General features: G+C 42.1%; 3 protein-coding genes across 6 annotated transcripts; 1 reads left to right on the plus strand and 2 right to left on the minus strand.

Moving 5' to 3' along the window:
* Positions 1 to 2,688: 2,688 nt before the first annotated feature.
* Positions 2,689 to 11,522, minus strand: Fam217a (family with sequence similarity 217 member A). Of its 3 annotated transcripts, XM_055595204.1 has the most exons (7): positions 11,400 to 11,522; positions 10,788 to 10,884; positions 8,211 to 8,292; positions 8,078 to 8,091; positions 7,228 to 7,302; positions 7,075 to 7,142; positions 2,689 to 4,210 (listed from the first exon to the last, which is right to left on the minus strand). In XM_055595204.1, the coding sequence occupies exons 1-7, from the start codon at positions 11,426 to 11,428 to the stop codon at positions 2,986 to 2,988; spliced, it is 1,590 nt and encodes a 529-aa protein (XP_055451179.1). In that variant the 5' UTR covers positions 11,429 to 11,522; the 3' UTR covers positions 2,689 to 2,985. The 3 variants fall into 3 exon arrangements, with proteins under 3 accessions (XP_055451179.1, XP_055451178.1, XP_055451177.1); XM_055595203.1 differs by lacking the exons at positions 8,078 to 8,091; positions 10,788 to 10,884; positions 11,400 to 11,522 and having other exon boundaries at positions 8,211 to 8,520; XM_055595202.1 differs by lacking the exons at positions 8,078 to 8,091; positions 10,788 to 10,884; positions 11,400 to 11,522 and having other exon boundaries at positions 7,075 to 7,145; positions 8,211 to 8,520.
* Positions 11,523 to 20,414: 8,892 nt separating this feature from the next.
* Positions 20,415 to 40,033, plus strand: LOC129667444 (testis expressed protein 56-like). The gene is made up of 4 exons (XM_055595094.1): positions 20,415 to 20,598; positions 20,664 to 20,775; positions 38,267 to 38,483; positions 40,010 to 40,033. The coding sequence occupies exons 1-4, from the start codon at positions 20,415 to 20,417 to the stop codon at positions 40,031 to 40,033; spliced, it is 537 nt and encodes a 178-aa protein (XP_055451069.1).
* Positions 22,264 to 58,862, minus strand: LOC129667477 (enoyl-CoA delta isomerase 3, peroxisomal-like). Of its 2 annotated transcripts, XM_055595136.1 has the most exons (10): positions 58,584 to 58,862; positions 55,271 to 55,342; positions 54,716 to 54,904; positions 52,964 to 53,033; positions 50,892 to 50,991; positions 49,794 to 49,914; positions 44,809 to 44,898; positions 43,038 to 43,181; positions 41,821 to 42,015; positions 22,264 to 22,358 (listed from the first exon to the last, which is right to left on the minus strand). In XM_055595136.1, exons 1-9 carry the CDS (start codon positions 58,779 to 58,781, stop codon positions 41,860 to 41,862), a joined length of 1,140 nt encoding a protein of 379 aa, XP_055451111.1. In that variant the 5' UTR covers positions 58,782 to 58,862; the 3' UTR covers positions 22,264 to 22,358; positions 41,821 to 41,859. The 2 variants fall into 2 exon arrangements, with proteins under 2 accessions (XP_055451111.1, XP_055451109.1); XM_055595134.1 differs by lacking the exon at positions 22,264 to 22,358 and having other exon boundaries at positions 41,702 to 42,015.
* Positions 58,863 to 63,065: the final 4,203 nt, after the last annotated feature.

The raw sequence follows: 63,065 nt of genomic DNA on the forward strand, positions 1-63,065 counted from the left end.
AGTTCACATTCCCAGCACCCACAATAAAAGCTGGACACTGGTTTGTTTCTGTACCCAGTGCTGCTGGGAGGGTGGACACAGGACACCCTCTGGACTTGCTGTCTTACAGAATTAGACCCTGCCTCAGAGATAAATTGGAAAGTAACATGGGAAGACACCCAGCATCAACCTTTGCCCTTTACATGTGTGTGCACACAAATAAACATCCAAAAGTCTTCAGAGCGTTAGGTATAGTCCTTTGGCTCATTACTATTGTCAGGCTATATAAAGTTATATTTGCCCTGTAATTATTAGGGTGCTATTACTTAACCTGCTGTCACAATAATAAGACACAGACACCTGTTAGATTTATAATTGCCTTATTTACCTTGGACTGAGCAGGTATTTCCACCAATGCTATCAATAACCTCTCCATCCACTTCCCAGCCCCCATCCAATGCCATCTGCCTTAAACATTCCTTTCTGGGCTACCTTCCATTCGTAATCTTATAAATACTTGCTTATGTTTTTCATCTTCATGTTTTCTCTGTCCTCGCCATTCTTGGAATCTTTTTTTCTGGCCCACAATGTACCTTCTCCATACTAACATCATGATACCCTCCTTCCTTCTTCCTATCTGTTTCCTATGATTCTCCTGAACCCAAAGCCAGGGAACCTTAGCCATGCCTATGCCCTGCCCAGGTTTTAGGCCATTTAATCAATCAGGAATAATGTCCTTGGCAGGCTTACACAACATGGATAGGGCAGTAACCAAATCTTGGGGGGCCAGTAATTAGCATCAAAATACAAGCATCAGCACAACCCCCAACAGCTGTGTGAAAACTAGACCTGTTGGACATTCTTACCCTTCAATTCTGTTTCCTCATTTTCTTTTAAGGAAATGTTTACAGCTTTTAAAAACAAGGAACAAATAAGTCTATAGTACATGCAGGATTGGGTGGTGTAGAAGAGTGAAGTGTGTTGATCTTAGCTGGGTTAATTAAGGTTGAATTGAAGCTAACTAGTCTTATTGGGTCTTGCTGTGGAATGGTCTAGCAGCAGAGGCTCCAAAGTGATTTTGTAAAGGTTCCCATTGTAATTTTCTGTTTAGGCTGGCCGGCAGGTTGAGGCTGCCTAGTGACCTGTGTTTAAGAAAACCATTTGAACCTAACTCCTTGACTAATGGCAAACAAGAGGACACAATGGACCCTTATTAAGTTTCTTCAACATACATTTGAATCCACTCAGTTCCCATCACCCATCTCCGTTGCAGTATTCCCTCTCTCACACACACCTATTTACATGTAGCAATGGTAGGTAGGGGATGAGGCACACCTTTTACTTCATTCTGTATCTTTGATGGTATCTAAAGTACTAATGTTTTTACTTTTTAATGTTTAAGAAAAACTGATTGGAACTCATCTACTTTACAGGGTACCCCTCCTCATATACATCCTGACTGTGATACCAAATCATTACATTTCTCAAGTTGTTTGGGCAGTTGAATTGTCTGTGGATCCCACTCCCAGACATTCTTCCGGAAGGTTGCAGCTGAAGCCAGGGCTCTACTTGTTTTCCTGATACTTAGATGCAATAAATATCATCAACCTCAGGATCTGCCTCTCTTGCCCGCTCATGAGTTAAATTTTAGCTGTTTAGTTTCTAATAACCAGAGCCAATACACATGCATCCAGAGCCTTTCAGGAGAGAATTCTAGCAATGTTATTTTTGGGTACTATGGGGGCTATGAATGATCATAGTTTTTCTGCAATATTTCAAAGCTATAAGGTCCAAGTAGGAAAGGGTTATTTCACATGCAAGCCTGTACTGGGGCTCAAAAAAAGAAGTGATACCACTGTGATGTCTATGGTGGAGAGGAAATGGAAAGCTTGCAGCAAGCAAGTGCAATATATAGCATGCAGGCTGCACTGCAGCTAAGGATAGTGTCAGTGGCCAAGTGCTGGACTGCCATGCCTGTAAGGATCTGGCACATCAGCTAAGCAAAGTGACTTCTAGCAGTATCAGCATTGTACATGTGCAAGTGTTCAAATGCACACATGGAGACTTTCATGTTGTCGCCTTCAAATGTGGGTTCCAGGGGTCAAACCCAAGTCATCAGGCCAGCTCCTCAGTTCCAAATAACAGCTTTGCAGAACCAAGCAAAGGCCAAAAGGCTAGAATGATAGGTTTGTGGAGATGAAGAAGGAAAGGGAAAGGTGCTGAGGAAAAAAGTCTAAGGCCCTCCAGAAGTGCGAGTGGCCAGGTCGTGCCGCTAAGAACCTCCAGCCTCCAGGCCCCATGCCTCAGAATACTCAAGCGTTAAGGACTAGATTCAGCCCCTCCTGAGTTTGCCCCAGGGTCAGCCCCAAAATCCCAACAAACCCAGGCCATCCTGAAAGGCTCCTCCTAAAAAGCCTCCCTTTCACTCAGTTCTAGGCTGCTTCTCTCCCCAGCAGAGGAAGCCACCCTTCTGGGTTTTTTGTTTAGTTTTTTTTTTTTTTTTTTTTCTTAATCTTTTTTGTGTGGTTTGTTCTGTGGTGTGACTCTGTGGTATTCCTTGGCTCCCTACTGCCAGGACACCTTTCCTTTTAGAGCTGTAGTAAAAAAAAGGACTAAGAAAATCACTTCAGGGAATTGCAACTCTTACCTGACTATATATATTAGAATAAGGCAATAACCTCAGTAGAATAAATCAATTGTCCCATTTATTGATGATGGAATCATATTGGAAAACAATTACAACAAAAGAACAGTCTTCTGATAGTTTGCTTTACTAAATGAGATATTTCTTCAAAGAATAACATACAGAGGATTGTCAGTGTCAGTGAGGAAGCCCTTGACTGTATATAGAGACAGCAGTGACATTCACAAGTTCTACCCCATATAATATCAAGGAGTTACTTTGTAAGGGTGAGGTTTTTGTTTCTAATACCTGTGTCTCAATGATGAGCCGTGGTTTAGCTGGGTTTCATTGACTAGATTTGCTCACATCAGGATGTATGGAGGCTATTTTTGGTCAGTGGGCGAGCACTTGCCCTTGATTATAAGTGGAGGTGATAAGCACTTCCGCTTCTGAATGTAGAAAGGTCTGCTCTGTAGTATGCTTTTTCGGTGAAGTTTCTTTTTGGTCCTTGACGCTTTAACTTCTTCTTTAGGATTTTCTGGAAAAGACAGGGGTATGGGTGAAACTGGCACTGGGGACCTTGGCGGGAGACATCTTATTGAGACCACTTTAGCCAGTGGTTGAGTTACTTGGGTAGTAGTAGGCTTGGGTGGGAGTTCCTGGCAGGGGTTTAAAATGGAGTTTTTAGAATTCTTGAAGTCATCATGAGTCACAGCACACTGTTTTGCAGTAGATGGACATTTTAGCAATGATCTAGAGTTCGACTTACATTTGCTAGCACTGCTCCAGTTCCATTTGGAAACAGTTTGTTCTGGCTTGCCAGAACCAGAATTGTTTTTTCTCTTGTCTCGACTTTTATCTATGCCAGGAGTCTGTAGAGTCAATGTGTCAGGGAGCTTTGGTGGCCTGGCTTTCAGTGCAATGGCTTTAGAGGAAGAGGGTCGTTCTGCCATTGAAAACATTGAGCTACAGAAAGTACTTTGTAGCCTTGGCCTCTCTTTTTGTATGGTCATATGTTGTAATCTTTCCAGTTCCAATAAACGAGTTATTATACGCTCAATGGAGCTTTCTGGAGGGTCCACTACTGACTTCCAGCTTTCACATTTTGAGAGAGCGAATCTGTGCAAGTCCAGAGTGTTGAAAGGAGTAGGGAGAAAGTCAGCATATACAGCTGCTTCATTTGCTTCTGTGAGAGATCTCTCTACATGTTCGATATTTTCTGGCTTTAAGTTCAGGTCCATCTTTTTAAAATAGTTGAGCAAAGAGTAATTCATTTTCTCATTTTCAGATAAGTCACTTTCATCTGTGACATTTTCCTCCACACTGCTGTTTTTGCCTTTGAGATAACAATTTGAAGCAGATAAAGGGTCACTAATGTTGTTTTCCATGGCTGAACATGAGTTAATACGAAACTCATTTTTATCCTTAAGAAAGTCTCCATCAGCATAAGGCCAGCAGAGGCCTGCCGGCATTGAGTGACCAGGATAAGAACTAACTTGCTTGCTGTTCATCAAACCCGGAATACTTGCTAATGAGTGGTTTAGAGTGAAGAGCCTGGGACTGTTGGCTGCATTAAAGCTGGTTTCCACTGAAGATTTTTTGAATTCTCTTTAAGACAAAAAAAAAAAAAAAAAAAAAAAAAAAAGACTTAATTAACTAGTGGTTTGTTGATTAGAATTAAAATGCTATTAAATGGTGAGGCTGGAGAAATGGCTCTGCAATTAAGAGCATTTGCTCTTGTAGAGGACCTAGGTTCTCAGTTTCCAGCACTTACATGGTACCTCACAACCACCCATAATTCTAGCTTCAGTAGACCCAGTGTCCTTTTCTTACCTTCATGGGCACCAGGCACTCTTATGGCACACATGCAAACATGCAGGCAAATATACTCATACATGTAAAAAAAAAAAAAAAACCCTCTAAAAATATTAGTAACCTTTATCAAAGATAGGTTATTATTTAGTTCCCAATAGCATTCGTGTGTGGAGCTACCTCTAAAGAAAATGTTAGTTTCCAAGTATGCTTGAATTAGATGCAACTACATAAATGTCTTAGAAAACACATTAGAAAACTAATGGGCAACTCTTGCAAACACAATGAAGTCCTTTATGCTACCTTAAAATGACTAACTGCTGTTAGGAGAAAGCAACTAAAGTGACTGTCGATGGCGAGGAAACTGGAGAAAGGCTCCTTGTAGCTTTGAGTAGCACTGAAATTACAGTGAAATACCTACTGACCCTGAGGTAGACGAAAGTTTTAAAGAATGTATGTATGTTACTTATTTAAAAGATGTCTATGTTAAGAACTGGTTTTTAAAAATTATTTTGTCAAACAATGAACTCAACAATCTGTCAATCAAAATTCATCCTAGATGTCGTCCCTGGTAATTTTCTTCTAATGTCCTCTTAAGAGTAAAATCTCTAGGTATTATATTAAAGTAATACTGAAAAAGTAATAGAGAAAATGAGGGGTGGGGGGAACCAGACCATAGGACATTGGGTTTCTGGTTAGGTTTCCTTTTGTTGTTTGTACATTTGCTTGTTTTAAAGATAGCTTGAGAGCAGGTAGCACCTGTAGCCGCTAGCTAATCAGGAAACTAAGGCACTGAGTCATACAGGTTGAGCCTAAGAGTTTGAGTCTAGCCTGGATAGTAGTCACACAGACACACAGACACAGACACACACACACACACACACACACACAGGCAGGGGACTCGGGAGGAAGGAAGGGAGGAAAGATGAGAGAGCTGGAGAGAGGAAGGGAGGATAACTAGAAATACTAACATTGAAAGATTTGGTGCACCTACTTAGTTCTCAGTTCTTTCATGTCCAACATTTAATAAAAATAACAATTTAAGTCTTTAAAAAATACTCTCATTTCTAGCAAAAGTGACTAAAATGTTCACTTAGCTAAATACCAAGAATGCCCACCTTCCTTTTGAAACACTGTTGAAAAAATCGTTTGCTGTGAACAGACTGTGACCAGCCCATGCAGTGAGTGAGAAGAGAGGAGAATCGGGAAGGGAAGCCTTCGGCATGAGTGAGAGCCCCATTGAGATGGCAAAGCGCATCTCAGAGTGCTCTGAGAAGTAGGTTCTTCTTAGGACAGGACTCTAAACATTTATACCCACTAAAGGTAAGTTCCTGTTACTTCCTGTTGATAACAGACTGAGGAGAAAACTCCTGGTAAAGGACTTCATTGATACCAAACTCCTGTCTCTACAACAAAGCCTACACAATATCTAAAACATGGATGGCTACTAAACACGCTCTTCTAATTACTCCTCAGAACATGCCAAAGTGAGATTAATGTCCACATTCACTGGTAGAGAGTGGCTAAGTCACATAGCTGTGACTGGTAGAACTTCATGCTGTATCCTAACCATTGCACCATGCTGCCACACTTGGTGCTTGCTCCTTTGATCAAATGCAGTGCCCTTCATTTGTCGGCCAAGCTGAAGTCCTGGTTCCCAGCAGAATTCTTTCTGGTGAAAGCAGACTTCCTTATCTCTTTCAGCACTGCTATTCCATTAGGACTTAGTTCCTACAGTCCCTGTCGCTGTGGTTGTGCCCTGGAGCTTTAACACAAGGCAAGCTCTGCTCTGGGGCTCATGCAGGAAGTGCTCTGACCAGGGGACAATGTTCACTCCCCCATGAGCCACTCTACTGTTACACATATATTGAAGAGGACCACAACTTAGGATGGCCATTAACTAGGATATCCTGTGTGTGAAGCGACATAGTGCCCAGCGAAAGGTCTTAATCATATCTCACAACCTGAATCCTTACGAAGCAGTCTGGCTGCTAACACAGTGTAATCAACCAGAAAATAAGAATTCAAACCTGTGAGAGGAGGATACTGCTGCCCTGACTGTGGGCTTGCTGTAAGCTATGTCCACACCTTGTTCTGCCACCATTAATGTGTGACTTTGGCAAGTTTCTTAACGGTCACCATACCCCGATGTTGGCCTCTGTGAAAGAGGAAAGCCGGTGGCTGTCTATCTTGCCAGACTTCCAGGAGAGTTGAGAGTTTCCATGTAGGTAGTTAAGTCAAGCCCAGCATAGCGAACTGCACCTCTGTGTCACGTTTCCTTTCCCTCTAACATAAGGCCAGCTCAATGCATGTGCACTTCAGTGTAAGGGTTCAGTACACGACACTGGCTGGCTTGGCTGCCTGCACTCACTCGCTACAATAGAGTGAATTTCTGCAATTTCCTATTATTTGCAGAGGATATTTTTCCTGGTTGTACTTGATCCTTATAACTCACATACTTAATAAGTATATTTACATTTATTTCAGTTGAATATTAAAAAATCTATTTCCTTCTGGGTTAGGTGGCACATGCCTTTAATCTCAGCCCTTGGGAGGAGGACTTCCAAGGTTCAGGCCAGCCACGCCCACACAGTAAGACCTTATCTATCTCAAACAAAACAAACAAAAACCATATATAAATATATAGATATTTCTCTTACCTGCTATCCATGGTATTTCCTTTATTAACAGGAGAATTCCACATATGAAATCCCCCTTGGTTACTGTTCTGCTAATAGAAGAAAATACACACAGTGTTTGCAAGCTGTGAGGGTGTCAACAGCAGTTATAAAGAGGGGAGGAAGAAATCACACCTGCGCTCTACTGTGAGCATGCTCCGATACGGTCAACTGCAGCAACAGCTGTTCTGACAGAGTTTCCAGATGGTTCTATAAGGCAACGGGAGACCTGAGTCGAGCACAGTCCTGTTTGCTGTTCACGTCCTAAGTAAAATCCAGTGTACTCCCAACTTGCTGTTATCGGCACTGGTAATTAGTGAGACTCAGATACCACTGATAATACTTTTACAGTCAAATGTTTCACATGTTGTCATAAAGGATACATGGAAAGATTATTTTCACCACACACACACACACACAAAAAAGCGCATATTGACTATTTCAAATACTTCAAGACATTTTAGGGCACACACTTAAAACTTTTGACAAGGAGTAGAAAACTTCATTTACTACTGCCAAGTTCAGTTTACAACATTGTACTAAAAGTTAATATGAAGATGTTGGGTTTTCTTTCTTTTGTGACACTGGGGGTTGACACGAGGGCCTTGCACTTTCTCAGCAAGCGCTCTCCCACTGAGCTTTACCTACAGCTATGTTCTTGATTCTTACTTTGAGACAGAGTCTTGCTAGGTCGCTCAAGCATTCCTGAAGTAACTGTACCACAGACATCCCTCTGCCCATCCTCCCAAACACCTGGGTTTACAGGCCTGTATTACCAGACCCATTCAAAATAGCCATTTAATGACCAGTTTACAACCCTGTAAAATAGCAAAGGTTTGAACTTATACATTTAAAGAACTCTCTGGAAATAAAATTTCAAGTTTAGCTTTGGGATAAAGAAAAATTTTAAAGAGCATGCAAAAAAAAAAAAAAAAAAATTCCAAGCAGTATATTTAATGAATTACTTTAAGCCAAACATCCTTACCTTGTTACTTTTGCCTGAAAGAATGTATATGAAAAAATGTCAATTAATAGTTATATAAAATAGGTTAAGTTTTAAAATCCTTTAATCTGTGCAAGTCTTGTGTATAATGTACACATCCAGGGCTTCTTACTACCTGGTGCACCATCCTCTTCTGGTGAGAACCTTTCATTTTCAGCAAGGAGCTCTTCTGATTCCAAGTTGCACTGACAGAGAGTCTAAAACAATGTTTATGGATAAAGTTAGTTCTGATGTTTAAAAGTTTGATCATACAATTTTACATGTTCTCTGGGTAAAAAGCATGATATGGGGCTCCCTCTGCCTCCTCCTTAGAGGCTACCAGCACTTCTTTGAGGAGTGTGTGCATCCTGTCACCAAACCATCACCAGCTCGTCAGGCAGGAAGTGGAAATGCTTTTACGACATGTGCTTTTGTTAAAAAGGAGGGACATGTAGGTCTTCAGTACTGACTTTTAAAATACAACAAACCATCCCATTCAGTGCGTTCCTGGTGCATGGTGGTGCCTGATGGCACATTCATCAAGCACTGGAGACTGAGTGCCAGGTCTGAGAGCCCACAGCGTCGTCCATCAAACACAGAAAATCTCCAGTCCTTGTGTGATAGTCAGTGCTAAGCCGTTTATTACTGATTCTGGATTTCAGGTGTTAGGAAACACATAGTAGATATTTTTTTGAAAGAAAAAAAAAGTGAAAAGTACCAATATCTACTCTTGGGTAGATGTTCTGGGAGAAACTAGGGTGAGTGTAGAAGGTGATTCCAGTACTTTCTTCTGCAAAGGAGACAGCGGTGAGGGTCTTTGGCTGACAAAAACTTTTGCCAGCGAATCTCTAAGCAAATGAAATGTTAGTTGTTACTAGGCAGCATCTCTGTACTATGGAAGGAAAAACACACTTCATTAGAGTATGAAGATTTAATTTACCCACAGAGAGGATGGATAGTTGGAGGTGTAAAGGAGGTAGAAGACTATCCATCTTTAGAGATTTTGAAAATAAAACTGACAATATTCTGATGTCTGGAGTAATATAAGTAATGTCTAGTCTCTTCAAGAGAAGCACCTGAATGGGGAGCTTTCAAAAAGAATAATTGAGGGTGAAGGGTGTAGATAAGTATTGGAGCACTTGAGTATCACGCTTAAGATTTCTATTTGGCCTTAAGCACTTGGGGGAAAAAAAAAACAACACTACAGATTCTAGTTCATCAAGATGAGGGTGAGGGACTGGAGTGGTGGCTCAGCGTGAATAGCACTGACTGTTCTTCCTGAGGACCCTAATTCCTACCTCACAACTGTCTGTCACACCACTTCTGGGGCTCTGACAGCCTCTTCTGGCTTTAAGGCAAAATACACATACCCATAAAAATAAAGAATAAATTTTCCCTTTAAGAAAATGAAAAGTGAGCAGACAGGTATGGTTGTGCACTTAAGGAGGCAGAAGCAGGTTGATCACTGTGAGTTCTAGCCAGCCTGGTCTACAAATCAAGTCCAGGCCAGTCAGGGCTACACAGAGAAGCCCTGTCTCAAAAACAAAGAGGAGGAGGAGGAGGAGGAGGAGGAGGAGGAGGAGGAGGAGGAGGAGGAGGAGGAGGAGGAGGAGAAGGAGGAAGAGAAGAAGAAGATGAGGAGGAAAAGGAAGAGGAGGAGAAGAAAGAAAGTGAGAACCAACTATTGGCATTTTGGAAAGAGCCCAGTAGATGCTCAAGCCTCTTTTTGCTATATATTCCTAGGAAAATGGTGTCCAAAATGTCACGTGAGAAAAAGAAAAAAAAAAAAAAAAAAGCCAAAAACCTATCCTTATGTTGAAATGGGAAGGAGATGTTGAGACAATTGAGCTGTTTATTTATACTCCTAACCAAGGTGGCATATGGTATGGTAAAGAAGGCTTGACTGCCAGTGTCTCAAGAGTTGGGACACGTCTATGTCTTTGGTATCCCAAACACCTTTATTGATTTGTAACAAAAATACGTGGGAGAAAATAAGGAGAGCACTGCCTAGTTGATAACAAAGTGCCATCCTTTTTTTATATTAATTACAGTTTATTCATTTTGTATCCCAGCTGTAGCTCCCTCCCAATCACACTCTACCTTCCTCTTCTCCCATGTCTCTCTCCAAGTCCACTGATAGGAGAGGTCCTCCTCCCCTTCCATCTGAACCTAGCCTATCAGGTCTCATCAGGACTGGCTGTATTGTCTTCCTCTGTGGCCTGGTAAGGCTCCTCCCTCCTTAGGGGGAGGTGATCAAAGAGCCAGCCACTGAGTTCATATCAGAGACAATCCCTGTTCCCCTTAGGATACCCACTTGGATACTGAGCTACTATGGGCTACATCTGAGCAGGGGTTCTAGGTTATCTCCATGCATGGTCCTTGGTTAGAATATCAGTCTCAGAAACGACCCCTGGACCCAGATATCTTGGTTCTGTTGCTTTCCTTGTGGAGCTCCTGTCCTCTCCAGGTCTTTCTATCTCCCCCTTCTTTCATAAGACTCCTGGTACTCTGCCCACAAAGTGCCATCCTTAATGAGATTGTTTCCATTTTTTTAAAAGAAAAAGAGTGCCCTGCAAGTCAAACCCTGCTAAGGGAAAAAAGCTTAGCAGAAACTCTTCACAAAGGAAAGGCAGAGGGTTATCTCCACAGTAAGACTCTGTCTGGGATTATGTCCCTGCCATCCGAAGTCTCCAAATCAAGAGCACTGCCATACCTCCTGAAAGGTGCTTGACATGTGCAGGTTGGTGCCACAGTTCTCATCATTTTTTCTTCCCATTTTGTTGGTGCTGCTCTTCTGTCCCCTTAAAGTCCTATAAAGGTGGTGGAACAGGTACACTTAGGGGAAGGTTTGACATTTATATACAAAGAAGCCTGAGTTTTCTTAAGAAATAATGCTTACAGAAGGGCTAGAAGTGTAGCTCAGTGTCAAAGACCTTGGGTTCTAATCCCACCACAACCACCACACCACCAACCACAAACAGCTTAGAAAGCAGAGCAGGGAACCACATGACACCAGAAACAAACTGCAAGCCAGACCAGTCCAGGCACAATAACAAACAAACAAACAAACAAATAAATAAATAACAATGATAAATAATAATAAATAAAAATAAATAAATAATAATGAATAACAATAATAAATAAATACATTGCAAGACCTAATCAACCGATTATTAGGAAATGAATGCCAGAGATTAGATGTCAGGTAAGAATGTAAAACAAATTATAGAAACACAAAGTAAGTTATCTCAAATTTAAAAACAGACCCCAAGCCTACTTTCAGTCATTCAAAACAAAACGGGCCCCACCTGAAAGCAAAACTAACCTTTTGTATAGGCAGGGCAGGAATCCCATGATGTTTCACTAAAAAGCTCAGAGGGCCGGGCATTTTCTAATACCAAACTCTGGTGTCTAAACTCCCCAGTGGTCTTTAAGATAAAAAAATATTCGATAGAGAGCTATATAATGCAATCACTGGATTAAGGTCTGGATAATCAGAAAAGTTACAAATCACTGTAGTTGCCTGTAGAGCTGCTGATAGTTATAAAGTCTTGTCTCCAGGAAATATTTTTAGTTCAGGTAGTTTGTGAACCGACAGGCAGTGATCACTTGCGACAGTGCAGAAAGCAGCAGGCTGCTAAGCTAGGGATCACCCAAGAGTGTGCCGCCCAGGAAGGCAGGACACCGGTCCGGAGGAAGGGCTGGAAACTAGGGGACCTTCCGTGGCCGGTTCTGCAGCCTTAGCGTCCGGTGGACCGGGAAGGCAGGTCACCCTTCCCTCCTGACTGTGGCCGGCATCCTGGCCCAGGACATCAGAGTCCTCGAGGGTGGCTAGGGCTCTTACTCGTCCGCCTCAAAGGCCCACGTGGACTGGCCGTCGTTGTCTTTTTCGTTGCCTCCAGCCGGGGGCGCGGGCTCCTCATGCTGCGCGAACAGCTTCACCGCGGTCGCCGGCCGGACCTCAGTCTTCCTGTGGTGGGAGGACAGGGAGGGGGAGCAGCAGCTGCAGGCCGGGGGTGCCTCCAGCGGGGTCGCACCCCGGCCAGGCCGGGCTGCTCGAGGACATGTTGCCCAGCAACCACCGCAATGGTCCACCCAGGCCTGCCTGAACCCCTGAAGGCACCCTCGAGGCAGCCTTTCTCTCTCCCCACCCCCTCCCCTTCCACGCCTGTCAGGCCTTGCTAGGCCTTAAGTCCTCTGTGAAACTTCTGGAGCCTTTTAGACTAGCCCCAGTCCTTCTCAGGCCTAAAACTTTCTGGGATCTTTTAGGCCTTTTATGGCCTCCCGAGGCCTTCCTCCATTGCTTTTCTTCCCAAGGTTCTCCTCAGCTTCCTAGAGACCTCTGGGCCATCTTGGCCCTGGTAAAGCTTCACAGATCTTCTGGGGTGGGCTTGAGGACTCTTGCATTGGCCAGTAGGCCTGTCTGGTAGCCACATCCTGGCCCACAGACCTTCATTCCAAAATCTGTTCAAATAAAGAGCCATGTGGTTTGCCCGACACACACTAAATCAGATAGGTGTCAGGCATCGCACCAATGCTTTAATACACAATACATTAAACACTTAAACAGAAAATAATACCCCTGCTGATATTATATAACCCTAAGTTCACCTCTAATTTCCCTCCCTGTCTCGGATACATTTATATTGTAAGAAGCCAGTTTTGTAACCCCAAATGAGTATCTCTTGCCATATCCACAAGCTAAGTGAAGAGAAAAATCATCTATATACATTATATACATTATTATAAATTATATACATTATATATATTATATAATTTATATACATATAAGTGCCTTTTCCCAGAACAGTTTGGTATAGGGAAAATTTTAAAGACCAATTCTATATATAAATAAATGACTACTAAAAGTGTCAATACTAAACTTTCAGGGTTTTTTGTTTTTGTTTTGTTTTTGAGGCAGGGTTTCTCTCTCTAGTCCTGGCCAGTCTGGTACCTGCCATGTAGAACAGGCTGACCTTAAACTCAGAGATCTCTGCCTCTTGAGCTGCCAAGTGCTAGGATTAAAGAGATATGTTACCATGTCCAGCCTTGAAGAGAGATTTCTTTCATCACTTGATGATAATATTTTGTCTGGATGAACATCTATATTCAAATCCTCAAAGGTTCAATAAGGATTGAAATACACTAGCTCTTTAATGTTTGAAGGAATGGGAGCCCTGTCCCTTTTATCTTCTAGAAAAAAAAATACTTTCACATGTACATATGGAAAGTAAACATGATTTCAAGAGTTTGATTGACTCCCCAACCCCACCCAATAGATGTCTGTCTTTTTCCTCTGACTCTAGTACCTTTTCCCCCCAAAAGGTTTAAAGAAGCCCTTCCCACCTACCTTACTCTATGTCATAACCCTTCATTTTTTACTTCTTTGTACAACTCAGTCTTGTTTATGAGCTCTGTATATGTGTTGGCTTTAAAAATCATCTGTTTATCCATAGTCATGTGGGAAGGGCCTTGCCTACTTGGTCTGTTATGTTACCCCCCTCCTTACTTAAAACTGGATGTAACCCACAGTGGAAGCACAGTCAATGAAGAAAAAGACTAAGGTCTGTGGAGGCCTCATTTCCTTGCAGGTTTACTGGAACTCTATCCTCTCCCTGCCTTCAGGCTACTTTCTATCTGGTAGCGTTGACATATAGCTCTGTCAGATGCTCTCCCAAGGCCCAAAGAAGGAATTTTGCAGTGCAGCTTGAACTGATTGCTTTCACTTTTCCCTTCTAGTTCCTTCTACATGTCAATCACATCAGATAATTTAACAATTTTGCAGAAATCTCCCTTTTATCAGCTCTTCTGTTTTGTTTTTAACCTGCAGGATTAAACTGAAAGTCATATAGTTCTAGGTCAATTGTCATCCTTCCTGACTGCTCAAGAAAGATAAATTATCCACTCGCTCTAAGACTGCTGTTTTGGGTTTAGTATAGTAACTCGCTCAAGCCATTTATTAACATAGTTTTTCATCTGCAATATCTTTCTTTTCCACACTTTGAAGACGAGATCTACCTTTATTAAATCTAGCAGAAGTTTTGGCATATAGTAGGCATTCAGCAAATGTGTGAGTTAATTTAATTACTGCCAAACAATAATTACCAGAATGCATGGTATATTAAGGGTGCCAGCCATAGTGCTGAATACCTTATATGAATTACCTATTTTAATACTCAACCCAGTGAAGCAGACATTACTAGTTGCCCTTACTTGGTCACTGAAAACCCAAGCTGTAACCATATCAACTTTTCTCAAATTACAATCCCTTGAAAAATAGTGAATTCAGGGCCATATACTCCCAGCTAATCATTTTTAAGTGTATCTAGCTGGGAATTTTTCTTCTGTCTCCTCTGGAGACAGAGACCACATGTATGTGCATAGGTGTATGTTACACATATACAATGTTCATGTATCTGGCTTACATAATCTCATCTGCCTTATCTTATCTTTCTGGTTCTGTTTTTGTTTGTTTGTTTTCCTTAGGACAGATTCCAGGGTCCTAAGCATCTCTCTGAGCTTTGTACTTTCTCTAAGATTCCCTCTTATCTTCTTTGCCATGGCCTAATCTTAGTAGCTCCTCTTTCCCATGTTTATCACCCCTACTCATATGCTTTTTCTTTCATGCTTTGATGGCATCCAAATCATGGCTATCTTTCCTTTTACCACTAAAAGTGTAACATTGTAGTTAAGTATGAGAAAACAGCTAAGAGAATGGTGCCTTCTCTAATCCCTTGGTTCTGCTTTGGCTCTAATCCACGCTGGGGAAGACAGCAAGCCATATTCTTAGTAGATTAGACCTAGCATCAGTGTCAATCATTGGCCAACCAAAAAGAATGCACCTGCCTTTAAGACCATGGCCAGCATTTAGTTCTCAGAAGTAGTCTCAAGATGGCTTCTCTCTAAATCTATACCTTTTTAGCTAATACAAAGGGAGCCTTTTGTTTTCTTTTCAAAACTGAACTAAAATAAGGAGAATGATCTCTGTCTGATAGTATTTACCAATATTTTCTACAAACTACAACAAAGAAAGTTTGTGATTAATTTACATACGTGTCTGAGGAGTTTAAAGGGGTATCAGATCCCCTGGAGTTGTAATAATGTAATTCTTGATGTGGGTGCTAGGAATTCTTGATGTGGGAACTTAGGTTCTCTTCAAGAACGATGCATGCCCTTTACCCTGAGCCATCTCTCCAGCCCTCAACAGAGAAGGTTCGAATCAGAGGAAAAGATAACAAGCCTCGGGCCAGGCACTTAAGAAGGTCCAGTAGGCCTGCCTTTGCTTCTCCCTTATGGCAGAGATGACAGTGATGAAGAGAAGATGATGCTATTGTGGAAAGCACCTCAACTTACATGTCTCTTTGTTGCCCTGGGTTATTCAAAGGAACGCCAAGCACATCATTTCTTAGTTATGCTTTAGGGTAAATATTTCCATTTCTGCTCGTCTCTCTGTACCTTTCATATTTTGATACTCACCTTGCAGGCATGCGTGATTTCAGAATCTCCTTCAGCAGGATTATGTAAACATTGTCCCTAAATCGATCAGTACTTTCTAATTAACAATATGCTTAGATAAGGTATGATGATTAGATAAGATATTCAATCAGGGGCTAGCAAACGGCTCAGCAGTAAAGAGCGCTGGCTGTTTTTCCAGAGGATCCAGGTTTGATTCCCAGCACTCATACAACAACTCACACTGTAACTCCAGCCACAGGGGATTGGATGCCCTCTTCTGGCCTCCTCTGGCACCAGGCATGCATGTGGTGAGTATAGACATGTTTGCAGACAAAACACCCATCCATGCCCACACACACATTAATATAAAAATAATATATTTGACCTGCGGGAAGCATGTCAAATCAGTGGACAGATGATATTTAGCATATGATTTAGATTAACAGCTTGATTTTATTCAACCATCTGCTGTACCTTTCAGTAGGAGCTGATTTTCTTCATCCCAACTTAGGTATTTGTTTTTGTGATCATTAATCATAAGCATCCTAGCTTTTTTGTACTTGCATAATTCCTTTTAAAGAAACATGAGTAAAATGGGGTGGGGTTTTTTTGGTGCATTTTGTTTGTTTGTTTACTTTAAAGGATTTCTTTTTTATTTTTCTACTTTAAAGTTTTATTTTTAAAACTCAACGTTTGCTGGGAGTAGCACCACACGCCTTTAACCCGAGAAATTGGGAGGCAGAGGTAAGTGGAGCTTTGTGACTTCAAGGCCAGCTTGGTCTACAGAATGAGTTCCAGGACAGCCAGACCCTGTCTGGAAAAACAAAACAAACAACAACAACAAAATTAACCTTTAATGTTTGCCTCCTTAATAATACTATCTTATTTGGGGAGCTACCATTTTATTTCCAATATACAAGAAATTCTGTTCCGAATCTACTTATTCCTGCACCCCTCGATGACAGGGGACATATTTGAAAACGTTTCCCCACATAAGCAAAAGCACACACAAATTGGTGAGGCCTACATCCTATGTGGGTATTAGAGCTGGTATTTTGAACACATTCTCAGTCTCGTGTTTCCTATTTTATTTTGCTCTTATCTCTGGACCTGGGTGTGGAGTTCCTCCTAAGCCTTCTGGTTCTCTGGACGCTGGCACAGAACTGTTTTCCTGGCCATCTGGGATGAGCTTACTTTGAGTTCGGGTCTAGTTTTCGAGAAGGACTTACTTTCTGGTGCTAGGGCTGACGGAGCGTGGATCCTCTTTCTGGGAGTTGGGGCCCTCCCATTTCAGCTGCTGCGAGCCAAACACTCTCTTCAGGACGCTTCCTTTGAGAAACTTGGAGATGATCTTATCTCTCTGGACATTGCTGAACACTCTGCCTTCCGGGAGCCAGCTGACCTTGTCGAATGCACAGCTGTGGCTGGCTGGCAATGGAAGGTGTTCGGGAGACACAGGAGCCCTCTTTGCAACAAAAACAAAACCAAAGGCAAAGAAAGAAAATTCCCTGTTACCTAAGAGCTGTCAGTGTAGAAAAACAACTCGGGTGCTGCCCTGCCCTGTGCCGTGGGATTAATTGTTATTAATTTAGTTAACAAGGCTGTCACAAGGCCTAAGCAGCTACTGGCCAGTATGGCAACTCACCCTCTCCTGCAACAAGACAAGGGCACAGGGCACAGCAGAATTCTGTCTTGGTTTGAAAAGGTATCAGTCATTGAAGAAAAGCACTGGGAATAAGATTAAGATAAAAGCACAAGCATTTGTTGCATGTAAGACTCAGAATTGCAGGCTGGGCCCTCACGAGAAGCAGGGTCTCAGTCAGCAGTATTGGCCAGTCTTCCTACCTCGCTGAGCTCCCGTCCCAAAGTCTTTACAGCAAATCGAGCTGAGAAACAAGCAAAGGGCATTGGCTCCTACAAGTCTTACTTACTGGAAAAAAAAAAAAAAAATCAAAACCACGTCTAAAATTTAAAAAAAAAAAACAAAAAAAAAACCAACAAAACAAAAAACTATCTGATGGTTTATTTCACAATAAAGTAGATGGAACAGTATTCTAATGTGTATATAGATGGTTCTTCCTGACACAGGGTCTCTCTGTGTAGACCAGACTGGCCTTAAACTTACAGAGATCTGCCAACCTCTGCCTCTGTTTCCTGAGTGCTGGAATTAAAGACGTGTGCCACCAGGCTCAGCCTGTGGCATTTCTTTATCCATGTATCTGTTGTGGACAGCTAGTTAGGCTTATTCCCAGTCTGCATGCCTGACGAACACGGGCATGCAGGTGTCTCCTTCAACATAAGAGTCTTAGTTCCTTTGAATTACCCACTAGTGGGATGGGCGGCTCTACCCTCGTTATGTTATTTTAAGTTCGGGATGAACCTCAGTACTGCTTTTCTCAGTGACAACTGTGCTAATTTCCATTTTCACTAACAGTGAAAGGGGATTTTAAAGTTCCCTTGTCTCTGCCCCCTTGACAGTATTTTACATGGTCTTCTGTTTTTAAAGACTTACTTTATTTTTAAATTTTTCTATGTATCAGTGTTTTGCCTGCATATATGTATGTTCATTCAATACATGTGTGCCTGGAGCTTGTGGAAGCTGGAAGAAAGTGTTGGAACTCCTGGAACTAGAATTACAAATGGCTGTGAGCTGCCATGTGAGCGCTGAGAACTGAACCTGGGTCCTCTGCAAGAACAGCAAATGAAATGCTCTTGGCTACCGAGTCCTCTCTCCATCCCATTTTGTCTTCCTGATAACAGCCATTTTTTTTTTCAAGAATAACTTTCAATAGTTATGATCCGCTTCTGGTTTCAACCAATGTCCACATCTCCAATTAACTATGAATATTCCATCAAGTGTTATTTAGAGTAACAATTCGGACCATATTGTTAGGTACACACCTTTAATCCTAGCACTCATGAGGAAGACTCAAGCAGATCTCTGCAAGTTTGAGGCCATCCTTCCTGATCTATATAAACAGTTCCAGGCCAGTCAGGGCTACACATGAAAACCCCATCAAAACACACACACACCGAGCACACATCACGTGCACACTCTTGCTCGCACACACAGATGTATCGTTAGCCACTAAAGGTAGGCAACATTTAGGAACAAATTGTACATAAATACTACTTCAATGTGCCCTTTCCTTTATTTTCAGCCCAAGGTGAGCAAGGTGAGCATGCCCAAATGTATTCGTGTTCATTATTCTAACCTTCCAAGCATGTGCTTCACAACCTTGAGCTGAGCAAATGGGTGGGTCCTCTGTCCTTCCTAAATTATAACCTTTAACAGAGCATGCTCAAGAATGTGCCCACTCCTAAATAACTATGTACCAGCTTTCCCAAGAAAATCCCTGTGGTTCCTGCTTTGTTTGTTTGTTTGTTTTCTTTACAGGGACACTGCTTTGGAAATAACCCCTGTGCTGGCCTTGCTTGCTGTGGGTAGTAAGTCTCTCCTCACTCTTTTATGTTTTGGTCTTGCTCATTTGGGCCTGACATTTCCCAAGATACAGACCCATTATATTTTTGTTAGGTCAATTTACACAGCATATAAGGAACATATTAAAACATGGCTTCTTCCTTTTCTATTTATAAAAATGAAGGCTTAGAGTAATGAATTCTACTTCGCTTAGAAGAAAGAAGCCAGAGTGTGTTTCTTTCTGTTGTTAACATAGTCTGTCCTTTCAACATCAATTCCTTTCTCCAGGCAGAAGTATGGATGCAGTTTTGGTAAGCACACTATATTCAAGTGGCTCTTGTCAGTTTTATAAACTGTTATAAGTGGGTTTATATGGGGTTTTGTTCGCTTATTTAAGCTTTCAATTTTTTAGTTTGCAAGTTGCAGATTAAAAAAAAAAAGGTGGAATTGCTTATTCCTGCTGTAGATACAAATGTTCCACAAGCTACAGCCATATTCTTTTAAGATCTTGGCAAAGGCTTTGCAGCAAGGTTAAAATGCTGGCCAACATGAGCAGGCACTACCCAGGGTGCACAGCATGGGTTCTTCCCAATCTCTCGCCATTTTGCAGTGTGGCTTGCAAGCAGGTTCAGGAAGAGTTGGATAATCGTAGTGAGCTCTGGTTCCTTGGCTGGCTGGTGGGGCCCGAAACTAAGGAGCAACTCTAACCACAGTATTATTTGCATTTTCATCCCAAACTGGGGAGTGGTTCTCAGTTGCTTCCCTAGTGCTCCAGATGAGCTATGAAGTCTGGCACTTCATTGTTATTTAGTACTTGCATTATCCTCTGCTCCTTCGTCTACAGTGAAGAGAAACTAGCACGAAGGAGGTTTTCTTTGTTTGTTTGCTTGCTTTGTTTTCCTTGTAAATATGGAAAAAGGAACAAGAAGCTGGTGGCCCTCTTACCTGTGTTAATCTGGACATTTCCTTAGTTTTGGACCATAAAGCTCTTCCTCGGGTCTACAAAGGCAGCGCTGATGTAACTACTCTCTTTGGGGCCTCCTAGGTCCGTGAAGTCGTAATTATGCACACACCAGGTACAAGACCTCTAAGAGGGAAGACAGCACAGGCTATGTGCTCACCAATCCCCTTCCCTTCAGGAAAACTGTTTCTTTTTGCCTCAGAACTCATCCATATCCAGACAGGAAAATGGAGTTTCTGTGGAAAACCTCTGAATTATTTGGCAGGATACCTTCCATGGGCAGCTTTTCTCTGCTTTGAAGGTGCAGAACAAGTTCTCAGGGTTCCAACCCAACACGTGGGCCATTGTGACACTCAGAATGCAAAGCAGTCAGAGGCTAGAAAGTGGGTTCCACCATCTCCTCCTGGAGATGATAGCAAGCTGAGACAAAGAACAGTTGTATGGCACGCCGCTACGTCTTATGTGCTCCAACTTGCTTTTTTTCTGTGACTTAATCGGCCATCATGGGAAAAGCCAACAGCAATTCTCCAGTCATGAAACCCCCTGAGGCAGAGAAGTCAACAAATTACGCCCAGCCTGACGTCCTGTGTCACACCTTTGATCTTCTTTCTAACCTTCACAAGTTGCTCCCAAATAATTTGGTGGAATTGCTTCATTCGTACAGAAGCAACGTGGACAAAAGCAAATGTATGTGGGGGAGGGAGAAAGAGAATGCTTATATTTGTGTGCTGGTATGAACTTTGTTCTTCTAGATGTGGTAATTAACCTCTTGACATTACAGGTGCCATCAGTTCACGAGACCCTTGCCACATCCTGGCCTGATAAGCCTGTGTTCTCTGAGTGGACTGTGGGATTTGCCCATGGGTAGAGATCATTGTCTCATCTTTTACATGGCCTTTTGTGAGCCAAGATAAGTTGTTAATTGTGTCTAGGCAAAGTACACCTATGGAAAGATGAAAATGAGCCTTGTTGGGATGTCGTCAAGTTACAAATTCAGATGTTGGTTTGATTCTGAGGTTGGTAAGAGAACTTCCCAGGTGTGGTCCAGACCATAAACTTCATCCCTGTGGTTATTTCCCTACTATTTTCTCCTTTTGCTAGGAAGAAATTGGTTATTTTCCCTAAAAGTAATTTTAAATATTTTTTAGTATTTAGTATTACTATTTTGAAAGGTTGCCCAAGCTGGCCTGGAATTTCTGGGACCCAGCCATCCTCTTGCTTCAGCCTCCTGGGTAGCAGAAACCGCAGGCATGTGCCACTGAATATAGCCAGTAGTCTTTAGATTTTGCAGTTTGGAGTGGCCTGATAGTCCTGGAATTAGGCCAGGATGGTTGAGAATTTGATTTATAGAACTTAATGGACCCTGACCTTGAATTAGTTGTAATTAACTGGAAGATATGTTAGGTGACAACTGCCTGTGCTCATAAACTTAGAAGACAAAATAGAAGCTTCCACACTGATTAAAACAAAGGTAGGGACTCATACAATGACTTTAAACTGTTGAGGCAAAACTGGTCACTTGGATTCAAGTTAATCTCTACTTCCTAATCCAGAGTGTTTTGAATAATTCCACATATCCAGGTTACATCACATGTTATATAAAAAACACATACATTTTAAGCAACTTAATAAAATAGCTGTGTGGACAGGCAATCCGCAGGATGAGCTGCAGGTTATCCAGAAAACAGGCAACGGGTACTTGGCTACCACCCAGCTCAATTAAAATCTATCAGACATGACACTGAAGAGGGTGAACTCACACCAACATGCTGTGACTAGCTCAGGCCTACGGGAGGGAGGGTACCTTGAGGATAATGAAGTTATAAAGCATGTACGATTAGTTAAGCAAACTGAACCTAGTAGTGAGAAGAGGAGAAGAATCTTCTTCTAACAGCTCTCCCTTCCTATCTCCCCATTTTCATTAATTCTTTTAGAATTTCATACAGTGTATTTGGCCCATTAATACCCCCCCCCCCCGGCTCCTTCCACACCCATTCCACCCCTGCCTTAGCTTTTCTTTTTTGATCCATTCGATTGACATTTTGTTCCTAACTTTAGGTGAAAATACAGGCAAATTGCTTAGCTTTCCCACATTGATAATGAAATACCAATTCTAACACAACTCTGTGCTGGTGTATCGAGACTTAGACGCCAAAGGAAGGCATGGTGGTGTTCTGAGTTTGTCTTTTCCCATCTCAGCTCTCCCCTTCAGTGGCATCTGTTCCATTGACAAGAGTATGGGAGTGAGGAAAGGAACCAGAGGCACTAAATAGCCTCCTCTTCAGTGGTAAAATACCAGGTCATGACCCGACACCCCGATTCTCTGGCAGAAGAACTCAGCAAACCTTCCTCTCCAGCATCCATGTGGGAATCTCGCTGAGAGCCTCTCCTTGTCTCATCCTCTTGCCAACATGTCCTTTTCTCTACCCATCTTTTAGTCCAGGTTCCTGTAAAAAAAAAAAAAAAAAAGAAAGAAAGAAAGAAAGAAAGAAAGAAAGAAAGAAAGGAAGGAAGAAAGAAAGAAAGAAAGAAAGAAAGAAAGAAAGAAAGAAAGAAAGAAAGAAAGAAAAGAAACCTACAGTGATTCATAAACAACGAAAATTTGTTTCTCACATTCTGGAGTTCGTGGAGCTTTAAGATCAAAGCAGATCCAATGTCTTTTGAGGACTTTCTGACCCCACAGACAACGAGCCCTTTAATTTCTTTCTGTGCCCCAAATGATGAGAGAGGCAAAGGCTCTCACAGCTGTTTATGAGGGCATGGACCCTATGAGTGCTGTTCCCTCAGGATCGCCTCACCTTCTAAATGCTCCACCTCAAACTCCCACATCCTTCGGTGGAGGTAGTAAATGTTTTAAAGTGAGCTTGCTTATTTTTTTAAAATATTTATTTATTTTAACGTTATGTTTATGTGAGTGCTCTGCACGTGAGTCTGATGCCTGCAGAGACTGGAAGCAGGCACTACATCCCAGGACCTGGAACTAAAGGCAGTTGTGAACTACCTGGTGGGTGCTGGGAATTCATCCAGGGTCCTCTGTAGGGCCAGTAAGCGCTCTTAACCACTAAACCACCATTCTGGCACCAAGATATGAATTTTGGGAGAAACAAATTCTCAAATAATAACACCACCCTTCTGTAGCTTTTGTGCAGTACTCTTCCTTCCTAGTTCAAGTGATGTTACCTTAAGCTGTACCAAATACCTCTTGAGAGTCTACTCAATGTGGCTCAAAACCATTACTTTCCAGAGGGGTTAATTAATGTCAAAGACCTGAGCCCTTGCTTCCTATACCTCCAGAAGTTTATATAATACTTTAGTGGCTTCCAGTAGTGCCCTCTTTGCTCTATAGCTAGAGGCAGCTCTGGACCCAGCTCCTCGCCATTGCGTGCTTACAGAGGTTAAAAGTTAAATTGTGTCCCTGTTAAAGTCTTAACTCCAGCATGTCACAGCATGGCCGCATTTGGAAATATGATCTCCAAGGAAGTCACATTCAGCATGAAGGTGCCCATGTGCCCAGAGAGGGAGGGGTGAAAAGTGATGCCAAATGAGTCCTAAGGATTCTCGTGGCCATCGGGCCAGTGTCTGGAACTAGGAAAAGGCAAAGAAAAGATACCCCCACAGGAGGTTCAGAGAGAGCCTGGCCCTAGTCATCCCTTCCGACCATGAGATAGATAACTTTGTTGTTTTAATCCATCTATTTGTGACACTATTACAAAAGCCCTAGGAAACTAATAAAGCAGGAGTTAAAAGACATGGCCCCACTCAGCTGGTCCACAATGACTCTGTACCTAAGGAAATCCTCAGTGCCTTAAAGAATGTTTAAGTTAAACACACAAACTATGTGCACACGTATGCATTTTATGTAGAGAAGGGACCCTGGTGCTGACCAGACTTTCCTCAGATGTTTAGGCCATAGTACAAAACTTTACAAATTAGCCGGTTTGTCACTGTGGCAAATATGTGGACCCAAAGATATCTGTGCATTCGAACATGTAAATATGTACATGGATGTCTTTAAAAAAATGGGAAAGAAGCATCAAATAGAGGACAGGAGGACTGTAGATTTTCCGAACTGTTCCCATTGATCCCAATGTATCCATGTATTGGTGTTTTATTCTCCCCCCATAGATGCGGATTGACACCAACATACTGGTACTTCTTGCCCGTAAGCTGTTGTGTGCAGCAGTTAGGTGCCTTGTTTCAGGAGTGTCCAGGTGAAGTAACTTTCCTATGGTGGGAATCCCATTCAGTGAGACATGTGAAGGCCGGGGAGGTGGCACAGTCATTAAAGTGCTTGCTGAACAAGTAGGAGACCCTGAGTTCAGATCCTCATCACTGAGATTAAAAACTGAGCATGGTGATGAGTGCAAGTAATCCAAGCACTGAGAGAATGCCTCAGGGGAGATGCCTGAAGCTCACTGGCAAGCCATCCAACCTGGACCAATGACTCCTGCATTGGCTCAGTTCTGGTGAAGACGGTGGTTTTGGCACTCATAGAAACTGTGCATAGGAACAACTGAGAGAGTACAAATCCAACCACAGCAGAGAGTGACAGGAAAATACCAGGATTCTACTAGCTCCTTCAAGGGTACCTTGACCTAAGTGTCTCCCCTAGATCCCATTTCTTAAAGATACAGCACCTCCCAAAAGCATCACCATAGGTACCAAGTCTTTATACACTGACATTTAAGGAATGCTCACTGAAACAATCCTAGTATTGTGAAATTGTGAAAACAATTTTATAAACAACTCACTCGAGGCAAAAGACCACCACCAACAAAAACAGGTACAGCCCAATACCTGAGCTCAATGAATTCAACTGATTGTAAAGCTCAACCCAGAAATTCTGGCAACTAAAGCAAAGAGCTAGAAATCAGGCAGTCTATCTCCTGGGCAGGCAGATAGACAGGGGACAATGCTTAATGTCCTTTTCATCTAACATCTGGGGTGTCTGGCACCTTGGTTCTGCTCCCTGCCTTTCCTGGGAAGAGGAAGACAGGGGAGCCCTTCTATGGCAGGAACCAGTTAGACCATGCTGGCCCAAATTAGCTAATTCTAAGGTGTCAAGGAAAATCCCTCCACCCCCAAACATATAAATCCTGACCCTCTGGGCAGACTCTGACACCAGTTCTGTTGTCCCTTCACCACTGAGAGGAATCTATCACTTTGTGAGCTTCCCCACCCCCACCTTTGTGTGTGTGTGTGTGTGTGTGTGTGTGTGTGTGTGTGTGTGTGTGTGTGTGTTGGGGGTGGGGGATGCTGGTGGAAGATTGCTCCCTTGTCACTGAAATAAGTAAATGGCCACTGAGGGCAATAGTTAGAGGCAGTTTCATAACAGTTTACAGCTCTATTATTGAGCCAATTTGGAACAGGTTTGATACCTTTGGGATAAACCTATTCATTTGTCATGTATCATTTAAGTCAAGTTACCAAGCAATGGTTCTTTCTCAAAAGAACCATTGTTGATATTTTAAGGTGTGCCTTCACTTCCACGCTATAGGAAGAACCATCAATTGTTCATTCTGAAACGATGGTCATCTGAGCCAATTTATACAGCATCATGTGCACGGCAGTTGTTTGCCTTCTGCCTTCTGGTACATCCAAATGGGTTATGGAGCTACTCAAGGAAGGGCCTTCAAACGTGCTATTTGTTCTTAAATTGTTATCAGTTGAAGGAGACTTAAAACTGTATAGTCATACAATCCAGGTAATCTATGTCGCAAGCACCGTGTAGTTCGGTTAGCTGGCTTTTCCTTCCTCTCTCTTCCTTTTTCTTCCCTCCTTCCTTCCCTCTCTGTTTTTGTTTAGCTCTCTTTTCACTTCCTGCAGTGAGAGAGACTCATTATTCCATCCTGGTACTAATTTCACGTCTCGTAGCAAAAAAAGACTATGGTTCACATTGGAGCCATTTAGCTCAATGTGAACCAGACAGTGGATGTGATACAAATGTAGAATGCAGTGAACAGGTCCGAAGATTGGTAAGACTGAGCTTGGGAATGCAGAGTCCTACCTCTGCCAGGGGTCACCCGCCAAAAGCCTTTCTCCTGACTGGATTTCAGCATGTCTATCCCATAGCCTAGAGAATGGGCTACTAGCTGTGGTAGCCCTGCTTCTGGCTCCTCCCCTGTCTCTCTCCTCCGTGTCTGGACTATCTTCCTAACTCTCAAAGTGACTTTGAAGATCCCCTTGTCTTACAGGGTAGTAGCCTAGAAGGCAGCTTCACAGTGAGCCTGGACATCACTTTCTTAATTGTTTGAGTCCAGTATGATAGGACAACCTCCACCTCACATGAGCCATACAAGGCAGGTTTAGTATTCATAGGCAGTAAGGAACAACAGAAGCCAGGATGCATTGAGAGCTGGTTCCCCAGGCCATGGAAGCTTTTCAGGATCACTGAGGTATTGACTGTGTATGTTTTTCTGGCACCATGTCCAAGGGACTCTGGAAAGTAGCCCATCCTGGATTTTATACCCTGAGGTCATGTGAGTCACAGAGACAGGGCATTGAACAACATCATGCTTCCAACTAACTAGAAGATTAGCAAAGAACATCGTCTAACATTAGCATAGAACCTGTTTAGCCAGCTCTCTTTTACCTCAAAATACATTTTGGGGACTCCATAGTTTCCTCGAGAACAAGTGAGGAGAGGGGAGGATCTATGCTGGTCCAAGGTCACATGGAGAAATAACCAGCAACACCTACCTCTTCTGGAGCTGCTGTCTGACCAGAGAGGGGCGCCATTCCAGTTCTGATGACAGGCCTCACCATTTCAAAGCAGTTCCACCATTCTGTCATTCCAGCTGCTGCTGACCACCCAGAGAGTACCAGCAATAGAAGCCAAAGGTCCAAATCCCATGTCTCAATTATTGGGTCTCCACATACAGAATAGTTCTCAGGCAAAATAGCAGGAAGACGGTGTTCCAAATGAGGAGCAAGATGAATAGTAGTAGCAGTGGTGGTAGTCATAGTAACGGTATAACTTACTATTAGCTTGCAAACTGTGATAAGAAACCAACAATACTTACAGTGGTCCTAGTATACTTAATTCAGGCATTTGTAGCCAATGCATCTCTTAGACTAAGATGTAAAAAATATTGTTTGGGGTAAAGGAATGGCAAAGTTGAGAAGGAATTACTAAATTGCACAAATACAACTGGGAAACGTATCTAACACAGGGGTAGTTCAGAGTTCCATCCTCAGTACCATATACCTACACAAAGACATTTCAGAATCTGATTATGCAGAGGTGGAAAAGAGCACTGAATTATGTTAATACTTATTCTACCACCAGGTGAGAAATCTAACCTCTCTGGCTTGGAAAAGATCTTAGCAAGACATCTGTTGCCAAAAGAGGTTAGTCTGACTCCAAAGCCAAGCCAAATGTGCTCGTGGAAAAGAAAAATGAACAATATGAGTAACAGCTGGAAGAAATGTGATGTGGGACGGAAAACCACTTTTGAGCCTCCAACTTGTAGCATCACTGTGAGGTAGGTTCTTGGATTTTTGTTCCATCCACATGGTTAAAGAAACACAGAATGGCCACAAACAGAAACTCTTCCTTCCCTTAAAAAAAAAATAATCTAATGTGGTCTTTGTGAAACATGGAGGACATGGAAACAGGCCTTGCCTTGTATAAGAACACACAGCCTCTACTTCCACACATCTCAAGTTACTGAAGAAGCCCTCAGCACAAGAAAAATCCTGGAGACAGGAAGAGGAGCATTGCAGGGTACATGAGACTGGATAACTTATAAAGAAAACACCTCCATTTAGGCTCATGGTTCCAGATAACAGACAGTCCAAGATAAGAGCCTTACCTTCGGTAAGGGCCTGATATTGTTTTAAAACATGGCAGAAGTTGAGAGGGCAAGTAGGTTCATGTGGAAGAGAGGGTGAAAGCAAACAGGTAGCCTTTCTTTGTAACAAACTATTTCTGTGTTTGCATGTGTGTGTAGACCAGAGGCCAATGTCAGATGTCTTCCTCAATCACTCTCCAGCTTATTTTTGAGACAGCGTCTATCACAAACCCATAATTCACTGAACTAGCTAGACTGGACAGCCTATGAGCCCAGGGACCAGCCTGTTTCCACCTCCTGACCCTGGGATTGTAAGTGTTTGCAACAGCCAGCATTTATGTGGGTGCTGGGAATTAAACTTTAGTCTCCATTCTTTCACAGCAAATGCTTTATTGACAGTGGCATCATCTAGCCTGTAATGAACTATTTTTTCCTATTAGGATGAAAGTTAGCATAGTCCTATCAGATGGACATTAATCCATCTTATTAAAGGCCCCACCACCAGGACATGGAGAACCAAGGTTCTAACTTAACGGTTAGAAAGGTTAGAAAGGAGGTTCTAACAATCCTCCTTTCTCAGCATTCCAAGTGAGGTTTTAGGATACTGTAGCCTGGTTGTACATGATGATTAACTATACATGTCAGCTTGGCACATCTATGGTACCAGTTGTTTGTTTCAATACCTGTCCAGAACTACTGTGAAAGTGTTTCTCAGATTAGATTTACAATTAGATCAATAGCCATTGAGTAAAAGATGTGGCTTTTCATGCTGTGGTAGGCCTATCATTCAGTCAGTTTAAAACATTAATAGAAGAGACAAAGTTTCCATAAACAGGTGGAATTCTAGCCTCAGGTTAACCTTTGGTTTCTAGACTACAAGGTGAACTTCCACTGGGTTTTCCAGCAAGCTCACTAACACCACAAATGTCCAACTTGTCAGCCCCAATAATCTCACAAACACACACACACACACACACACACACACACACACACATGAGCATTTTGTTCTCATTTATGGTCATTTGCTGTCAAACCCACAGACACATTCTGAAAAATGTACTGGGTCATAGGCAACCAGTCTCATCACTGTTGCGAACACAACGGTTGCACAAACCTAGAATGTGTGTATGTGACCTCTAGATGCCACTAAAGAGGTGGTAACAGATGAATCAATGTCCGAATACAAGTGCCACCTCCCACTTGTGTTTATCACAGAATGATCCAGAGTGGCCAGGTGCCCATCAGCGGACGGATGTATGTTTAATATATGCAATGGACTTTTACTCAGTCATGAAGACTGAGATGATGTTGTTTGCAGGAAAGTGGATGGAACGGGAGCTCCTCATGGTAGGCAAAACAAGGCAGGTGCAGAAACACACAAAATTTCATATTGTTCAAATGCTGTGATAAAACATTCTGACTATAAACAACTTGGGGAGGGAAGGGTTTATTTGGCTTAGACTTCCAGGCCATTATCAGTCACTGAGGAAGGGCAGGGCAGGAATTCAAGACAGGAATCTGGAGGCAAAACTTATATAGGGAAATGCTGCTTGCTGTTATGATCTCTGGTTTGCTCCTTCTCAGGCTCATGTTTAGCTACCATTCTTATACAGACCAGGACTATCTGCCTAAGGATTGATGCTGTCTATAGTGGTCTGTACCTTCCTACATCAATTCATAAGGCAATGACCCACTGACATGCCCACAGGCCAATCTGCTTAAAGCAATTGCGGTTCTCTCTTTCCAGGTAACTCTAGGTTGCATCAAGTTGACAATAAAACCTAACCAGCATACGTTTTCTTTTACATGTGAAATTGTCCAGGATGAGACACAAAAGTAAAAGGAGAAATTAAAAGAATCTGGGGGGGGGGGATAAAAAGGGGAAATAAAAGATACGGACTTTGCCAGATATGATGGTGCACATCTTTAGTCTCAGTACTTGGGAGACAAGTACTCATACATGTGTTATATAGCAGCAAATCTATAGTAATGCTTTTTAATAAGTACAAGCAAACTTTAGCATAATGTTGCATAAGTACAATATTATTAATACTATACTAACTAATATTGTAAATACTATACTAACAACATATCATTGAGAGGTATTATATACTGTACATAATCTTATGTGCCATGTATGACTGACTGCATTGTAGGGTTTTTTGACACCCAACTCAACACAAACATGGTGCATTGCATTACAACCTTAAAATGGCTACAATCTCACTAGGAACTTTTCAATTCCTTAACATCCCTGTACCTGTGGTCCATCATGGACTGTTATTAGGTGATGACTATGTGTATCTATGTACAAGCACTAGGAACAGGCATAGACAAAAGCCATTCTACATTTCTATAGGGAACCCTGTTATAGTCCACAGACTCAGCACTTGTGTGATTATATCTGGGTTTAAGTGGAGTTGGTTTTATAGTCTAAGAAGAATGGTCTCACCATGGAAATTAACAGATTAAGCAGAATTACCTGGAGAGTGGGAACTGAGCATTGCTTAAATGAGGAAGTCAAGATGTTGTTACCGTGCTATACTTCTCTCGAGTGGAATAGCTGGTATGATGCTGGGATGTATCAAAGCCCATGTCCTGCCCAACATGGACAGGGGAAAGACTGAGGAGATGTATGCAGAGAAAGAAGAGAGACAGAGAGAATGCATTCCTATACATTCCATAGTATCAGTTCATACATACATGCAGGCAAACAATCAGACATGAAGACATGTACACATTCATACAGACATTCAAGGGACCCCATCATACATACACATCATGCATATACACAAACCGACATTTACAGACTTGTACACACCCACACATATATGTATATGCTTGTACACACCCACACATATATGTATATAGGCATACAGACTAACAACCAGACGACAGACATTCATACATATAAACATGTACACAATCATACAGACAGAAAATTCCAATCAACCAACAACTTCATTTCTGTCCTGAGTTTTATACCCTCTAAGACGAAGGTTTTCTATGTAAGAAACATTTACCCCATTCAAGAATAAATAAAATTGTTATACAAAAAGGAAGTTATAGTAGGACTATTGATTCTAAGTTCTTTTGTTAGAACTATATCTAACTAGATACTTTTGCTCATTATAAGTTTAAATCAGTGGTTTTATCTATATGCTCATTATGAGTTCAAAGCAGAAGTTTTTTTAATTTTTTAATATTAGTTACAGTTTATTAACTTTGTATCCCAGCTATAGCCCCCTCCTTGATTCCCTCCCAATCCTACCCTCCCTCCCTCATCTCCTCCTTGCCTCTTTCCAAGTCCATTGATAGGGGAGGACCTCCTCCCCTTTCATCTGACCCTGGTTTATCAGGTATCTTCAGGACTGGCTGCAAAGTCCTCCTCTGTGGTCTAGCAGAGCTGCTCCTCCCTCAGGGAGGGGGAAAGTCAAAGAGCCAGCCATTGAGTTCATGTCAGAAATAGTCCCTGTTCCCCTTACTAGGGTAACCCACTGGGATGCTGAGCTACCATGGGCTACATCTGAGCGGGGGTTCTAGGTTATATCATATATGGTCCTTGGTTGGAGAAACAGTCTCATGAAAGACCCCTGTGCCCTGATATATTTGGTCCTTGTGGAGCTCCTGTCCTCTCCAAATCATACTAACTCCCCCTTCTTTCATATGATCCCCTGCTCCCTGCCGAAGGTTTGGTTATGAGTCTTAGTATCTGCTTTGGTACACTGCTAGGTAGAGTCTTTCAGAGGCCCTCTGTGGTAGGCTCCTGTCCTGTTACTTGTTTTCTCCTACATCCAACGTCCAGCCCATTTGTCTTTCTAAGTGAGGATTGATCATCTTACCCCAGGTCCTCTTTCTTGTTTATCTTCCTTAGGTGTATAGATTTCAGTATGTTTATCATATCTTATAGGTCTATATAAGTGAGCATATATCATGTGTGTCTTTCTCCTGGGATACCTCACTGAGAATGATCTTTTCTAGGTCCCACCTTTTGCCTGTAAATTTCATGATTTCCTTGTTTTTAATTGCTGAGTAGTATTCCATTGCGTAAAAGTACCATAATTTCTGTATCCATTTCTCCATTGATGGACACCTGGGTTGTTTCCAGGTTCTGGCTATTACAAATAAAGCTGCTACAAACATGGTTGAGCAAATGTACTTGTGTACTTGAACATCTTTTGGATATATGCCTAGGAATGGTATAGCTGGATCTTGAGGGAGCGCTATTCCTAATTGTCTGAGAAAGCACCAGATTGACTTCCAAAGTGGTTGTACCAGTTTACATTCCCACCAGCAGTGGAGGAGGGTTTTCCTTTCTCCACAACCTCTCCAGCATGTGTTGTCACTTGAGTTTTTTATTTTAGCCGTTCTGATAGGTATAAGGTAAAATCTCAGGGTCGTTTTGATTTGCATCTCTCTGAAGGCTAAGGATGTTGAGCATCTCTTTAAGTGTTTCTCTGCCATTCTATATTCCTCTACAGAGAAATCTATGTTTAGCTTCATACCCCATTTTTAATTGGATTGCTTGATTTATTGCTTTTTAACTTTTTTAGTTCTTTTTATATTCTGGATATCAGCCCTCTGTCAGATATAGTGTTGGTGAAGATCCTTTTCCAGTCTGTAGGCTGTCATTTTGTTTTGACGACAGTGTCTTTTGCTTTACAGAAGCTTTTCAGTTTCATGAGGTCCCATTTATTGATTGTTGCTCTTAGAGCCTGTGCTGTTGGTATTCTGTTCAGGAAGTTGTCTCCTGTGCCAATGAGTTCTAGGCTCTTCCCCAGTTTTTCTTCTAACCGATTTAGAGTACCTGGTTTTATGCTGAGGTCTTTGATCCACTTGGACTTTGTTTTGTGTAGAGTGATAAATATGGGTCTATTTTCATTTTTCTTCATGTAGACATCCAGTTGGACCAGCACCATTTGTTGAAGATGCTGTCTTTTTTCCATTGAATCATTTTGGCTTCTTTGTAAAAAATCAAGTATTCATAGGTGTGTAGGTTTAATTCTGGGTCTTCTATACGGTTCCATTGATCCTCCTTTCTGTTTCTATGCCAATACCAAGCTATTTTTATTACTATTGCTCTGTAGTACAGCTTGAGGTACTCAAGATGATATACCTCCAGATGATCTGTTGTTGTACAGAATTGTTTTGAAAATTCTGGGTTTTTTGTTTCTCCATATGAAACTGAGAATTGTTCTTTTAAGGTCTGTAAAGAATTGTGTTGGTATTTTGATGGGAATTGCATTGAATCTGTAGACTAAAGCAAAAGTTTTATCTTTTTCTCCATATGTACATTATGTGTTCAAAGGATAGTTCTGGATATCAAGGTTTTTCTAAGAAGCAGGTTTCTGTCTTGTCGTGTATAACTAACCATTTATTCTTTGTTTCTATATTCACATGGTCTTTCTTATTGTGGTGTACACCTGGGCCTTATCCTTGGACTAAACCTAGAATGAATGTATTTCCTTGATTATTAGTTAGTTTCAGTCTTGTTTTCCTTCTTGTTGTAAATTAAGTGCTTCACAGAGATTTTAGCTACTTTGCAAGAGGGTAGAAGTTACTTAAATCTATTCAGGAATCATCATCAGTTATTATAAAAATCATCTGTAGAAAATCTGCCCAACAGAGAGAGTAGAACCTATGGAGAAATAGTATTTTACTATAGGCAGTAAGGATCTATTCATGCTCAACTGCATTATGCCAGGCATATGAGACGGTCACAGGAAGGCAATATAGCAACAATAAGCTGTCTTAAGGCAAAAATCCCTTAAGGCTTTCTTTGCCTAAACCAGGGATACACCCATTTGTTAGCTAGCTGTGCAAAAATGAGTGGGCTGCCTCCAGAAAGCTCACTTGCTTGTTTTTGCCAATCCAGCAAGCAATTTGCTCCTAGCAGAGGCGAGGAATAACTAAAGACCTGGTAGAGTTTTACAGGTGGTTGGGGATCTGGGTTCTCAGCCTCTTATTCAAGAGATTGAAATAAAGCCTCACATATATTTTATTTTTTTTTAAAGCAAGCTATAGAATGGGCCAGAACACACTGAAAAAGAGCAACAGGCCACAAGAGTGAAGATAGTCAAAAGCCTCAATTACTGTTTGGGACTCTCTTTTTTAGGGTTCAAGAGAAGATGGAGTTTGGTTACTAAGGGCTGCACTGAAGATGTTTCTCTATTATGATTGATATATTAGGTCATATAATAATTTTTTTAGTGTGTATGTCCCTTCCTATAGTGCATCTTTTTTTTAATTATATACACACAAAATTATGCATAGGCACTGAATAATAAATAGATTCTCTCTATAAATACACCTAATATAGTTTTGCCTTACTGCATATGCAATCAAAACTAATTCAGGCTGGACCAGCCTATTCATGCTTCATAACTTAGTACACTGGGCACATATTTGAATAGAAACTACGTAAGTTTGCTTGTTGTTAAAGAAGGAGACACCTGTTCTGTTGTTTATAGAGAAGTGTACATGTAGCCTGAGGCAGGTAGTGGTCCACGGTTGCCAGATGCATTGTTCAGAGAGAGTGTGGGTGCACAGTATGTGTGTGTCAAAGGAGTTGGGCTGCCAAGTTTACTAGTAGAAGAAGGGGGTGGGGCTGGAGAGATGGCTCAGTGGCTAAGAGCAGAAAATACTCTTGCAGAGGACCCGGCTGCAGTTCCCAACACCCACGTGTTACAATCACCTATAACTCCAGTTCCAGGAGACCCACAGGCCTCTTCAGACATCCCAAGTGTACTTATGGGGGAAAAACATTCATACACATAAAACAAAATAGATATATCTTCAACAAGAAGGAGAAGGATGAAGAGAAATTGTGCATAATCCAATCCAGGTAGAGCTCCAGGTTGTTAAACTATTTCTTTTGCTTGCCTGCACACACAATCACACAATCCCCATGCCTGGGGACCTCGAAAGAAAGACTACATGAGTTGTCATCTCAGGAGTGTGGCTCAGGACCTGCCATTTTTAGAATGTTCTTTTGATGAAGAGAATTTGTAGCCAGAAATGATAGCCACTGAACTCCTTCTAAATCAGGAGGTAAGACATTGAAGCCATCTTTTTGTTACGTGTAGAGTTTGCCACTTTCAACAATCCAAGAATAATTTCCAGGGAATTTTACAATCCAGAGATCTCACTTTCAGGTATTCATCCAAAAGAAATGAAATCACCTATCTCTACATATCTGGATTTTATACTCTAATCTTGTGTGCACTACCATATTGTTCACACACACACACACAAATGTGAGGGAGGCAGAGACATGTGGACCTACCAGAGCATGCCAGCAGAAACACGTCGGCTAATGCCGGCAGAGTCAAACAGTTCCTGAGTGGGGAGTGAGGACTGAAAGAAAATACTACATGCAAGATCAATTCCAGAGGGCTGCCAGTAGAAACTGTCATGCCTGGTTTATTCTAAAATTCCTTTTTATCGTCAGAGCAAAGCACCTCAATACAATGAAGGGGTTTATGGAGAAGTCAAACTTGTTTACCTTGACCACCTGACTGTGTGATCCTCACACAAACAAAAGGAAGTGAACTTGGCAAAACATCCTGCCTATCCCTGTCTCCAGGTAAAGGCCAGGTGAAAACATGGTTTTGTTTTTTTGTTTTTTTGCTGAGAACTCAATAACAAAGCAGACCGACAAACAAGCAGCTCTCCACATGGACCAGTTTTCCTGTCTGCTGACATAGATTGTTTTATAGCTTCTACTTCACAGTTTCAGTTGCATTTCTTGAGCTCTGATCTTCAGACTGCTTTTCTCTCGTCTTTTTTGTTTGTTTTTGTTTTTGTTTTTCTTTCCCCAGAAGCTTCTGGCTTCAAGTTTATTTTCTTAGGGACTGAGCTCCATTTCTAGGTTTCCTTCCTGGATTATTTCCCCCTCTTTCAGGACCCTTTTATTCTCACCAGTAACTTTGAGAGCAGAAAAGTATTTTTCAGGACCGGCTTTCCGTGAAGTTTGGCAGCTGGTGTCCTCCTGCTTCTGCTTTCTGAGTGCTGGGATTACAGATGTGTGCCACCATGCCTGGCTTCACGGATTTCTTCCTCTGTTATTTACAGTTGGTCATCAGTCCCTCCAGCTACTGTTTTGTTGTTGTTTCTGTTTTTGTTTTTTCATATTTTTCCACCTGAAATTTTCTACTTGGAACAACTAGATCATCTGCTTTGGTCTGTGTGACAATTCCAATGTCTCAGTTATCTTGGGATTGACAAAACTTGTCCTTTTCATTGAGAATGGTCAGACTTTCATATGTATGGCGTATGATTTTGAACCACGTCTTGGACACTGTGACTATAATACTGTATGGCCTTTGGGTCTTGTTACAATCATTTGGAGGATTGTTTTAGCAAGTAACCAACCACGTTTGATTCAGACGATAAGCTCATTCTTGATTTCCTGTAAGTGGTAGTGACAATCCCACTTTGATTTTCCAAGCCTTTTTACATTTGTTTGTATCTGTCCTATTCATGAACCTGAGACTTGAGGGTTCAAGCACAGAATTAAGGAGAGTTCCTTGTATTTAAAAAAGAAGATTCTTCTTCTTCTTCTTTTTTTTTTTTTTTTTAACGTGTATGGATGTTTAGACTACATGAATGTCTATTCACCACATGTGTGACTATTTGGATGCCTGAAACTGAAGTTACAGATGGGTGTGAGCTGCCATGTGGGTGCTGGGAATTGAACCTAGGTTCTCTGGAAGACTGACAGTGCTCTTAATCACTGAACCATCTCTCCAGCCCCTCCCAATCTACTCTTAATTTAAAGATTCTCACAACTGTGTCTTTATATATTTTGTAGAGAGACTTTCTTGGCTGTAGTAAATAGGAGGTTTGGACAGTAGTTGGCTTCTGGGGTGTGGTGGAACTGGACTCTGCCTGGCTTTTTAGTTACATTTTGGCATCCTCTAGAAAAGCTCCATTCGCTCAGTGTTAGGGTCTCAACCTGTGTAAACAGCGTATCAACCTCATCTTTAATCTCTGGCATAATTTTCAAGGGATAAAATAAAATGGGCATCAGGCACTAGTAACTTGTCAATAAACATTAATGGTTATTTCTCCATATTTTTTATAAAACTGCACACTTTAGACTAAGATCATTGAGGTAAAAATTAAGGCAGGAAACTTACATGTTTTAATATGTTAGCTGCTTGCAAACTACTGAATGAACAAAATGAATGGTATTTAATATTTTGTTAAATGTTTTTGAGGTAATATAATTACACCATTCCCCCTTCCCTTTCCTATATATGTGTGTGTGCACACACATATACTTGCATATATGTATACATATATATACATATGTATACATATATATACATATGTATACATATATATGTGTGTGTATGTATATCTAATATGTGGAGGCCTCTGTGACTCCCACAGCCAGCAGAATAACAATCTAGGGAGGCAAAAGACAGTTCAACATGACTAAGTAGCAGGGGTTGGTTCAAATTTAGGGAATGACAATTTAACGCAATTAACGCAATTCTATGTGCACTACAAAGCATAAGACATGGCTACATTGAAGCTCTTTGTAAAGTAAAAGTGACATCTTCCATATGGATTCTATACATTGATTGAGACAATAAAGCTCTAGATAAGGCTCTGGGGAGAATTTGGTATGGCCTAGGCCATACAATGAGCACAAGGGTCACCAGGAATTAAATATGTCAACTCCCAGCCTTCTGAACAGAAAACAGATTATATGTCTCTCCCTTTGAAGAGACAACCCTGTGTGTTTAACAATCCTGGTTCCCTTAGTGCTTATTTGTGAGCAAAAGAACTTATCTACCTTCTACAGTGATATTTTCTGTATTCCTAAATAGAACCTGCTCAGTCCATTCAATGTTACTTTAGGTATATGTTTTCAGGGCTGACCACTTGGTAATAGACAACCAATAGGTGTGCTCCTGCTTGGGGAAGATTATTTTTCCCGCTCAGATTTCGTTACTTGTCTGTAGTTATTTGTCTAGGATTGAGACCTGCTAGACTTTCCTCTTCCATGTTAGCATGCCTGTGGTGTTGTCCTTGTTCAGATGTTTAGGCAGCCATGGTGGTGAGAATTCATAGCTGTGTGTAGTTTCTGACATTTCTATGAGAGACAATCTCACAGTGAATTTCCTGTTCCTCTGGCTCTTACCATCTTTCTACCCCATCTTCCCCAGTGATCCTTGAGCCTTAGGTGAAGGAGTTGTCTTGCAGGCGTATCAGCCGGGACTGTGCTCCACAACACTGCATTTTGTCAGTTGTGGTTTTCTGTTTCGACTAAAAACAGTATTTTAAAAAGCAAATTACTGCATGACAAATTTGTAGGCTTCAAATAGGTCTTCCAAGGCCTTGTCAAGTTAGAAGTTAGGCAGCTGATAAATGCCTCACCAAACATCACACTAAAGAACAAGGAATGTGAAGTCCATAAGGACCGTCACCTATCCAATGAAATGACCCACTGCCCTCTGCTTGCTTCTTGAGTAAATAGTGTAGGTGTGTATTGGGGGAGGGGTGGCAATGAATATTCTCACATGTTTTCCTCCCTTTTCCTCTCTTGCCAGCTGGGCAAAAAAGACCCTGCGACCCACAGAGAACCTTAAGACGGTGAGTCAAAAACTGGCAGAGTTTGGCCCAATTGTCTCCATCACTCCATGTGGACGAAAAAGCGCCTTTGTGGTGTACAAAGATACAACCTCAGCTTGCAAGGCCATGAATGCTTTCAAGACTGCAGGCACAGTGTTCCACTGCTCGTGGCAGCACCAATTCATGTCAAAAGCGGTAAGACTTTCTCTTGCCAAAAAATAACTGAATTTTAAAATAATTGAAAAAAAATTGAAATTGTAATTACATAATTTCCCCTCCCTTTCCTCTCTCCAACCCCTGCACTGCTTCCCATCTCTCAATTCATGACCTCTTTTTATTTCATTGTTCTTACACACACACTGCATATATTTATAATGCATGTGTATGTTACATATAATCTGAGCATATACTATATTATATATTTATTATATGTTATATGATGTGTATAGAGAGAATGTGTGTATGTGTGAGTAAATGCATAAAAACAACCTTCTCAGTCTGTAGAATGTTACTCATATGTGTGTATGGTATCAGGGCTGACCAGCTGATACTGGATGACCCATGGGCAGGGAAGACCATTCCTCCCACTGTCAACAATTCCCAGTTGTCTGTAGCTCTGTATGCTTTTCCCCTTCCATCTTAGCATGCCTGTTGGTGCTCACATCTTGTTTAGACAGCCATGTTGATGAGACTTCATGGGCGTAGCTTCTGTGACATTTCTAGAAGCCACAGTCTCAGAAAACTTCCTTTCCCTTTTGCTTTCCACAAACTCTTCACCTCCTCTTTTGTAATTACCCCCAAGCTTTAGATACAGGAATTGTTTTATGGATTCATCACTTCAGCAGTAGGGGCTCACCAATTTGGTACCACATGACCTCTTGTTTTTTTGCATTTTGACCAGTTGTGGTTTTCTGTGATGGTGTCTGTCTGTTTCAAAGAGAACTTTCTTTGGCGAGGCATGAGAGGTGCACGTCTCTGTGAGTTTAAGGGTCAATATTTAGAATGTACTTAGGAGTTACACTAGTTAGTAAGATGGCTGTAGGTTCACCTCTAAGATCCATGACTACCCTGGGTAGGTGGCTATGTTTCTAGTACCAATCATGGTTTTTTGTTTTGTTTTGTTTTGTTTGTTTTTCTTGTTGAGTGTGCCCTAAGCCCAATTAGAGAGCTGTTGATTACTGTCAAGGGATGAGTACAACTATCTGCTCTTAGTGTAACTGTGCCATGCTAGTCATTGTTATGGTTCATAGGCATCATAGTAGGAATATTGTTTGCTCCTCTCCCTTGGAAGCTTTCATGGCACCTTCTGGTCCCATGAAAGCTGGTCCTCAGAGAGGCAATTTTTAGATCATATGGAGCTTGGGTTCTCTGGGCCCTGTATCTGGAGTTCATCGTGTCCTCAGCAATAGGGGCTTACCCTTCCCTTCAGGGGACAAGCAAGGGCAACAGCAACAGTATATAATATTTTGCAAGTCTCTTGGACAACTCAAAAGGAGGTTTCTTATGTTTGCTTTTGGGGGTGGTTTATTAAATTGTTTATGGCTCTTTGGAGAAGCATGCATTGTCAGCTCACATGGAAAAAATTCCATTTGAAATATATAGGTGTGCCTATACTAACATGTATTGTAGGTGTTTTTAGGTAGAGAGATAATAGTATGATTCCTTATGGCTTTTCATATATCTTTACTGTTATTTTACCCTCCTTTCTTCTTCTTCTTCAGTATCCATCTTCCACCCTTCCGTAGTTAGAGCCCTCCTTTTTTCCATTTCTCCATTCAAATCATTTGTACCCTTTTATGATCCTATTGTTTTCCTAGAGGTATCTTTTCACTTTCATGGTTTCTATAGTTATTCTAGGCTATATACTCAGATCTTAAGAGTTGGAGCTATGAGCCACAGATTAAGGAGAACATGTGATAGTTGTCTTTTTAGATCTGGGTAACCTCGCTAAATGACTTTTCTAGTTCCATTAATTTGTCTGCGAAGTTCATCATTTCATTTTTTCTTTATGGCTGAATAGCATTCCATAGTATGTTTATATCATGTTTTAATTATCCACTGTTAGTTGAAGGACTTTTAGATTGTTTTGTGGTTTAAATGAGAATGACCCCCAAGGGCTCATTTATGTGGATCTTTCACACCTGGTGGAATTGTTTTGGAAGGAATGAAAGGTGTGGCCTTGTTAGAGGATGGACTTTGAGATTTCAAAAGGCCATGCCAGTGCTTCTCTCTCTGTGTGTCTCTGTGTTTCTCTGTGTCTCTCTTTCTCTCCCTCCATCCCTCTCTCTAACTTGCAGATCAGGATATAAGCTCTTATCTACTGCTCCAGTGTAATGCCTGTCTATCTATTGTCATGCTCCATACCATGATGGTCATGAATGCACCCTCTGAAACTGTAAGCAAGCCCCTAATTAAATATTTTCTTTTAAAAGTTACCTTGGTCATGGTGTCTCTTTGAGCAAAAGAAAACTAAGACAGTTTGTTTCCATTTCCTAGCCACTGTGAATAGAGCAGCAAAGAACATGGCTGAGTATCTGTGGAATAAGATAGCGAGTGCTTTGGGCATATGTTGAGGAGTGGTAAAGCTGAATCATACGGTATATTTATTTTTAGCCTTTTGAAGGATCTCCACATGATTTCCAGAGTGTTTGAAATAGTTTTATGAGGTCTATTTGTCAACTGTTCACCTCAATTCCTGGGCAAATTTGGTCTTATTCAGAAAGCACGTTTCTATTCTTATATCTTGTATTGGACTGCCTCTGTTTTCTTCCAGAAGTTTCAGTGTTTTAGCTTCCACATTTAGGTCTTTGATCTATCTGGAGTTAGTTTTGTGTAAGGTGATATGTATAGGGCTAATTTCATTCTTCTATAATGGAACATCCATCTTTTTTTAGTACCATTTATTGAAGATGCTGTCTTTTTTCCAGGATATATTTTTGGCATCTTTCTCAAATACTAGATGAATATAGTTATGTGTACTCATGTTTGATTTTGTTCCATTGGTCCACATGTACTTTTTGTGCCAGTATCATATTGTTTTCATTACTTTGGCTCTGTCGTATATTTTGAAGTCTGAAACAGTAAGTTCTACAGCATTGCTCTTCTTGCTCAGGCTTATTTTGGAAATACTGGGGTCTTTTGTGGATCCATGTGAATTTTAGAATATTTTTTTCCTATTTCTATGAAGACCTAGATGGGAATTTTGACTGGAACAACATTGACTCTATAAGTGACTTTTGGTAGACTAGTCATTTTTGCAATATTAATTCTACCAATTCATGACCGTAGGCTAGCTTTCCACTTTCTAGTGTTTTACTCTATCTCCTTATTCAGAGATTCAATATTTTCATTGTAGAGGTCTATCACCTCCTGGGTTTGGTTAATCCTAGATAGCCTACATAAGCTAATAAGGCTCATTTTATGAAAGTTTTTATTTGTCATGACTGAGGCGTTCTCACCATAACTGCTATGTTAGTAACAGAAAAGGCACAGAGACGTGTATGCAGTTCAAGCGCTCGAAACTGGAACTTACAAAGCATTCTTCTGTGATGTCTAGCTGCTGTGGTGACCTTCACAGCTTTGCCTTTCTGGACATGAAGTTCATGAGTGCATTTGTGTATTCCTCTGACGTCAGCCTTTCCTGGATTATATTGCACTCTTGAGCATTAACAGCATATAGCTTTTGTTTCTCATTTTTTCTCATTAACTCTTTGGAAATTCTCATCGCCTGATAAAACAAAACCAATAACAACATTGAAAGTTATTCAAACAGGAATGATATCACACTATTCTTTTTTGTTTTGTTTCTGAGGCAAGGTTTCACTATGTGACCTTGGCTGGTCTGCAACATACTATGTAGACAAAGCTGGCCCCAGACTCATAGAGATCCACCTTCTTCTGACTGTTAAGTGTCAGGATTAAAGGTGTACATGACTATTTCTGGCTAATCCTACTTTTTAAATTGTTTACTTGTGTGTATGGGTGTTTTGTCTGCTTGTGTGTCTGTACCATGTACATGTGGTGGCCAGAAGAGAGTCATGGATCTCCTAGGACTGGAGTTACAGATGATTAACCACTACATGGGTGCTATAAATTGAATGTGGGTTTTCTATAAGAGCAGCCAGTGCTCTTGGCTGTGGAGACATTCCTCCCGAGCTCAAGATATACTTTACTATTGGCTTCCTCTGCATTAATGAACTAACCCTATTAAATTACACGTGTAATAGGACACAGTTTCTCAATTGTGACTGGTAGAGATCACTACATTGAGTGTAAGGCAGGCCTGTTACTGCACATTTCTAAAGAGCCCCATATGGATACAAAAGCTTCTGGTTCCAGTATCATACACTCAGCAGCAAGAATATAAGAGCAATCAGCTGCTAGCTGCCACATACGCAAATGGAAGTGCTATAGGGTGAGGATCTCCTAAATATAGTCAGCCTCCTCACCTCCAAATCTGAATTCCAGAGTAAAAGGGACAAGTGTCTATTGGTATCCTTCTGGAGTTATTCTCGTGAAGGATCTCCCCTTTGCCTTTGTAGCACAGAAATGAAATGTCTCTCTGACCAGTTTTTCAAAAATCATAATTATAGTAAGATTATAGAAACTTTCAATACAAAATCCAGACGTTGTGCTTAAAGCCAACTAGAGACACACATGCCTTGTCTTTTTAGGATGTATTCTTTAAGGCACATTTTCCCCTTGGGAAATGTTTTCCATGGTCCCCACAGGTAAAATCCAAATACTAACATTTGGTGGCAGCTTCGCATATGCTCTCAGCCTGGTCCAGACTTCTTCCTCAAAAGTGCTTTCAGGAAAAACTTCAGTGACAAGGCCTTGAGCCCAAGCCTCTCTTGCTGTGAGCTTCTTCCCAAAGAGAAGCATCTCGGATGCCTGCAATGTAAAGCAAGATGTGACCTTAGCTCAATAAACCTTCAGTTGACTTCAGAACAGCCCGCTTTCAGGAGACACAGCAGGACTCAAGGCTCCTGAGGTTGCCTGTCTTTCACAAGAATGGGGAGGCTGATGGCTTCACTGGGCAAGGGTCTGCAAACAGCTGACCCCATAACTGCTTCTGCCTCCTGAGGGACTAGAAGGGCAGCTGCTTCTGCGAGGGTCTGCACTGAAGTGGCAAGAATGGGAAGCCTAGGGCAAAAAATTACCTGAACCCCTAGTAGCTATGGTTTTCTGTTTGCACTGTACATGATAACAAGTTGAGGTAGGCTAGGGGCCGTGCAGAAAAATTATGACCACAGGGTCAACCTTTTGAAATACTGAAAAGTCCCTTGTCTGGTTGTTTGTCCTAGTGTTGAGCTCTGAGCATGTGAATGAAGGGATACAGGGATGGCTCATAGAGTAGTTCTTATAGAAATTAAACTGCAGCCAGCGAGCAACTGTCCTCTCTGCAAGTTCTCTTTTGGAAAAGTGAACACATTCCAGACAATCTAAGTGTGAAGAGCTGCCTCTGCTATCCTTTTCAAAGCTTAACTGATTAATAACTTGGGTTCTATGTCAGCAGCATGGCAAGGTTTAAAGAAGCGTATTTGGGGACTAGAGAGCTGTCTCAGCCACTAATAAGACTGGCTGCTTTTGTACATGATTGAACCCACATGGTGACTCACACCACATGTAATTCTAGTTCCAGGGGATCCAGTATCATTGTCTAGCCTCTGTAGGTAAAGCGCTCATATACATAAATTAAAAATAAATCTTAAAAATTAATGTACAGATATACATTATGCATGTGTTCATGTGGGGAGCATTTCCAACAACAAAATCTAGTTACTACGCCCCTCTCACTGTTCTCTCTCTTTTTTTTAACCTTTCATTTTATTTGCATTTTATGTGCATGCCTGCTTGGCCTGTGACTGGAGTTAGAGACAGTTGTGAAGCACCATGCAGCCTCCCCTACCATACTGAGATGGTGACCAGTGCCTGCTAAGCCCTTCCCTCAGTCCCCCATTGGGGTCCTTGGAGTCACTCCACGTAGGAAAGACAACTAGGTTTGCACAAATACAGAGGTGGATCTGAGCAGCCAGTGAGCCACCTTGGGAGTCTCGATGCACAACAGAACAGCTTGTAAAAGATAGCTGTAAGTGCAAGTCATGGTGACTATGACTTCATGGAGCTGTTCAGAGCTGGTAACTGCTGGCACTCACACAGCCCCAAAGGGAAGATGTCACCACGTCATCTCTGTGATGTTGCTCGTCAGCCCTGAACTGATCACACCTGGAGAGGCTTTCTAGCCCTAGGCCTTCAACCAACACCACACAACCGTGGAGGACAAGGCCTTGTGCTGTCCCCAGTGCTCCAGCTCTAGGCTACCAGCTGTCAGGCTCTGTCTCTGCATCAGGAGGTGCAGAGAGAATGTCCTGACCCTTCTCTTATATTGCCCTTTAGCCTGGTTTCTCCATGTTACAGAGCAAATAATCATCCTGGAAGCTTTGCCCAAGGGAAAGAAGACGGAGTACAGGATTGGCTTGGCAACACATACTACATCTTAAGTTTTTTTCTAAGTTACCTTTGCTGAGCCCATCATTTTTGGAAATGTGTACGAGGAGCATCCTTCTGGGCTCTGGCCGAGGTGGCTGAATGGAGTATGAAATGTTGCCTAGTCGGGATGGGCAAGAAAAGAGCGTTTGAGTTATCATTTTATTTTAGTTTTATAATTTGTGCACGTGTGTGTGTTGCCTATATTCTCACCATCCCTACCTTAGCTTCTCAAGGGATGGAACTATAGATATGTGTTGCTACTCCCATCTCACTGTTCTTTTTTTTTTAACCCTTTATTTTATGTGCATGCCTGCTTTGCCCGCATGTACTTCTGTACACCATATATGTACAGTGACCATGGAGCCCAGAAGAAGGTATCATAACCCTGTGACTGGAGTTAGAGACGGTTGTGAGGCACCATGTGAATGCACAGACTCGAACTCAGTCCTCTAGAAGAGTAGCCAACCGCTCTTTTTTTTTTTTTTTGAATTTTAATTTTTTTAATATTCATCACAGGTTATTTACTTTTAGCCAATGCTCTTATCTGTGGCCGTTCACTGTTGTGAATGGACAAAGATATTTAAACGAATACTATGTGTTATTCTTCCTATACACAGTTCACTTATACTATGTTATCAGTGGATCTGTACAATACATAGACATCACCAACTCCATATGTACTACCCCACAGGTCCCCTATAGCCTCTGTGGGCAATCCTTTCTTCCCACCATCCACATGCATCACTCTCTGTTCTCCATCCCTACTATTTTGACCTTTTCTAGAACATCATGGTCATGCAATCCTACATGCCATACAGCTCTGTTTCTCCCTCTCGTCACTTAGGATAAAGTCTGGGGGTCACCCCTGCACTGCCGCATACTTGCAGCTTCTTTGTTATTGTTGTGTGGTTGTGTCACCATTTTCTGATCTACACGCAGTTTCCAGTGTTGTGGCTATGATCAGTCGGGTCAGTCAAGAGCCATAGACTTGCCTGATATAGTACACACGACTGTCACTTGTCAGTAAAACCTCAGTGAAGCTGAAAAAACAAATCCTTTTCTGATTAGGTCAAAGAAGTAGTTGCGATTATTTGTGTGCAGGTGTCTGGCCGAATGGATACTTAAAATTCTCGTGGGAACTACCTTTGAGTGGAATCCGTGGTTATGAGAAAAGTGTATGTTTATCTTAAATAAGATGCTGACCTCCTCCCCTGAGTGACTGTGCCATTGGTACCCCACACTGAGGTAGGAGAACCCTACCGGCACCATGTCCTTGTTCAACTTCACCAGGAGAAGTCCTGGTGACCTAGTCATGTCACTACATGCATGGTGGTGCCTCATGGTTTCAGTTGGTATGACCCTTATGACTAATGATGTTGGGACTCTCACTGTACACTTAATAAACATGAGTGGAGCATCTTTGCCGAAGAAACTGCTAACATGTTTTCCACTATTTTTAAAGTCAAAATATTTGCCTTCTTAGTTTTGAATTGTAAGAATTCCTTATAGACACAGGTTACAAGTAAGTATCATGTAAAGAATTTTTTCTGGTCTATAGCTTATCTTTCCTTTTAAGTAAAAATAATGTTTTGAGCTGGGCAGGGGTGGCACATGCCTTCAATCCCAGCACTTGGGAGGCAGAGGCAGGTGGATCTTTGTGAGTTAGAGGCCATCTTGGTCTACAGAGTGAGTTCCAGGACAGCCAGGGCAATACAGAGAAACCCTGTCTTGAAAACAGACTGACACAAACAACAACAACAAAAAACAACCCACCACCACCACCAAAACAACCCACCAAGCAAACAAACAAAACAAACAACAACAGCAGCAAAAATGTTTTAGATAAAGGGTCTTGCTGTGCAGCACAGCCTGGCCTCAAACTAAGTTCTCTTGCCTCAGCCTCCAGAAGCATGCTGGGATTACAGGCATGAGCTTTTATCTTCAGATAGCCTTTTTTCTCTGTATGGGGAGGAGCAATAATGAACTTGTTATGTGGCCAAAGACGACCAACTCCTGACCCTCTGTCCTCTTTGCTTTCTTTGTAAGTACCAGGATTACACCCATACACCATTATAGCCAGCATCTACATCCACTTCAAATTCACTGCATACATCTATTTATTTATTTATTTATTTATTTATTTATTTATTTATTTATTTATTTATTTATTTATTTAGTGCATGTGTGCATGCCTTTGCTTGCTCCTTAGAGAAATAAGCTATTTTCAGTGCTCTGTCTCGTGGTTTAAAGAGCTATTATGTTTCATTTATGTGCCACTTCTCTTTTCCCGTTTTTGTACTAGATTCTTGATCTATTGCTTTATAGACATGCTTTAAAATATTTTTGAATGACCAGCTTTTGTTGGTGAATTGATAAACTATTTTCTCAACCTTCCATTTGCCTTGATTTTGCTCTAGAGGTCTTCTGCCTGGCTTTGTATTCCATAGTCATTTTCAATATTGGTGATTTTAGATGATAAGTATGTTCAGGTTTTTTTTTCCATACTTAAGAAGACGTGTGTGTGTGTGTGTGTGTGTGTGTGTGTGTGTGTGTGTGTGTATGTGTGACAGGGTCTTACTCTATAGTTCACTGTCAAGACAGGCTAGCTTCAAACTCATGACAATCTTCCTGCCTCAACTTTCCAAGTGCTAGAATTATAGGTATAAGCCAACACACACATCTGTTTTTTTATTATTATTTTTTATGAATAAGAAACATAAAATACTCTCATTAATATCACTTTTGTTTTCAACCCAGAAATCTTGGTCAAGAAAACATACTACAAGAATGTAATCAGACAACATAGCTTCAAGAATGTAATCAGAAAACTAAGAAAAGCCATAGCTAAGGAGCCACCAACAGGTACACAACAACTTGACAATGAACAATTGGTATAATGTTTATTTCCAGAGATAGAATGGTGGGTGCAGTTAGGGGCTGAGGCTCTAGCAGCAGATTGGTTAAAGATTTTGGGACAACTCCTCATCTCCCTGTGACAGTTTTCTCTATCTGTAAACCTAGTATGACCTCATAGGCTGCTGTGTGCTCTGTGTAAAGTGTCTATATGGAATGTGTATTGGCACACTATGTGTATGCAAACATTCATTTGAAGACATTTAAAATTCACACAAAAAGATACATTTGCTGACAGAGGAGCTATTGGCATTTTTAGCCACAAAACAAATAGATTTGTTTATGAAGTCAATAAAACCCAGGGAATCTCTTCAGTGGTTAACTGGAAAACTTTAGAACCAACTAAGAAGGTACCAGAAGAACCTGAAGGCTACTGGTCAACAATTCTGGGGTCAGTGTCCTAGATTCAAGTGCTAAGAAAACTGTTATCACATCTGGGTTACAATAACAAAACCCAGAAAAAGCTTAGGGCTTTAGCAGTCAGGGACTAGTGAGATTTGCTAAGTTATAGAAACCAAATGCTAGCTGGTTTCCATCCGAGTGATTTTTTTCCCCCCAAATAATAAACTTCACAATGTGTTTTTAAAGGTTAAACAGCATGTTTCTATGAGATACATACAGACAAACAGCCACTTTAGTGGAACCGGTTAACTCACATTGTCCCATTCCAGTCAGGGGAAGCCGTAATATAGCATTCATTTAGCAAACTTTCTGGATATAGTCCACGACTATTGACTATAAGCATCACACTGTACATGAAAGCTTTTGACCCTACGTATCCGCTACATCCCCTTCGGCCACATCACCCCCACCCAAAAAAATGGTTCCCTCCCTCCTTTCTCCCTTTCTTACCTCCCTTCCTCCCTCCCTCCCTCTCCCTTCCCTTTTTCTGATGTTGCTGGGAATCCAACGCAGAGCCTTGCTCACATTAGGTAAATGCTTCACTATTGATCAAAACCCTACTCTCAAGTTTTTTTAAACATATCTTTTTCTTGGTATTTTGTCTATGTTCAAAATATTTTACTTTTGGCCACCACATAGAAACACTGCAGTAAGAATAAAAAATATTAAATGCAATCGTGACCATGAGTCTGAACTGTGTTGAGGGTTCAGAACTGTTTGAGGCTTTAGTTTTCTAATTTGCAATGGAGGGAGAGGAGTGAATGGCCACAGTCCCTTCTCATTTTAAAAGCCTAAATAGTAGGCTTTGTGAACTGGGAAAAGAGGATCAAGCAAACCACACAGCTTTCAATCATCTCCTGAGCATTTTTGAGTAATATGAAAACTAAAAATTGAACACCTATGTACCCTTATGAAAACACAGAACCATCAGAGTTGGGGCAATGTTTACAATAATACAAGTATTTAAGAAAATGCATGATCAGCTGGGAGGTGGTGGTGCAGGCCTTTAATCCCAGCATTCGGGGGGCACAGGCAAGTGGACCTCTGTGAGTTCAAGGTCAGCTTGATCTACAAGAGAGAGTTCGAGGACAGCCAGAGCTGTTACACAGAAAAGCCGTGTCTCAAAAAGCAAAACAAAACAAAACAAAAAGATCAATGAACAATCAAGGACCAACATAATCTGTCAAGTTAAGACTAACTCTTTAAAAATTATCTAAATTACTGCATTCTACCCCTTCTTAGTTTGCTTTCTGCTGCTGTGATAAAACACTGACCAAAAGCAACATGGAGAGAAAGGGATTTATCTGGGATACAGGTTACAATCCATCACTGGCAGAAACCGAGCAGGAACTCAAGAAGCAGCAGAGGCAGGAACCATGGAGGACCAGTGCTCACTGGCTTGCTCCCACAGCTTCTCAGACTGCTTTCTTAACACAACCCAGAGCCACATTTGACAGTCTATAGTGGAGACACTGTCTATAGTGGGCTGGGCCCTCTCACACCAATCATTAATTAATGAAATACCCCATAGACAAGCCCACAGAACAATCTGATGGAGGCAATTGAGTTCCCTCTTTCCAGGTGACTCTAGTTTTTGTCAACTAACCAGCATAACTATTACCACCCATCATATATTTAGTCCTAGCCACTATAAAGGAGACTCACGGGCACTTACTAATTAGCAGGGAGTAGACGTACCCTTTCTGATGCATAGACAGCATCAAATAGTCCCAGAAGGGTTACAGAGATTCCTACGGCTGGGCCATTTACTACTGCAACCAGAGGCTTGGGGAAGTCTATAAAACTGTTCACAAATTCCCTAAAGAAATAGAAATAGGAAAGTATTAAACATCTCAATGTGGTACCATTAACTATAGAAAGAATTACCTACATTAAAGCTGATACCACCCAAATGGATCACTTTCCTAACCAAACCAAGATCTTTGTATATGGGGTCTAATGGAAGGTCAGACCATCGCTCCTACAAGCTGAGCCTGATTCACTGTTTTCTGGGCAGTGAGTTCAGGAAGTGGGCCACCTGTGTGACCTGAGAGATGATGGTGGGGACTGAGAGTGTGACCCCGTATTACAGCACAGGGGACTCAGAGACTCAGCAGAACTGGGAAGTTGAAGCCTCAAACCTCCTTCATCACCTCCCAAGACTACTCCCGGTGTACTGCTAGCATTCATAGGCACTGTCTATTGACCCCATGCACGAGAACGCACACTCCCTCTGCTTCCTTCTCTCCTCACACTTTCCAGTCAATCTCCTGTAGAGGGCAGGATGAAGAGGGGATCTGATGAGAATTCTCACAGTTAAGAGTACCAGCACAGACAAGTGGACGTTTTACTGACATGTTAAGAATGAACCCTCTTGGGGGGCTGAGGAGAGGACTCATCCTTTAAAACATCTGCCAATCAAGTACAAGGACTACAGTGAAGTTTGGATCCCCAGAACCTGCATAAACTCTGTGGGTGTGGAGGCCTGCTTGTAATTCTGACCTCAGAAGGTGGAGATGGGAACTAGGGCAAGCTGGCTGGCATGACTAGCCATATGAGTGAGCTCTGGGTTGGAGAGAACGGGTCTCAATAAATAAGCGTGGAAAAAAAAACAATCAATCAAAGATATTGATTGTGATATCTACCTAGGATTCTACACCCATATACATATACACATCCCCAAACACCTGGGTATTCACACATGCAAAACATTTGTACATACAGTTCCACCATAAATACATGTGGGAAAATGGAAAGAGAACGAACCCCTTGGGATCAGACCAATATCACTCTTACCTCAGTAATGTAGCACACTTTTTCGCTACGTCTTGTATTTCACCGCCATCATTCATGAAGTTCGTCAGGTCATTGCCGCTGCTGTAGTAGTCACCAGACCCTGTGAACAGTACAGTCAACAGAGCCATGATTCCTTCCTGTATCCACTCATTCTAGAGCTGTTATGTATCTGCTGTGTGCAGAGGGCTCTGAGCCAGGCCCTAGGAGAACACTGGTGAATCTCATTTACACACTGGGGACTAGCAAGACATGGGTGTTAAAGAACATAAGTAAATGAAGATGGTGCAAGAACAACATGACAGATAGAAACAGGGATGGTCTATGTTGGTGAGCTCACACAGGAAAGGAAAGCTGGACTGAGATCTGAAGGACAGGCAAGGCTGTCAGAGAGACAACGATGCAAACGTGGTTCTGTGACTGAGGTGTGCAGGGTCTTTGTGACAGACTGAAACACAGGCCTCCAGGATGGAAGCAGGGAAAGAACTGGATGCAGGGCGGTTGCTGTAGGGAAGAGGAATAGACAGACAGTGTGGGACTGCCTAGATCGCAGTAAGGAACATTGTCTCTCTGTTATGAGCTGCTGGAGGTGCGTGTGGATCAAAGTATAGTTTGTCTACAATGAAATGGCTACTTCTTAATGAGTTTTATTTTGAGACAGGGTCTCAATTAGCCAGGTTGACCCCAACCTCCCCATGTAGCTGAGGATGACCCTAAGTTGAGGATGCTGATTTCCTGCCTCCACCAGTATTGAAGTTCTGTGTCGCCATTCCCATGCTGGGTATCAAACCCAGGGCTTCATGCATGATAGGCAATCGCTCTCTCTCTCTCTCTCTCTCGCTACTTCTCTATCATCCTTAAAAATTTTTGGTAACTATGAAAACTGGAGTGATCCTAGGTGAAAAGAAGACATAGTGGTTCCCTTTATCCTCAGGGGACGAATTCCAAGATGGCCCTCAAATCCCTGAAACATGAGCGTCGTACCAGGCTCTACAGTGGGCATTGTGTTTTTCCCTTTCCAGGCTGATCCCTCATGTTTTTAGGTCTTATATCTATGGATTCAGCCAATGAAAATATCTGAGGACAAAAAAAAAAAAAAAAAAAAAGTCATCTGTACTGAATATTCGCAGACTTTTTTCCTTGTGACTGTTCATTTCTAAACAATGTAATGAATACTGACAGGGCATCGCTGTGTTGGGCATTGTAAGACACCCAGGGCGAACTTACAAGGATCTGGAATGTGTGGGCTGTCTATGCAAATACCACATGATTTTACACAGGGGACAGCAATGTATACTGATGAGAGTCATGGAACTAGTGCCCAGAGGATGCTGACAGAGACTGTACACACATCCTGTGACAGTGTGTAGGTTAGGTAAGATATTTACAATAACAGGCTTTTAAAAATGACAATATACTATGTGAGTTACCTAAAACATACTGTTAGTTTTCTAGAAACTTTGCTTCTTTCTTGACCAAGGGTGATGAAATTTTGGGAGTCAAAACCATAGAAAGGAGCATTCAGTTAAGAAGGGGCTACTGTGCTGACACCTCAGAATGTTCCAGATGTTGTTTCTAGCCCTGCCGTTCCAGCTGCCTCGATGAAGTTACTTTCAGACTCCATCAACAGATTAGAACTTCTATTCAGTACTGTAGAACTCACACGAGTTGAAACAAACAGCATGTACTTTTATTTTACTGATTTTGCTGAACCATCTTTTCAAGACTCATCTGTGTGTTTGTGTGTATCGAGCTTTGTTTTCTTCTCATTGCTGAGCAGAATCTATGGATGGACAAAGGCTATCTAGTCACGCATTTCTGGACAGCTGAGTTGTTTTCTTCCCTGACTCTTGTGACAGACACAATAAATTTTACTTAATCGGGACATACAATTAAATATGAATAAGTATCAAAGAGAAGTTATCTTAGATTCATGATATTATGGTGCATTTACAAATTAGACCATTGTACAGTGGGGAAAAAACCCTCAAGAATTAACCCTCTAACACTCAGTTCTTTGCATAGTAAGAGACTTCCTGAAGTAGAAATTGACTAAGTCTGAGCAAGTGCCTTACCTGTGAGAACAGTTATGGCTGAGCTATCCGTGCTGGCATTTTTAAGTGCAAGCATAATTTCGTGATACATCTATGTGAATGAAAAGGCAGATAAAAGAACAATGAAAACGAGATCCACTGGACTGGGCCACTGTATCAGTCTGAAAGCCTCCTGTCATCACAGTGCTAAATGGCCTACAGAGATTGTGCTTAGATATTAAAAAAAATAAAATAAAATAAAATAAAATAAAATAAAATAAAATAAAATAAAATAAAATAAAATAAAATAAAATAAAATAAAAAAGGCTGCCTGAGAGGATCTCGGTTCCTCTGACAACTCCTGGGCACACATGATGGACAGGTGTTGTGGCAGATGTACCGACCAACCATTTCGCTCCAAAACTGAACAAGAGAGAACTCAGTCCTTTAGCTTTGTGGATGGACAGCTCCAACAGGGATGGAATGAGGAAAGAGCATGGGGCAACAGTCTGCCAGAACTGAGGTTGTCCATAGCAGACGAGAGGGAAGGTGGCTGAGAAAACTGTCCCTAGAACTGCATCTCAGCTGTGGCTTCGAGGAAGTGAAGTAACAATCTGGGAAGTCACAGTTAATGCCAGAGGCTGGATTCCTGAGGTACCGCTGTTCTGGGAAACAAGGGCATTGCCTTCTGCGCATTTCTGAAAATCTTGCTGTAGTTTTCAAAACTGGTATAGATTTTACTTTACTAAGACTCAACGTGGGAAAGAGTGTTGAGGAGGGTTGGTGTAAACACTGGAAAAGTAAAGGTATATGAATAATGTTGGGGCTGTTTCCCTCAAGGCAAGGGATGGGAAATAATTCCTGAAAATTACAATAAAGGAGACACAGCATCCAAGGTGACTGGCTAGAACAAAGGCCAGGAAAGAGATGGATCAATTTAGATTCTCCTGCTGTAGGAAGTTGGCAAGTTACTTCTTTATCTGCTGAGCTATTTTGTTAAATAATGGTGATAAGGCCCTTGCAAAAACACATAAACCTCTGTGCAAGAAGTCCTGATTCTTCAGTGTGTAGCTGTAAGTATCCAGAAGTGTCTCAGGGCAAACAGACAGAAAATTCTCAGAATTAAGTGCCTTATCAATTTGAAGGCACACGAGCTACCTGACAAGATTCTTAAGGTTAGCATGCTGTTGCATACTGTAGATGGATGCCTTTATTCCCAGTTCACTTCTAAGCATCTAATAAACTCCCTGTAATATCAAGGAGGAGGGGCTTAAGTGATTAACTTATTGTCAGCATAGTTCAAGGGGAAAGTCAGAATCATCCCCTGAAACATTCATTTAAACAGGGCTACTATCGCTCTATCCAGACAAACTCCTCTCTCCTCCTCACCCTCCCTACTTCCCCATCCTTCTTCTTTTGCAAAATTATCTCCCCCCACTTCCCTTTCTTGTACAAAATTAGGGTACACAAGCATAGAAAAGCTCAAAGGCAGTGACTTGAAGACACTTTGGGGAGGTTTATGCTCTCCTTAGGGGGTCTCTGTGCATCTCCTATTAATGCATTTTCACTTAGACTGATTTAACTGACTTGTGCTTCCATTCATAGCAAAGCTTCATTGCCTTCTGGATATGTAGAACCTACTGGAAACTCACAAGTTGTAAATAATGACCAAGTCTGCTGAATGAAACCAAATGCTCTAATCTTTGTCAAGAACAGAAACAATGCTGAAATTCTACAGTTGCATGAGTAAAAGAAATAGAAGAAAAGAGAAATGTGTCCACACAGTAATATCACCTGGAAGCTTATGGCGTTCTTTTTGATGGGCCGGTTGAACATGATCTTCGTGATGCCATCTTCAAATGTTACCACAATGTCCTTAGACTCCTGGACTTTCTCATCGGCTCCACACTTTCCCTGGCTAGAGGCTTCAGATGAGGGACTTAAATTGTACACTTGATCCATGTAGTCCTGTCTGGCAGTTTTCTGAAGAATAGATGACAAACCCCTTCAGCCTTTATAATAAGCAGTTTGAAAAACATACTATGCTAATAAACACCACTATGCAGTAAAGAACAGAGGCTTTGATTCAATAGAGCGACATCCCAACTTCAGCGGCAGTGGGAGAGGTGAGCCTTATGTGTCATTCTAGCCATGGGGAGGCTGAGCCAAGATTGTGAGTACAAGGCCAATCTTGGCCATAACAAGGAGAAAAAGAACTTCGAAAAAAACCTGTAAAGGCTCCATTGACAACCATTCACTGAGAAACCAAGCCTATTGTCCTCTAGTCAATAACATCAAATAAATTTACATTAACGATATCCAACAAATAATAACATTAAATAAATGTACCTTCCACGCATTGGCTTCATTGACGAAATCAAACACACCTGGCTTAGGCATCTTACAGGGTCCTTCTGTGGCCTGAAAAGAGCACAAGGGCGATTAATATTCAAGAGAAAGCCTTTGGGAGAGCAGCTCTAAAAACCTACGAATTCAATAGTTTTGAATTTGTGATTACAGCTTTCACAGGAAGTGAAAATGCTGAGTCCCTTTTAAAAAGCCAAGAGACATTTGGAAGTCCACACTATATTCTAATGCCCCATCGATGGGGACAGAACCAGAAATTTAGCGTTAAACTCCTGCTAACTGCTCAAAAGGGCTGTAGCCGCTGCAGGTAGGGATGGTGTCTTACAGTTCCTGGTCCTAAGGAAGTTTATCTGAGGGCCATGGCAAAAAGACAAGTAATTTTGTGTGAGGTTGGCGGAGGTAGATCAGTAAAATACCCCACTCAGCTACTTTGCAGAAGTGATTTTTAAACAATTTAAAATTTTGTTTTTGTTTTACTTTGTTTGTTTGTTTGTTTTTCAAGATAGAGTTTCTCTGTGTATCCTTGGCTGCCCCGGAACTCATTCTGTAGACCAGGATAAATTCAAACTCACAGAGATCTGCCTGCCTTTGCCTTCCGAGCACTGGGATTAAAGGCATGTGCCATCACTGCCTGGCTCAAATGTTGTAATAGGGTTAGTTTATAGAGGACAGAGGAGGCTTTGAAAACCACAGCCGTGGAGGCTTTTACGTCACACAAATTCACCCTAGAATGGCGGGTGATCTGGGACATTACAGGAAACCAGCTTCACTGAGCTGTCCCTCCCTTCTAGCTGCTTTCTGACACTAACTGCAAGGCTTAAGAGTGCTGGGGGAGGAGGCCCTCAAGATCACCTCATTTCAATAGTCCACTGGGAATGCTCATGGCAGCCCTGCAAACTGTGGTATTCATGGTTATAGATCCTCCCAGGGAAAGGATACAGAATAAAAGCTCACAGGATAGAGTAGAGGATAAAAGGATACAGGGCAAAAGCTCACAAGATAGAGTCAGAAGAGATGCCAGTGTGACACTTCTATTGTCCTCCCGCCAAGAGTTAGGAAAGGGAATGCCCCAGACTGAAGGGTACGTGATAGTGTACATAGCTTCTTGCCAACAAAGAAGCTCCTTTGGGGTCTAGTGTCCACTTTTTGCCAGTACTCTAACATACAGGCAGACCTGCCTAACCTAAGGACACCCTGTACCTGGAATCCAGTGCTAGACTCTCCAGGCAAACAAAGCTACATGCCAAGCATGGCAGGTCACAGGGTTAAAGAATACCTCCCAGCAGCTGAGGGCACAGTCTTTTCAGACAATTAAAATTCTTGACTGTACACATTCGAGATAAATAGATATTCAGGCCAATCATCTAGTAGAAAATTAAAGGGTAACGCAGGAGTTTAGAATAGCAAATACACCAAGGACAGCTTTACCATTACAACTGAAAAGCTTTCTCAATATCATTGTAACAGTTGCCAAACACTCACAAAAAAAGGCCGTTACAATAAGCAATTAATCCAGCTGAGCACTTTATTAATAATTTAATAAATTAATTAAAATTTATAACATGTACTTTACTTATTTTCTTTCTTTTGTGCTTACTACAAGGAATCCAAAACATCCCACACACCACTCCGCTTCAGCCTTGAATACTTACCATGCATTTCTCAAAGTACCAACCTTTTATTCTGTAGCCAGTGGCACCATTAACAATAACCTCAACTCCACTAAATAATAGTTGCTAAAACTCAGTCCATATTCAGATTTCCCCAGTTGTCCCAAAATATCTTTTCTGTGGCTTTCTTCTAATCAGAGGAGAATCAAGCAAGGACCAATCACCTGACTGTTATATTTATCGCATCTCTTTATGAGAGAAACTCAGGGATACCCTGTGCTTTAACAGTATCCCATGGCCTAACCCTAATCCAAAGCCTGCATAAATGCACTCGATAGCGGGTCAGCCATGCAACCCAAACTTTCAAGCTGCTGTAGATGAGTGTTTTTTTCCTGTATGTACCTATACCAGGGGCATGCCTTGTGAACACAGAGGTCTGAAACTGGGGTCAGAGACTGTGTGCAGGGATGTGAGTGCTGAGAACCAAACCTGGATCCTCTTAGAAGGTCAGCAAGTGCTCTTACCTGCTGAGCCCTCTCTCCAGTCCACTGAAAATGTTTTTTAATACAATGTCAGATCTCAGGCGTACATAACTCATACAGTGCATAGAGTTTTAGCTTCACGACGTTTCCTGGGTTCTTTGTTTGTTTTGAGACAGGGTTTCTCTGTGTAGCCTTGGCTGTCCTGGACTCGCTTTGTTGGCCAGGCTGGCTGGACCTCACAGAGATCCCCCACGTCTGCGTCCTTGCCTGCCTCTGTGTCTCTTTGTGCTGGGATTACAGGCATGCGCCACCATGCCCGCTTGGGTCCTCTGTCTTGAGTCTCACTCGGTTCATTGCATTTTCAAAGTCCTGCTGACTGGCTCTCATGGTTGGTCTGTCCAGGTGCACCTGAGCCACTGGAAACCTAACGAGCTGCTGGAGACTGAAAACAGTGCTTCTGTTTGTTCCTAGCCCTTCATTTCTGCAGCAGGATTGATGATTTGTCTGCAACCCTACAGAACAAAATGTCATGCTTATCTATACTTTCTCTCTGCTGTCTCAACAAGCTAGCTTCAAAATGATTCCTAAATAAAATCTGTCTACAGATATTTTTTTCTCATAAGTAAATAAATAAATAAATAAAAACCTACATTTCATTTGAATCTGACAAGGGCCATATTCCAAGGAGAAAAGAAAGGAAGTTTTAAAAATGTCCTGCCAAGGCTCCTGTAAGCAACTTCCAACAGAGTGTGGTGCAAACTTATTAAAATGAAGTGTAGGTTTTGCCTTTCAGCCCCTTCTCTTAACATGGCGAACCAATTGCTTGAACCCACACGGATGATAACGGATTACGCATCTATTGCGCTCAGCTGACTCAATGAATAGGTGTCTGGACAAAATGTCACCTTAGCCAAGGCACTGCGCGCCTTAGGAAGTTCCGGGCTGGGGCTACAGACCCGGACTCCGCGGAAGACGAGAACTCGCTGCGGGTCCAGGCAGGCTTGCCGGGCTGCCTGAGCACATCCATCCTTACCCTTTGGGACTCAGAGGAGGAAGGACACTCAAGGCCACTCGCTGGGAAACCACCAAAGGAAAATCCTGCTGTCCTGCTAGCTAGACCGGATGACAGAGCGGGCGGCTCCGCGCATGGGCGACAAACCCCGCTGGCGACTTTGGGCCGGACAGCCGAGGCTGCAGCCTTACCTGGGACACCAGCACCGCGCCACTCTTCTGGTCGCAGATGCTAAAGCCGGCGTTGAAGGCGGACTGAACCCCGACGCTTACGAAAGGGTGGAATCTGTAGGAGGAACTGGCAGGGGCGCATCCAGAGTCCTGGCTGTGGGCAGAACCAAGGACTCCAGGAAAAGACGAAGGCGGAGCCAGTAAGTGAGGCCTGGGCATAGGTGGGACTGGGGGCGTGGTCTGAGTTGGGCATGGGCGGATTGCTGGGATGGTACTTGACCAAGTGAAGATGCAGGACTGAGAGAGCGAGGCAAGGCACTTTGCTCTGTCCGCAGAGGACCGGGCGCTTTGGGCAGGGAAGGACCTATGGGTGCAGAGTCCAGTGGCCCAGCTCTGGAAACTGGGTTCAGAGAACAGGGCTCAGGGGATTAGATGCAGAGGGTGGAGTTCTGGACTTTGGGGCAGAAGGCAGGGAACCAGGTTCTGGGCATAGAGAGGAGAGCGCTGGGGGTAGAGGTTGCTGGGGTCAGGGGACAGTGGGCAGGGCCGAACTGGCCACAGGGCACTGGGTTCTAGGAGGGGGCACTGTGTGGAATATGAAGGCTCTAGCTCGGTTCAGTGCTGGAGGAGAGCTGCGTGTGGAGGCTGCCAGAGGAAGGATTCTGACATTGCTCCATCAAATGTGAAAGCTAGAATTTGAAAGAAGCCTGAATCCTCTCTGTCTTACAGATGGCTCCTCTCTGTGGATCTACTGTCCTTTCACAGCTGCTTCTTGGCTTCATTCCTCCCTTCCCCGCAGCTTCCCTCGTTTGTTCAGTCTTTCTTCAGACCTCACTGTTTCTATATTGCTGTTCCTCGACCAGCGCTGACTGGGTTTGCTCTAATTCCCATCTCTCCAGTCCGTTTTCTTCCTGTTCTGACTGACCTCCCTACGTTGTAAACCTGACTGTTGTGGTTTAAACCCCCAGAGTTCACGTTTGAAAGACATCTCCCCATTGTGGAAGGGGTATTTTGACTCTTGTTGGCTTTTCTACCTCGGCTAGTTCCCAAATAAGCCAGACAGAGACCTCTTGGATTTATAAAAGCTTTAAGGCACAATCACTGGACAGGTATCAACCCTCTAAGCTATTTTGATATTTCCGAGCTACCCACCCCAAGTTACTTGCCATAATAGTTCCTGCCTGGGCTGCTTCTGTTCCAGTTGGTCCTCAGTGCAAACTTCCCTTAGCCAAGTGCTCATGGCCCACACTATCTGGTAGAAAAACACTGTTATTATTTATTAAAAAGCCTGAGGCTGGTGTCAACCGATATTCTCTGCACGAAGTTTATTAGGAGGGAGGGGGGAGCAGAACATGGGAGGAGGGAGAAAGAGAGAGAGAGAGAGAGAGAGAGAAAGTAAGAGAGGAGAGGAAGAGAAGAGGGAGTAAAAGTGTAAGAGAGAGACCACCTGTCGGGGTTGGCCCTTTCAGGGGCAAGGTAACCATGCCTTCCAGGTGTGGCCATCTAGCTGGCAACAGGCATGGCCATCTGGCTGGCGACACATGATGACATCATAGGTTTCTGGGTAACACAGGAGCAGGTTGTGTTCCAAAATACTAACACTTATACTAACCATGGCAACTCCCTCCTCTCCGGATTCCTCTTCTCCTGCTACATCTTCTCCTTCCTCTCTCCCCTCCTTCTGTGGCCTTAAGGTCCTTCTCAGACTTCAAGCCTGGGAAAGAACGTAAGCTCTACTTTCCTCTCTTCTACCCAGTCATGGGATTCAGAAACTTTATTAAGCAACTAATTTTAAATTAGGTAGAGCAAGGTTTACACAACAAAGATCACTGTATGTAAAAATGTGCTTCTCTGGGCAGCAACCAGATCTTGGGGGGCTAGTAATTAGCATTATAATACATAGCACCAGACCAACCCCCAACATCTCCCAGTTCCTGTGCTGATGGCATTTGGATGTAAGGACCTTGAACAAAGATTAAGGTTAGACATTAACATGCAGTGAAGGCCCTGGCCAGTTGCCAGAACCTTGACAATTAGACTTCCCAGCTTCCAGAATGCTGAACTGGCTTCTGTTTATCCAGTTGGTGGCTTTGGTTGTAGAAACCAAACGGACCAGGATGCTGACATGACTCACAATGTTCTCTTGATCCTCCCTCTGTCACTGGAATTTGTGTGGGTCCCTTTGCTATTAAGTAAACCAAAGTTCTTAGTGTAACACATAAGGCCTTTGAGATTTGGCTCGTAATGTCTGCCGTCTCTCGTGCTTGCTCTTTCCATTTCATTTATTCACTCATTCATTTATTCATCTTGTTAGTTTTTTTTTTTTTTTTTGAGAGAGTCTCACTACATATCCCAGCCTGGTTTCAAAGATGTGGTGATCCTCCTGCCTCTGCCTCTTGAGTTCTAGAATTACAGGTTTACACAACATGGCTTTTAGCACTTTGTTTTTTATTTTAAAACATTTGTTTTGAGGCAAAAAAAAAAATCTTGCAATAAATGCTACCCTTGACCTTGTGTTGATTTTCCTGTCTCAGCCTTTCAAGTGCTCAGATTACAGGTACACACCCCTGCCTGTTCTTTTCATTTAGGAATGGGTCTCCGCAGCCCATGCTTTCTTGGTCCAGATACGGTTTTACGTGGGAAAGCACAAAACCCTAAATAGCAATTCCTCGTTGCATATAATCCAGCACCTGGGAGGTAGAGGGAGGAGGATCAGAAGTTCAAAGCCATCCTCAGCTAAAAGGAGCTAAAAATGGAATCCCTTCATCCATTCTCTTCTCCTACTGCAATCCTACTCCCCAGAGCTGGTCTATATCTTAGGACAGATGTCCCTAAGTTTATTTCAGACTAGCATTTGTTCAGCCCTCGCCTGCCCTGTTATTAAGCACCATTTCCCATTCCTGGACACCCTGCTTGACAAGAAACACTGTAGATGTTTGTTGTATGTAAGTGAACTATTGAAAGTTTCTGTCTAGCCTTTGTGTTTCTACATGTGATGACAACTTTGGGGTCAGTTGCCACCTTTTCTGTAGGCAGTCATGTTAGTATTTATTTTAAAGTGATTCCACACACACACAACAGATATTATATGAAAGAGATTTATTGGATGGAGGTGGAGAGACAGAGAGGAAAAGGAGAGAGAGATATGGTGGCTGTCCCCCAGGAAAGAAAGCAAGGCAGAGAGAGCAAGAGAAGAGAGTAAGAAAGAGAGGAAGGTAAGAGATATGCAAAGTGGCTGGTTGGTCCTTTTGTAGCTTGTGCATGCGCAGCTGAACCGTCCCTGCCACACACCTGGTGGGCAACACATGATGACATCATAGGTTACTAGGCAACCCAGAAGCAGGCTGACTATACACTAACAAGTGGAAGGTGTTAACTGGAATGACTCTATGCTTATAGGTATTTCCTTCACTGTGGGTCACAGTTCTAGCAAAGGAATTGGACTTTTGCCAGGCTCTATACCAAAAACACTAGGGAAAGTGGTATCAAGGAAACTGTGATGTTCACCTGCCTTTGCAGGGGGAGGGGCCTATTATGACTGTATTAGTCACAAAGATTTCTTTGTGCTCTTCTCCCTGCTTCAGTTTCATGATGCTGCTTAAGATGAATTAAACCTATGTAACTGCAACAGAACAGATTGGATTTATGCTTCTAGCTCTCTTTCCACCCTTTGTCTTTTCTTTCCTCTTTTTGTTGTTTTGAGACAGGGCCTGATAGAGTTCAGGCATATTTCAAACTCTTGTTTCAGCTGAGGATGACTTTGAACTTCTGATCCCCCTTCCTCCACCTCGCAAGTGCTGGATTTTATGCAACAAGGGGTTCCAATCTAGGGTTTCATGCTCCATGGGCAAGCATTCTACAACCCAAACCACATCCCCACGTACCCCTCCCACTTTTTTTCTTATTCTTATTATGTAGCCCAGGATGACCCGAAAGTCATTGTCCTGCCTTGGATTCATCAGAGCTAAAACTGAAGGTGTACACTAGGCCAAACCTCCTCTCTTTTCCTCTTCTCTCCTCCCTTCTTCTCTCCTCTTCCCCTTCTCCTCCTCTCTCCCTTGCCCTCCTCTCTTTCCCCTTTTCTCCTCTCCTACCTTCCTTCAACTCCAGGTCTTACCATCTAGCTCGTGTTGAGCTCTAAATAAGGATTGTGCAGGCTTTCTGGCAATATACATGTATGAAATATGCTTTTCTTTGGCCTTATCTTTTAAAAAAATCTGCCCCGTCCACAGGGTGTTCTAAAGTCTAAAGGCATCACTCTGTAATGATCCCCATCCTTCCTCATCTCATATGGATTCAGCTTGCAAACAAATAAAGATGTCTTTAACACTAGTCCACAGAGGTCAAGAACTAATTGATTTTGAAGGAGAAAGAGAAGGAAGGAGGAGGAGGAGAAGGAGGAGGAGGAGGAGGAGGAGGAGGAGGAGGAGGAGGAGGAGAAGAAGAAGAAGAAGAAGAAGAAGAAGAAGAAGAAGAAGAAGAAGAAGAAGAAGAAGAAGAAGA

This window comes from Psammomys obesus, unplaced genomic scaffold (assembly GCF_907164565.1).
Source record: "Psammomys obesus unplaced genomic scaffold, mPsaObe1.curated_primary_1811, whole genome shotgun sequence".
Classification (NCBI taxonomy): Eukaryota; Metazoa; Chordata; class Mammalia; order Rodentia; family Muridae; genus Psammomys; species Psammomys obesus.

Excerpts from the sequence above, each read along its gene's own strand:
- Fam217a (XM_055595204.1), bottom strand. The coding sequence starts at position 11,428 with ATGGGATTCCTGCCCTGCCTATACAAAAG. Across the intron at positions 10,885-11,399 it reads CTGCCCTGCCTATACAAAAG|GACTTTAAGGGGACAGAAGA; the intron begins GTTAGTTTTGCT and ends CCACCTTTATAG. Across the intron at positions 7,143-7,227 it reads ATGCTCACAGTAGAGCGCAG|AACAGTAACCAAGGGGGATT; the intron begins GTGTGATTTCTT and ends TTCTATTAGCAG.
- LOC129667444 (XM_055595094.1), top strand. The coding sequence starts at position 20,415 with ATGGGAAAAGCCAACAGCAATTCTCCAGTCATGAAACCCCCTGAGGCA. Across the intron at positions 20,599-20,663 it reads CAACGTGGACAAAAGCAAAT|ATGTGGTAATTAACCTCTTG; the intron begins GTATGTGGGGGA and ends TTGTTCTTCTAG. Across the intron at positions 20,776-38,266 it reads ACTGTGGGATTTGCCCATGG|CTGGGCAAAAAAGACCCTGC; the intron begins GTAGAGATCATT and ends CTCTCTTGCCAG.
- LOC129667477 (XM_055595136.1), bottom strand. The coding sequence starts at position 58,781 with ATGCCCAGGCCTCACTTACTGGCTCCGCCTTCGTCTTTTCCTGGAGTC. Across the intron at positions 50,992-52,963 it reads AGCCATAACTGTTCTCACAG|GGTCTGGTGACTACTACAGC; the intron begins GTAAGGCACTTG and ends TACTGTTCACAG. Across the intron at positions 42,016-43,037 it reads ATGCGAAGCTGCCACCAAAT|GCGATGAGAATTTCCAAAGA; the intron begins GTTAGTATTTGG and ends TTGTTTTATCAG.